Source organism: Lygodium microphyllum, chromosome 11, assembly GCF_053477565.2.
Source record: "Lygodium microphyllum isolate KBCC chromosome 11, Lygodium_microphyllum_v1.1.10, whole genome shotgun sequence".
NCBI classification, from domain to species: Eukaryota; Viridiplantae; Streptophyta; class Polypodiopsida; order Schizaeales; family Lygodiaceae; genus Lygodium; species Lygodium microphyllum.
This window is the reverse complement of record NC_141145.1, coordinates 39307965-39380053: the sequence shown is the minus strand read 5'-3', so window position 1 is coordinate 39380053 and position 72089 is coordinate 39307965. Positions and strand designations below refer to the sequence as shown.

General features: G+C 40.5%; 1 protein-coding gene across 1 annotated transcript; it reads left to right on the top strand.

Moving 5' to 3' along the window:
- The first annotated feature begins 28049 nt into the window (after positions 1-28049).
- On the top strand, positions 28050-54276 carry LOC148028727 (uncharacterized). Its single transcript, XM_087688478.1, has 3 exons — positions 28050-28404; positions 28493-28693; positions 54088-54276. The coding sequence occupies exons 1-3, from the start codon at positions 28105-28107 to the stop codon at positions 54274-54276; spliced, it is 690 nt and encodes a 229-aa protein (XP_087544604.1). The 5' UTR covers positions 28050-28104.
- Positions 54277-72089: the final 17813 nt, after the last annotated feature.

Sequence of the window (72089 nt, the reverse complement as noted above, 5' to 3'; positions counted from 1 at the left end):
TCAACTTCAAGGGCATCATAGTCATCATATCTTGAAGATTTCAACTTCAAGGGCATCATAGTCACTAAATTGCCTAGTATCTCTTGATACTAATCACCGAGCGATTCTTAGCACTTGCGCTCAACTGAAACTGGAATTGTTTGGCGCTGATTTTGTTCCTGATCTTGCAAATCTCAAAATGGGCAAGGATTCACCGACATCCCGATTCAATGGCATTGGATTCCATACATGGCAAACTAGGATCAAATTGATCCTAATGAAGAAAGGGCTGTGGTCAATCACAAGTGGTCAAGAGAAGAAACCAAGGGAAGCTGCACTTTCAGTTGTATGGGATAAAAATGATGATAAGGCTCAAGCTATTATCAAGCTCGAACTTGATGACAGCTACATTCATCATGTTGATGATTGTGAAACCTCTTACGCGACATGGGATCGATTAGAAACCTTATTTGGAGCTCATTCTAAATCCTCAAAATACGGTTTACTAATTGAATTTTTTAGGCTCGACATGCAAAGTAATACCTCACTTGCAACTCATTTGAATTATATGGAAAGCTTGTTGACACAACTTGCAGGAATCAACTTAAAGATGGATGAAGACATTTGCATTAGACTGCTTCTCAAAAGTCTTCCACCTGAATTTGATAATGTGTCTACCACATTAATCAACATACCAAAACCAAAGCTTGTGGACATCAAAGCCTCTCTTCTGGAAGAGGAAAAGAAGGTCAAGAACAAAGGAGAAACAAGCATCCCAAGAGGAGACCAACAACTCCTCTATGTGAAAGGGAAGAAGAGCATAGTCTGTGACTTTTGTAAGAAACCTGGGCATATTGAGAAATTCTACTATGCTAAGAAAAAGTCTCAATGAGCATATCTTGCTACAGTCAAAGAAGATGAAGACAACATTGAAGAAGAAGGAGAAGAAGAAATCCAAGATCAAAAGGATAAGACTCACCAATCCCTCTTTTGTAGCTCATTTTTTGATGATAGACTGTTTTAAAGTTCAACATGTGGACTTGCCTTATGTTCCCACCATAAGCTCCTACACTCTTCATGTAGCCTCTGCACACTAGAGCCTCTACACACTTAGTGAGGCCTTATAACAGCCTCTAGCTTTGTATGGTTGTTTTTGTCTCTTCCATGTCTACACTTAGCAAGGTTCTACTCATAACAAGCTCTGTATACTCAGTGTCTTTTATGGTTGTGATTGAGGAGGGGTGTTGAAAAATGTACAATCACATCCACCATAGCCTCTTTGTATGGGACAAACAAGGCAAAGAAACAAACTGCAAATAAAGCCTTAGACTAGGTCATGTATGCACGGTTTATTAAAACCACGGTTGTTGAATACCATGGTCCCTTTCCACCTATCTTCACCTACCAATACCACCTATTGTAAGCCTATAAAAGGCACTCATCCCCACACTCATTCAGTCAGTCATTATCAATCAGTTGTACTTGCATTATGCTTAGATAATATTAGTTGTTCTTCCTTGTCATTGCTTTTGCATCATTATGATTGTCTATTTGCTCATTAGTGATCCTCCATAGCATGCATTCTCAGTATTTTAACAGTAAACACACAAAAATTAATAACTGCCAATCCATGGGTTGGAATGGCACATAATAAAAAGAAAAAATATGCACTCACGGGGATGAATAGGGTTGTAAGGTCAAGGGACTTTTCTAAGATGAAAATGGCACATTCACATGAAAACACGTCCGATTCATGAAAAATCCTTCAAAACTTCATAAGGAATAAACCATAAGTTGGAATAGGGAGCTATAAAAAGAAAAAGTGTCTCGCTCAAAGGAACAAACAAGCTCATAATGTCGAATTTGAGGTTTGATGAAGCAAGGGTACATTTACATGGGAAGTTTGGAAAATAACAACCAACGAAATAAGGGAGGGGAAACCCCTGAGATGGGGTGTAATAGGATAGGCGGGAGGGGAATGGACCCTTGCAAGGCATCAGAAGAAAATAACAACAATCAAAGATTGGCAAGAGATGTTATCATGAGTTTATGCAAAACAAAAACACAAGGCACTACAACAAAAAGGCTCCATAGACGCGCTTGTAGACGCAATATTTGAATTGTGTTTAAAAATGTCGGGTGTGTTTATTAGCGCGTCTACTAGCGCATCTAAAATTTCGCATCTACAAGCGCACTTATAGTGAAAACTACATGCGCATATAAACGCGCATATACACCCGAAGATAGATGCTCCTATAGACGCACTTATAGATGCGCATATACATGTGCACATACATGCACATATACATGCGCACATAGATGCGATTATAGACACGAAAAACAGTGTATGGAAAAAAAACCTCAAAGGAGATGTTGTTGTTTAATGCGAGCGCATCTACAGGCGCGTCTACTTTGTGGATCAGACGTGCTCTTACACGTGCCAGGTCTACAAAACTCAAAAAAACCTAGGAGGTTTTATGGATCTTCAATGCTTGCGCGTCTACGAGAGTGTCTACTCTGTATATCAAACGCGCTTGTAGATGCGAATTAGTAGTGAAGCACAAAATAAAACTAGGAAAAGCAAGCAAAAACTTACATACCCAAAGCTAAGAAGAAACAAAAATACAACTCAGAGTAACCAGAGAGAGAGAGAGAGAGAGAGAGAGAAGAGAAGAAGGACTCACCTTGAATATTTGTTGTGATGGGCAGCGGCACAACTACAAACTCCTTCTTCTCCTCCATCTCCTTGCTCTTTGGTTGTTCTCCTTGTCGCAACAAACATACCAAAAGCTAAGAAGGTAGCAAAATACAACTCAAAGCAAAGATAGAGAGAGAAAGAGAGAGAGAGGGAGGGAGGGAGGGAGGGAGAGGGAGAGAGAGAGAGAGAGAGTGAGTGAGTGAGTGAGAGAGACAAGAAGAAGGACTCACCTTGAATCGGGCGACATGGCTACAAACTCCTTCTCCTCCCTCTCCTTTCTCTTTACCTGTTGCTTCCTTCTCTCTTTACCCTTTCTTCTTTGCCTTTTTCTTTCTCTCTCTTTGTGTCGTGCACCTGTCAAAAAAACCCAAAAGAAATGCACGACGGGACTACTTTGAAAAGAATGACACACAAGTAATATTTTTCAAAATTTTTTAAAATTTTAGTGCACGTCTGTGCGCGCATCTATAAGTGCGTGTATATAGAGCAGGAATTGCTTATAGATGCGCTTATATATGCACAGTTAAATGCACTATAGATGCGCATATACACGCGCTTATACATGTGTATATACATGCACAAATACAAGCGCATATACATGCACACATAGATGCGATTTCACCTGCAAATTAGATGCAAATATAGACGCGCAATTGCGTCTATATTTTTTTAAAAAATTTAAAATTTTAGTGCGCGTCTGTGCGCGCGTCTACAACTGCTGCTTGTTGTAGGGACACGTCTGAAAACGTGTCTATATTTGCGTCTATTTGCGTGGATATATAGACGTAAAATTTGCGTCTATTTATAATGCTCTTTTACACGCACATACAAACGCGATGATAGACGGGCCCGACTTTGCGCGTCTAACATGCACGTCTATGCCTCGTTTCTGTTGTAGTGAGGATGCATCCCTATATTTAAACCCTTAATTGACCAAGTTAGGACAACTAACACCAACCTACACACTGACACAATCCAACCCCTTGCATTCCCAGACTTAAGACATAACATACACATAGACATGCAAAAGTAGGATTAGAAACACTTGGCCGAAGTCGTGGTTGAAAGTTGATGACACGCACTAGATATCAGAGGTGCTCGTCATCACTTGAGGGTCCTCGACTACAAGAGGCATCACAACTCATCACTGCATGCATCAACATAGCTAGGACCATGTAGTAGCACCCATCGGGGTGTTGGTATGGATGAAGATCACCAATGGGTCGTTGATAAAGCATGTAGCTCTCAAGCTCACTGATCACTTAGATTGAGGATCACATAGCAATCATTCACATCCCATGTGCTCACATCATTCAAAGAGGGATGATAGGAACCCATATCTCAAACTTGGTTTAGAAATTGACAAGAGGAAGGGCAAAGAGGGAGTATACCAGTGTGCACAATTGATGATGCATCGGTATATCACACACTGTTATGATTCTTTAGCACGTTCTTGTTGACATCCATGCAGAAAGTGGAGTATGCCAATAAGATGAGTGGTGGTAGTGTCCGGCAACCAGCATCTTTTTGTGGAGTAGTAGGTCTAAAACCCTCATATGGCTGTGTCTCTCGATATGGGATGAGGGTATATGCATCTTCCTTGGAGGTTGTTGGATGCTTTGGTTCTTCTGTATAACTACATACATCTATTTTTCTCGAGGTTATTGTTTTTGGGCATGTTCAACTGGACACAACAAGTAGCCTCATGATGCTGCCCAACTCCCACCTGTTGAAGCATTGGAGAGTAGACCGACGCTCTATGGACTGCATATTGGGCTTGTAAAAGAGATTGGAGATGGTGTAGATAGTGGGGTTTCTTCAGTCACCTGAGATGTTGTTCATCATTCAGAAGCTTTGGGGGCTATAGTATCAGAGGTGACATGCTATCCGTGGGACTTGTCAAGATGTTCACAAGGGTATGATTTTCTGCAACGTAAGCGGCAGTAGCTTGAGGTGGCCATCCTACGGAGTCGCAGGAAGGTGACAGAGTTATAGTAACATGCCGTAGAGGAAAAGGGACATCAATTACTCCTTTTAGGGAAATGATGCAACCGTAAGGGCAGAGACGCCGTCACCCGTGGGATTATTCATAGGCATATCTCAAGAAATCGGATCTTATAAAAGCATTATTCATAGGCATCGTTCAGTCAGCAGTAGCGCTAAGCGCAGGAAACGTTCATCAAGAGACCGAGACACTGTGAGCTCACGTGTGAAGTAGTTCATTTTGTATGTGACGACTGCATTGAAGAGAAATCTGAAGGAACGAACACAACAACCGAGGTGCCGCATTGAATACGGGTAACGGCACCATCAATTTTAAGGAAGTGTTTTTTGCACTGGTCGTCAATAGCATAAAGGCATCATTATTTTATGCACGCGCATGGGCTTAGCCCTTTTTCTTGAGAGAGAATTCTGTCGTAAGCCCATGCGCCTTTTTCTTCAGAGAGGATTCTGTCTTAAGTCTTAAACATAAAGAAAAGCCTTAAAGCTTTAAAAAAAAAGTAAAATGTGAAGAAAAGCTGAATGCTTTCTGTTTAAAAAATGAAAAGGAAAATCTCAAAGTTTTTGAACTGATTTTTGACGTGCATCAAGGGGGTAAAAACCTATAAAAGGAGAAGAAATTGAGAGAAGAGGACCCCTTCTCTTGCAATTATTTTCTAGCATTGGTGAGAAGTGGAGGGTCACATACAAAATTTATGGAGCTAGGTCTCGAGGAAGTTACTATATATATATCATCTACATCACGTGCATTCAAGGCCTATTCATAAATATTCTTATCAGTGAATTTTTCTTAAATAAAAGATAACCATTTTCTATTCAATCTAAAAATAACCCGTTTATATTACACCCTTTCACATGTTAAAAATGTATAAAAATGGTATTTTTAAAATTTATTATTTTGAACCCACGTGATACACACATATTTTCATGAGTAACTTACCCAAGACGTAAGTCTACTTTTTTCGAATGACTTCAAGGCGCTTAAAACCAATTTGTTTGATGTTTCATCACAATAAAACAAGAGGTTATGTTTTTTTCGAACTCAAGTCTTTATGCTTTGTTGTTTGAAGATGCTATACATTGTGTGTGTTTTTGGTGTTATTGAGGCCACAAAAGGCATAGTTATTGTATATTTTGGCTCCATTTTATTGGTGTTTTGATTGTAAATTATTGAAATTTCTCGTTTAGTATAGTATTTAGAAAAATTTAATCAAATAACGCACACTCCTTGTTGTCTTGTTTTCAGATTGTGTGAGAGGATTGACTTCAAACACCACTCGTAAAACATCTCTTTTGGTGCCCCCACTAAGGAGTATCAAAAATTGATTTTTTTTGTAATTTGTGAATTGTTTTGCTTGAGACTGTGTTTTCAATGGCCAGTTCTTTTTCAAAATTTCACGGTACAAAAGGAGATGATCCTCAGCGATTCCTTGAAAATATAGAGCTTGGATACATCATAACTCGACCTTTGAAACTCTAAATTTTAAAATTTCAATTGTTAGATAAAGGAAGAAAATGGTTTGAGGATTATGAAAAAAGTCTCATATTGAGAAATCGTCTTGTTCCTATAGAATATGAAGCTACCAAACAGGTGTATCTTGACCAGTTTAAAGAAACCAAAACTTTCCAAGAATTTTGGAAAAAAATAGAAATTTACTAGAAAAAAGAAGACCATACCATTGATTTTTTAACTCAAGAATACACTTGATTATGGGACCATTAGAACACATCATTTAGGCCCAAGAGAGAGAGCACTTAAAATGCTAAAAATAAAACATTTTGTGGAAAATTTACAGGGAGAGATGAGAAAAAAATTAGAAATTAAGGAACCGAGTATCTTTGAGGAAGCAGTGATGATCACCATAGAAAAAGAAAGAGAAAATTTGAAAAAAAAAGAACCATTGAGAACACCAAACATAAAATATAGAGATTAAAATTAGCAAGAGGATGGACAAATATCCAATGGCATATATTTAAGTTTAGATAAAGAGATATATGAGGCCCTCATGCACTGCCCCAAAATAAATTGTAGTATAGTGCATTCGTCCCTCTTCCAATGAAGTGCATGAGTTTAAGATTCAGAAAATATAGCTCTTTCTTTGTATAGAATTAGTCTCCAGTATCCAACTCCCTTACTCATCTATACAAATACTCAAACTTGACAAGAAAATATTATATGCTTAAGGAAATGCAAAGTAAAAACTAAATTTGAACTCCTATGCTATGAAAGTCTCGAGTCTTATTGGTTATCAAAGAAAAAAAGAAACTATCACTTACCTCTATAAGGTTTCAAAACTAGGCACTCCATTAAAAGCTTAGGATTTTTTAAAGGGTTTCCAAATGAAACATTGTAATCACTACAAGATATAGGCCTCATACCGAAATTCAAAGTGACAAAAATATTTATTAAAATTTTTTCCTCAGTCATCACAAAAAACATCTGTATTAGTGATATAGAACAGTCACTATTATCATTGCTATATGCATCGCTATCAACGTCGCAAATCGAATAGTGATGCATATAGCGACGATTTGCAACGCTAATTTTGCGATGCTAATAGTGACGCGTGTAGTAAATTTGTGATGCTAATAGCAACGGTTACATGGATTTTTTTTTGTGGTAAAGTATACAATGCTTGTCAAAATGAAGGCAAAGTGTACTTGAATCCATAAGCCTAATACATAAAATAAATACAAGATCGTGTAACAAAAGCAACGGTACAATCATGGCAAGATACAAAGGATGATAATAACATAGTGTATAGAAAATGCCTACATAAATCACATGACCAAAAAATAAGAGGACGTGTGCTTCATAGATCCAAGGGTGAGCCATAGATCCTCGCTATCCAAAAGCTCGTCCCATCACAAAGGAGCATAGAATGGACTCTGTAAAAAAAGAAACAACTACACATCAGTCCACCATAAAATAATGCATTTTAATTAAAATTAGTAACTACGGACAAGAAAGATGAGTGACTTACTGGGTCGCCACGTCCATACAATCGGACGATCAATGCAATGAGACCATGTCTCTCTATATATCGAGTCTCTAGGTCGGTGGGATCACAGTTTGTAATGGAGTGATTGTTAGTACAAAGGATATTGCAAAAGATTAAGCAAGCAGAACAAAAGAAAAACTTACAAAGTCCTCCAGATAAGTCTTGTGGCTGCCACTCCCAAGATGATGGACCACTCCTACCTTCAATCGTGCTCTCGCCACCTCGTGTTGCTGTCTCCAACATCCTAGAGAATCTATAGCCTCCTCCCTGAGTCAGCGCCACAGTCATTTGCATCTAGCAAGTCGAGCTTTGAGGGCCCACTCTGAAGTGCCTTGCGCACATCTAATTGTCTATGTGACATGTACGCACATATGCACTCTATCATCCTACCTGTGACGAACCTATCTGCTGTGGCAGATACCAAAAAATCCTCATGCAAGGATGCTACTATGTAGTCCTTGCTCTCCTCCAGTATGTTCTTCCAATGATCCAAGATGTTGTGCCGAAAAGCTTATTGGCACAACTCTCTCATATGAGCCATCACCCTCCTTCCCTCATCATTCATGATGATGACTCCTATCCTATCATCTACTAGGTATCCATACATCTCTAGGTTATACCTAAGATGTGTCCTCTCTCCCACCTGCGACTATGCTCATGGGCATATCTAGGATACCTCTGTACATCTAGTGTATCTACGGGGGGTTGTATCTCTCGGAGTAGCACCCATAGGGGTTCCACTTGCAAATGACTGAGCAAAAGGCTGGAGTGACTAGAACAGACGTCCCCACATGTGTGACGAATCTCATAGGTGATGCAACTCTAGTAGAACGATGAGACGGAGACCTGCATAAGAGCGAGGAGTAGCACCTGCATCCTGAGCCGACCGTGGGCTCACTGCATCCACATCTCCACATCATTCCCTAGAACCACTCCCTTCGTCCGGCCCAAGTCTAGAGCGTCGGCCTCGTCTACTAGAAACTGAAGCATTAGAGTGTACCAAAGTAGATCTAACAGAATGGCCTAATTATGTTTGAGATAGCTTCCAGTCCGCCGTATCTCTAAATTGAGCCATTTGATCTGAAGACATACATGTGAAGATCTCTTGTAGCTCCTCATCACTCATCCTTCGACTCATCATGTAGATCCAAATATCCACAAAGATCACCTACACAGAAAAAAATTGATATTAGTATAATCAACATAAATCAAGCAAAGCACGGTAATATAAATCTTTAAAAAATGATCTTACTTAAAAACACATATCTTATGTATCCTTATAAGTGATTCGGCTCAACGAAATGAGTAGGTCGATGCTTGAAGTAGGAAGTACCCTATGGTCCCATGTCAATCTCCTGACACAACTCTGCATACACTGAAAGGTCGATAGACAAGTCACCACAAAAGGATGAGTCGAACTCATTCTCAAAGAATTCTTGGACTCATGTATTTCCATCATTGTTACCTGACTCTAGCTCCTCTACATACTCCAAGCTTTCGATGGCCCCCAATCCTTGCATTATGGACCCCTCTATTTGTATACTGTCCTCATCTACGTTGGGAACATTGCTGTGATTATATACTCTCGTACTTCGGGAAGGTGAAGGTACAATATAGCACCATCGAGGTTGTCATGGGTTTGGATAGAAAATTACATGTTCAAAATCATGTACAAGATAGATTTAACTTTAGTGACATGTATCATGTCGTAATAACATTTAAAAAAACATGAGTTCATGCACCTATTCACAATGAGCCAACAATACAAACATGTCATGCAAATCCATCCATCTTTTTTCAGAATCTATTTCGAGAAATCCGGATGGACCTTGTTGACCTAGTGCCCTAGCTCCTTCAAGTACCATTTTGAACCACTACACATCGAATAGGATCATGGAGAAGCTATGGTAATCCACCGTGATAATACTTTGCAAGTTCCCAAAATACTCCATCTCATTTATAATGGTGTTTGGATCCGTTGCTCGTCGTTGGCTCTCTTGCTCGAACTTTGCCATGATACCACAATCTATTGTGGAGTGTACTTTGTTGATACATTGCATGCAAAAATGCTGGCCGTGTGCAACTACGCTGCACTATATATTTTGTACTATACATTGAAACAGTCAATTAGTTGTCGCATATTAAATCTAGAAACAACAAACCCTAAACATGTCGTCACATTTGGACTACATTCCCTCAAGAATTCCCACTCGTGAGTTGAGACCTCCACCCCTTCACGAGATGCTGCGGTCATCAAAGCTCCATGCAACCATCGCGTTGACATAAATCGCAACATCTCCTCTATGCCCTCGGGATATCGAATCGGTTGATGGTGCATACTACGCCAAAATTCAGATCGCGTTTTTCTTCTCGATCTTTCCTAGCTTACTTGTACCTAGTGAGCCACGTATCCATGGAGGCATAGCGCAACATACAAAAATGATTCACTTTCTTCTCCATTGCAGCATCCATTCTTTTTCCATCCCATTTCCAACCACCATATCTTCGGTCAGTCTATTATCGTCCTTCAGCGACCATAGCATATTATTGTCTGAATCCACCATTGGTGGCCACTGTGAAATATACACTAACACCTCAAGCATCAACCAACCTTTAGCCATGTTAGCTTCTAGCTGAGCTCATTGTCACATAAAGCCTTTCATGGTTTTCATGAAGCACACCAAGAAGAACATCCATCACGTATAGATAGGTCCACAACAATCTTCACTTCATCTAAAGATGCACTAAAAGATGGGTTTCTATCATGAGCATGCTAGTGGGCAGGTATTTCTCAAAGAGATAGACCATCTCCACTGCTCTCCACCTTGTGGATTCAATAGAGGATGTCTTGATCTCCTTCTGTGAGATCCATTGCACTAATTTTGACAACATGTAAATCACCTCGCGTATTTCTGGAGTAAGGCATCCTGTGATCACGATCAGTAGTACAAATTGTCACAAATGAAGAAGCATTACAAACAATGACTACACTCCAAATAGAAAAATGCACAGGCCACTTACAATCCGCACTATAGTACAAACCTGACATATCTTATGCCAATCATGGGATTTTAGCCATGATAACTGATCATCTTTAGAAAGTGCGAACCTGAGAGAATGTCTCATACCCGTCCGAGTGTGGATAGACTTGATAATTTTCCTCACAATGCGCTCTTCTTTAGTGGAAAAAACCCAAGGACTGTGAGGTAGTTGCAAGCAACCATCAGCACTCGACTGTGGTGGTCGACTGCGGCTAAAGTGTCTTTATCTTTCCTACCTCCTTCAAATCCATTCAAGCATGTGGCTCTCTTTCCTGTGATGTGGTCCCATAGTAAGCTACCCACATTCTTGACAATATGCATGGGATCCAAGTGGTTGATATGTATGTGGGTCCAATACGGCAACTTGTAGAAAACTGAGAACTGTCGTATTCTGTTTGGATGTAACTCTATATGAACTATTTTTATCTCATACCAGCTTTGGGTATTCATTTGTGATGGAGGTTTTCCAAGAAAACCTTTCCTCAGTTCATAACCCTCCGGTAAGAAAGCAGTGTGCCCTTGATATACCATCTTCTTCATGGTTTGTGACCTTCGGGAGTCTAACTATGGCCCATACAATGGACATGTATGATAATCTGAGGTAACCGAACCTATCCCAACACCTCTATCTAGTGAATACAAACTTGAATAAGCTATGATAGATATTACCAACAAGAATAGAAGCCTACTTACCTGAGCACTCCCCGAATCCCAGAAATTCATGCATGGTCCACATGAGAATAGCTCTAATATTGGCGGATCGTCGATCATCACGCTTGCTCATATCTTTGACAGCGACCCCCTCCTCCCACAAAATCTTAAGCTCATCGACTAATGGACGAAGATACATGTCCATATTCTTGACTTTGTAGCGGCCGAGAATGAGCAAGCTAAGGATGAGGTGCCATTTCTTCGTAAAAAGCCATTGAGGAATGTTGTAGTTAACAAGGACTACATGCCACACACTACTGTAAGAAGTTGAGTGCAGACTGAATGGGTTTACGCCATCCATACCAAGTCCGAGCCGAAGATTCCTTGGCTCTCAAGAGAAGCATGGAAAGGTAAAGTCAATGTGGCTCCATGCGCGTGAATCCACTGATATTTGTTGAACTCCATTTGTGGATCTATTCTGCGTATGCCACATTGTCAAGCTCGCCATGCCGGATGTATGAAACATGTGATGTATACGGTGTCGTACTGCTGCGCATCCGAGGTGTGGAATCCACCGAAAAGTTGTGTGTGTGACATTTGTTACTTTGTACATACTTAGTCGTGTTTACATTTTTTTTTGCATGCGAGTATAGTGGAGAGAAGTTTGGAAGCATAGTGATGGGTACGTATGGGAAGTTTGGAGATATTATGGATGCGGAGATCGTGTTTTGTGAACATGCTAAGCACAATGTTGTATCATGGACGTTATAAAAAGTCTGAGTCTTTATGGCGAGAATGCTACAGTTCAACAAGTTCAGGAACTTTTGGGGATTGTAGAAGGTTAGGCTGGTTTAGATCTTCAGCTTACCGCATCTAATTCAGATCATATTGATAGGATCTTATCATGCTTTGATATTAGAAAGCATTGGCATGTGGGAATGCCTAGATTTTTATCCTATCCTAGTTTCGGGTGATTCTACAGGTGTTGATACCTCCATTTATGGGGACACTGTGAAATATGTCCTTAAGGCTAGCATGGATAATATCAAGTTGGATTTCTATGTGATTGGGACTTATACTCATGACAATCACACGTTTACTCTAGATGATTCCATTCAAGACCTTGGACTTGGATTACGCTATGACTATAGCAAATTTAGCCTGGGGGAAGGAAAGCCAGGGATGATTATTTTGACACGGATGCTATTTTTGAAAAGGGTTTTTCTTGGGGGGAAGACGACGCAGAATGAAGTGGGGAAGGAGTCACAAGGCAACAAGGAGGGTGACAGCAACGAAAAAAAATCAGGCGATGAGTGAGCAGTGAGCTAGTATTTGTGCATTGGTGCAACCTCGATGTGAAGTCTGTTTCCATTATCGGTAAAGCAGGGGGTGACAAGTGGAGTGCCATGTCGGATGAGGAAAAAGCTCCGTTGGCTGGACGGTTCAGACGCCACATAGTTCAAGGTCAGAGAATGCGTTGATGATGGACGCATGGTGCACTTGTGAGATGATTGTGACTCTTGTAAGAAGCAGCTTGAGCAGTTTTGTCCCAGAGATTGAGAGGACGTTCAATAATGTCGAAATTAATGGGAAAACACTTATGGAGGCTATTCTGCTACGGACTTAGAGCTCTACGTCGACTTCTTGTCCTTCGTATGCCGTCGCTTTGTCTGCAAGTCACCTTCTGTATGCCTCTCTGAGCTCGCCGATGCCGTCGGCCTCTCGAAATCCCTCTGACGTCACCCTCTGTGTAGCTGATATGACATCACTTGCTGCTCCTTTGACGGCCGTGTGGTGGCTTTTTCCCTGACGGCACCTTCTTCAATGCAACGGATTTTGCAGGATGCAGATGTTGTTGTTGTGACAAAATGGGTGACGAAGGCGTGAACGAGGTTGTGAGGTAATTGAAGATGGGGACCGAATCCTGTACCTCTTTGGTGAAGAAGATGACGTTTTGGAGTGATAGATCGACTCCTCCAATGTTCCTTGGATGAGAAGCGGCTGAGTAGTTTAGTGTGAAACCTGAAAAACTGGTTGGTCTAGTGCAAGACCATCAAGCTGAACACCTTGCAGAATTGGGTGGAGTTGAAGGCATTGTCTACAGGTTTCAAACCAATCTCAGTAAGGGCATAAGAATGACCTCATGAAGTGGAGTCACGAAAGACAGTTTTCAGGCCCAATTCTTATACCAGCCCTTTCTTTAGGCCTAAGTATCAAGAGCCATGGTGTTGGGGAAGGCTGATATGATGGTGTGAACTTTACCGTTGCTGTTCTGCTTGTTATTCTTGTTACAGCCATCAGTGGCTACAAGCAGTCTCTCCAGTTCAGGGCTTTAAGTGAGATGTCCAAGTTCAAATTATCATAGGCAGATGAATGAAAGTAGTGTCTATCTTTGATGTGGTAGCGGGTGATATTGTTCACCTCATCATTTGGAATCAAGTTCCCTATGGGTTTATTGTTAAGTCTGTGGATCCATAGATCCATCCTTTGGCTGATGCTGCTGAAAGGACAATGCTGAAATTTCTGTCTGTAGTTGATAACCAGATTTATACTGAAGGTTCCTATGTTGAAGGATGAATTCTATGCTCAGCTGAAAACTTGCTTTTGGTCCTATCATTGCTGCATAGACGAGGTCTCGTTGGGAGCTTGGAGGATCTATTATTGCACACAAATCCTCTCATCTTGCTTATTTGTATGATTGATCTTCTATCTTGAAATTAGTCAAATTCCTCTGTGGTTGCAACTTTGCTTTCGTAAACCCTTCGACATCTTTGGTGAACCTGACGTGAAAGCGTCACATAAATTTCAGGATGGGAGATACTTCAGCATCCATTTCAGCCTCTTCTACAATTCCTGCTTCGTTCTCTACTTCAGCTCCATCATTGACTGCTACTTCAAGTATTTCAACGGATGATTTAAAGCAGATTTTGCAGAATATGTCTATGTATATGCAGCTTCAAAATTAGTAGACACAATTGTATATGCAGCAACAGCAACAATTGCATCAACAATAGTTGTCTCAGCAAAGGCAACTATATGCAGAGCAGAAAAATGCAATCAGCGCGACTAAGGCGATTCAAACAGTTGAGAATGAGAAGAAGCTATTTGATGGCCGTAATGTTTCAGCTTACTTGAAGACGTATGAGATCAAGATGGGATTTTTTGGAGTACCAGCTAGACTTATGAGTAAGTATTTCCTTCGTCTTGTCACACCCGCCTTGAGGGCAAAAGTGACTGATCTTTTTATTCAAAATTTGCATCGGCAAGATTTTAAGAAGGCCCTGAAAGAAGAGTATTTCCTTGAAAACTTTGGGATGGCTACACGGCGATCATTCGGAGAGTGGATCTACATGCCAAACAAAGGTCTAGCTGCTTCAGAGTTGATACGAGAATTTGAAGAGAGGTATAGTCAGCTTGATGCCATTGAACAAAGAGCATTGGATGTTGAGAAAGTTGAGCTTTTCTTGCAAGCTGCAGATCCTGCTCTTCAGGAAGAATTAAGAGAGCTTCTTGAGGATTGCACAAAGCCTATGGGTCTTAAAACGGATTGGCAAGATGCCCAAGATGCAGTCTCGACTTTGACCAAGAGGAGGATATGGAAGACCCACCTACAGAATGGATCTATGACACCGACGCCGTCTTCTTCTCCTATGCCTGCTTCTATCCCTGTTATTTCTTCTCTGCCTTAGCCAGTTTCTTGGCCTATGCCAGTGCCTACTGTTTCTACTCCTCCTATTCCTCCTTCTCCAAGACCGATGCCGGCTCCTTCTGCTCCAAAACCATCCACTCCATCGCTGCCTTCCTCTCTTGATGATATAATCAAAGGCATAACGGATTTGACACTAGAGTCAGTTAAAGCAGAATTGGTGGGAAAATTGAAAGAGCAGTTTGCTTCGACTGCGCCTACTATTTCTTCTAGTGCTCCTAGTGCACCTAGGAGTGCTCCTAGTGCACCTAGGAGAGATCGAAGATGTATTTGGTGTGGTAGTACGGACCATCAGCATTGCAGGGATTGTGAATCTTTTCAGGATGCAAGGAGGAAGAATTTGATATTTTGTGGACAAGATGGTAAGATTTGGTTGACTGAAACAGGAGCTCCACTTGCTACCAATTTTGGGAAAGGCGGAATGAAGAAATTAGTGGATGACATGGTTGCGCGTACTTCTTATGTGGTAGCTAGAGGAGATGCTTCTGCATATGGAGTCCAGATTGAGAAAGGATCAGAGAATCAGTCAGCATTATGGACTTATGCTATGGAGACGGCAAACAAGGGAAAAATTCAGCAAACTGTTTTGACTAGTGCAAGCTCTAGCATCAGATCTGAGACAGGCTGGGATTCGCCTGTTGTTGACAGATACACTATTTATGCCTACTTGGCTGAGTCTCAAGGAGCAGATGTACTTGTTGAGGAGAAGCGTAAGAGGGATGAAGAAAATCCAAATGCAGCTAAAAAGACTAGAGGGGGTGAGTTTGTTACTCCACCTACTGCAGGACCGTCTTTGAGACTAGGGCCAGAATGACAGATGGAAGATGCTCAAAAGAAAGAAAAGAGGCAAGATCCTAGAGAGAGGAAGTAGCCAGGGTTTAGATTGATGTCTGATATTGAGACATCTATGGACATGAAGAAAATCTTTAATGACAAGATACTTGGCAGTGAGGTGAATTTTACTATTTCTGAGGTTTTGGGCATCTCGAAAAGAGAGTTTCAAGATCAGTTTCAAGAGGTCCTGAAGAGGAAAAGACATGCCTTGCCTACTACTGATACACAGGGAGTTTTGATTGGGGAGTTGGTTGAGGATGAGGATGAGGTTATGGTTGAGAATGCTTCTGCTTTTCCACATATAGAGAAGAGGGTTCAACCTATGCATTATGCTGAAACTGATGAGCATGTCTTGATACGGCATAGTCACTTTTTGTGGAGTCATTGGGCTAGGGCAACTACAGAAACGATGGTAAAAATTGGAGAGAAACAGGTGCCTTATGTTTCTTTGGTGGATCATGGTTCAGAGATTAATCTCATAGTTCGTGGAGTTTATGACAGTAATAGATGGCCTATGGATGTAGAGCATGGGTGGCGTATGAGAGCCGCCAACAACACTGCAGGTGATTTGCATGCTACCTGCCCTAGTGTCAGGGTTTCTATTGGAGATGTGGAGGAGGATTTCCATTTCTTTGTGCAGGATTCATGCTCTTATCCCATAATTCTTGGACAGCCATTCATCACAGAGATGCGCATGGAAACAAAGGTAATGGATGATGGATCAGCTTATGCACGGATTCGTAGTAAAGATGGCATGAGAGCAGTTTAGTTTATGACTATGTGTGTGAACCATGTTAGAAACAGGGATACTCTTAGAGATGCACCTTTGCCCACTGTGAGGGATTCGGGTTTTCATTAGGTATCGCTGTTTCGTGAGACGACGATGGTACAGAGCAGAGGAGATTGGAGTTCTCGCCTCCTGGCAGTAGTGTTTTCTCCTCCAGTTTTGTTGGAATTTCAACAAACAGTTTGATGAGTTATCAGAAGACTTCTAAGTTGCCTAGAGCTGCCAGGCAGTACATATGCAGGAAGGAGAAAAATTTGAAAAATGCAGGTATTTTAGAGGATGATGAGCATATAGATGGGATGTATGATAGTATGATTTGTGCAGATACGATGACAGAGATGGAAAATATGCTAAAAACAGATATGCAGAGTTGTCACAGTAATATATTAGTGCAATCCCTGGACATGTTTCATGAAATTGCAGATTTTGTGTCACAAATAGAGTCAGAGGCTGAGGTGACCTAGCAAAAAGTATTGAGTGCTGAAGAAATTCAGCAAACAGAGTTTTCGGCTGATTATGATCAGCTTACAGAGATACAGAGGGTTGAAAACTTTCAGCCAACAGAGTTTACTGCTGAAATATTTCAGCATCTAGAGTTTAGGGCTATTCCTATGCAGTCCATAGAGCAGAGGACTGAGAATATTCAGCCACCAGAGTGCAGAATTGCTGATTTATAGCAAGATTTGAGTAATGCAGAGGATCATAATGAAGTCAAGGTGATCAGCAAATAGAGAGGGCTGCCAAACAGCCAATTTTGAGAAATCCAGAGCATATAGGCCATAAATTTTCAGCAGAGACTCTTGCTGAATTAAAAATTGGAAATGGTGATTTCTTGCTATCCACAGAGAAGCAATGCTTTCAGGAGATGCTTGAGTGACATGGAAGGGGGTTTGCTTTTTTCCCGCATGAGATTGGATGTGTGAATCTGGATATTGTCGCTCCTATGGTGATCTTTACTATTCCTCATATTCCATGGAACCTTCAACCAATTCCAGTGCCTAAGGCACACCTGCCAAAGCTAATTGATTTGTTGAATGAGAAAATCAGGATGGGAATCCTAGAGCCTTCATCTGCACCATACTCAAATAGGTGGTTTACGGTTCCAAAGAAGAATGGTACTCTCCGATTTATACAGGACATGCAGCCAGTAAATAGAGTTACTATCAGGAATGTTGGTATAGGTCCAGTTGTGGATGAGTTTGCAGAAGCATTTGCTAGATGTGCCATCTATTCTTTAGGTGATTTGTATTCAGGATATGATCAGTTTCAGCTGGCTTTGGAAAGCAGGGACATAACCACGATGAGAACTCCTATTGGGCTTGTCAGGATGTGTACCTTGCCTCAAGGTGCCACTAATTCTGTTGCGCATATGATGAATGCCATGCATAAGGTCCTTCGTGATTACATACCTCAGCTTAACATGCCTTTCTTGGATGATGTGCCCATTAAGGGGTGTGCAAAAGAAGAGAAGAATGAGAGTCTAAATGAGCAGGGATGCAGATATTTTGCGGCTGATCATATTTCAGCTTATGAAAAGATTTTGGCCAGGTTAGAAGAAGTGAACTTGACCCTATCAGGGCAAAAATCTGTTTTTGGAGTAAATGAGGTTTTCATTGTAGGACATATGTGTGGGTATTATGGCAGGAAACCCTCACCTGAGAAGGTGGATGCTATACACAAGATTATGGAGTCTTGTTCTACCACTTCAGAGGTACGGAGATTCATTGGAGCTTGTGTGTTTTATATGATTTGGATACCCCATTTTGCACATATAGCAGATTGTTTATATCAACTGCTTCGAAAGGGGCAGAAATTATATTAGGATGAGAGCCACACTAGAGCCATGCGGAAATTGAAGAAGTTATTGTAGATTGCTCCTACTCTCAGGAAAGCGGATTATAATTGCGGAAGGCCTATTGCATTGACAGTTGACACTAGTCCAGTTGGCATAGGTTGGGCTGTGGGTCAAGATGATGCAGATGGAAACAGGTATGCTATTCGGTTTGGGGCGAAAGTCCTAAACGAGAGACAGAGGAGATATCCGCAAATCAAGAGGGAATTACTGGGAATTGTTACGGCTCTCAAATGTGAGAAGGAGTACTTTATTGGGGCCTCAGTTGTGGTAGAGACAGATTGCTTGCCATTGATAGGTATGATTACGAGTTGCTCTACTCCGGATATAGCTATGCTGAGATGGATTGCATACATCAAGTCATTAAATCCAAAATTTAAACATATAGCAGGAAAGGATAATCCAGTGGCAGATATGCTGTCTAGAGGCAGATATGATGATGAGGAGACACTACTTGTAGAAGAGGATGATGCAGAAATTTCAGCCGCTATGGTTGATCATGTTTGCCATGTCTATGATATTGTGGCATTCATAGAAGAACTCTATGTTGGAGATTGGTTGCAGATTGGCAAGTACCTTAGTACACTAAGAAAAAGAGATGAATGGACAGATGAAGAGTTCAAGAAGATTAGAAGAAAAGCCTATGGTTATTTTCTCAAGGACGGATTTCTTTGGAAGCATCCGAAGAAAAGAGGTGGATTACCTTTGCGGGTTGTCTGCGATAAAGAGACATAGTTACAGGTGATGAGGGAGTTTCATGAGAGTCCTTGGGCTGGTCATAGAGGAGTGTGGGCTACTTATGAGAAAATCAAGGAGAAATATTGGTGGAAAGGCATGTATAGAGATGTTTCTCACTTTGTAGAGACTTGCAGAGACTGCCAGATGTATTTGGTAGTGCGTCATCGAGATGAGCTTCATCTGACCTATCCGCTATGCATTCATTATAAGTGGGTAGTTGACTTGATTACTATGCCTATGGGTCTATGGCAGATGAGATATATTGTTTTGGCTAGAGAGGATCTTACAAATCATGTTGAGGGCAGACCTTTGAGAACGAAGACCACTAGTGCAGTGTGTAAGTTCTTATTGGAAGAAATTTTCTGCAGGTATAGCTGTGTGGGTAAGATCACTGCAGATCATGGTAAATTGGATGCAGATGAGGCTAGGAAGTTTTTCTCTCAACTAGGAATCAAGTTGGCTCTAACCATAGCATACAATCTAGAGGGAAATGGGAAGAAAGAGAGAATCCACCGATAGTGAAAGCATTAGCCAAAGCATGCAGAGGATGGATTGGAGAATGGCCGAGACTTCTACCATTTGCTTTGTGGGCTGATCGTACGACTCACAGTGTTACCACAGGATATATGCATGCACAGTTGATGTATGGTCAGAAACCGGTTATGCCGACTGAGACTTGTGCTTTGACTTGGTCAGTTTTACCTTGGCAAGAGGATTTGACGAGAGAGGAGCTCTTAGCACTTTGGATTCGGTAGTTGGAGAGAAGACCAGAGGATATTAAGCTAGATATTGACAGGTTGAAGGTTGCTAGACTAAGAAATAAGGACATGTTTGACAGCAGGCATCGCTTGTAGCCTAGAGCAATAGAAGAGGGAGACTGGGTATTAGTCTTTGATAGCAGCCTTGAAAATTAGCATACTGCACTTCAAAAGATGGTGAAAAGATTATTTGGATCGTAGATAGTCAGACATGTCTTTGATAATGCAACATATGAGCTGACAGAATTGGATGGGACAGTGCTTAGAGTGCCTATTGCAGGAAAAAGAATCAAGATTTTCAAGAAAAGAGATGATGAGGATTATGCATTGGAAGAATTTGCAAGAAAAGAGCAACGAGAGGAAACTCCAGTAGAAGAGACAGATGATATGATAGATAATCTTGCTGAAATACCAGAAATACACAATGAAGAGATTGATCTATTCGTGGATCTTGATGATAATGATCATGGGTAGTTGGCCCATCCGGAGGATGCGCAGGATTAGAGGGGGTGGATGTCGTACTACTGCGCATCCGAGGTGTGGAATCCACCGAAAAGTTGTGTGTGTGACATTTGTTACTTTGTACATACTTAGTCGTTGTGTTTACATTTTTTTCTGCGTGCGAGTATAGTGGAGAGAAGTTTGGAAGCATAGTGATGGGTATGTATAGGAAGTTTGGAAATATTATGGATGCGGAGATCGTGTTTTGTGAACATGCTAAGCACAATGTTGTATCATGGAATTTATAAAAAGTCTGAGCCTTTATGGCGAGAATGCTACAGTTGAACAAGTTCAGGAACTTTTGGGGATTGTAGAAGGTCAGGCTGGTTTAGATCTTCAGCTCACCGCAGCTAATTCAGATCATATTGATAGGATCTTATCATGCTTTGATATTAGAAAGCATTGGCATGTGGGAATGCCTAGATTTTTATCCTATCCTAGTTTCGGGTGATTCTGCAGGTGTTGATACCTCCATTTATGGGGACACTGTGAAATATATCCTTAAGGCCAGCATGGATAATATCACGTTGGATTTCTATGTGATTGGGACTTATAATCATGACAATCACACATTTACTCCAGATGATTCAATTCAAGACCTTGGACTTGGATTGCGCTATGACTATGGCAAATTTAGCCTGGGGTAAGGAAAAGCCAAGGATGGTTATTTTGACACGGATGCTATTTTTGAAAAGGGTTTTTTTTGGGGGGAAGACGACGCAAAATGAAGTGGGGAATGAGTCACAAGACAACAGGGAGGGTGACAGCAACGAAAAAAAAAACCAGGCGATGAGTGAGCAGTGAGCTAGTATTTGTGTATTGGTGCAACCCCGATGTGAAGTCTGTTTCCATTATCAGTAAAGCAGGGGGTAACAAGTGGGGTGCCATGTTGGATGAGGAAAAATCTCCATTGGCTGGACGGTTCAGATGCCACACAGTTCAAGGTCAGAGAATGCGTTGATTATGGACGCATGGTGCACTCGTGCGATGATTGTGACTCTTGTAAGAAGCAGCTTGAGCAGTTTTGTCCCAGAGATTGAGAGGACGTTCAATAATGTCGAAATTAATGGGAAAACACTTATGGAGGCTATTATGCTACGGACTTAGAGCTCTATGTTGACTTCTTGTCCTTCGTATGCCGTCGCTTTGTCTACAAGTTACCTTTTGTATGCCTCTCTGAGCTCGCCGATGCCGTTGGCCTCTCGAAATCCCTCTGACATCACCCTCTGTGTAGCTGATATGACATCACTTGCTGCTCCTTTGATGGCCTTGTGGTGGCTTTTTCCCTGACGGCACCTTCTTCAATGCAACGGAGTTTGCAAGATGCAGATGTGTTATTGTGACAGAACAGGTGATGAAGGCGTGAACGAGGTTGTGAGGTAATTGAAGATGGGGACCGAATCTTGTACCTCTTTGGTGAAGAAGATGACATTTTGGAGTGATAGATCGACTCCTCCGATGTTCCTTGGATGAGAAGCGGCTAAGTAGTTTAGTGTGAAACCTGAAAAACTGGTTGGTCTAGTGCAAGACTATCAAGTTGAATACCTTGCAGAATTGGGTGGAGTTGGAGGCATTGTCTACAGGTTTCAAACCAATCTCAGTAAGGGTATAAAGAATGACCTCACGAAGTGGAATCACGAAAGACAATTTTCAGGCCCAATTCTTATACCAACCCTTTCTTTAGGCCTAAGTATCAAGAGCCATGGTGTTGGGGAAGGCTGATATGATGGTGTGAACTTTACCGTTGTTGTTCTGCTTGTTATTCTTGTTACAGCCATCAGTGGCTACAAGCAGTCTCTCCAGTTCAGGGCTTTAAGTGAGATGTCTAGGTTCAAATTATCAGAGGCACATGAACGAAAGTAGTGTCTATCTTTGATGTGGTAGCGGGTGATATTGTTCACCTCATCATTTGGAATCAAGTTCCCTATGGGTTTATTGTTAAGTCTGTGGATCCATAGATCCATCCTTTGGCTAATGCTGCTGAAAGGACAATGCTGAAATTTTTGTCTGTAGTTGATAACCAAATTTATATTGAAGGTTCCTATGTTGAAGGATGAATTCTATGCTCAGCTGAAAACTTGCTTTTGGTCCTATCATTGCTGCATAGATGAGGTCTCGTTGGGAGCTTGGCAGATCTATTATTGCACACAAATCCTCTCATCTTGCTTATTTGTATGATTGATCTTCTATCCTGAAATTAGTCAAGGTCCTGTGTGGTTGTGACTTTGCTTTCGAAAACCCTTCGACAATGGGGGATAAGCTGAAAGTGTCTAAGAACTTTTTGAGAGATGGTTTGCCCTTGCAAGTTCTATCGATACCTGTGAGCACCACACTTTAGACATGTCTCCATGGTCTCATATTCTGCTCGAAACAGTACGCAATCGTCAATACATGCATGGATGCTATTGTAGTCCATGCCAAGATTTCGTAAAACATGTCGTGGATTGTCATAAGACTCAAGCATGGTATTTGCAAGTGGTAATATATGATACTTTAGTAATCTGAAAAAAAATCATAAAACACCTTAGAAAAGCACAATTGTTTTTTATGATGGTGTTGAAAAGAAATCAACGAATCATACATAGAAGGTACCTAAACAAATCAGTCACACTCGCATCGCTCCACCCGTATTTCTTTTGCGCACTTAGGAGTGCAAGTAGTATCTTTAGATGAGATACTCTGCACCCATCATATGATGGTATGGATGCTTCGGAGCAGATGTCTTGACATCCATAGGCATCAATGCATCGATCATTGCCTCCATCTCAAGCTCCAAGATTGTATGAAATTTTGGAAGGTTGTCTATCTTCTCTAGTATTGACGGTATAGATTGGGTAGTACCACTACAAGGAATTGGGCAATTAGCGACGCCGATTAGCGACGGCGGATATTGGCGTCGCTATTGGCGTCGCTATTTGTGACGCAAATAGCGACGCCAATAGCGATGCCGCAGGAAAAAAAAGCGCGGCCGAAACCAGAGCGCCATTTTCATTTTCTTTTCTTCGCCTTTTGAGAGCGAGAGCGAGGGAGAGAGCGAAGGATTTGTGAGAGAAGAAGAGGAAGAGACTTGCTGCCGCTGCCGCCGCCGCTGCCGTTGTTCGCGAAGGAGAGGAGGAGCCCTCGTTGCAAAGAGAAGCCGCCCACGCTCGCCATATCTCATTGGCGAGTCTCCCTCTCTCTTTCTTTTGCTTGTTGAAGGTTTAAATCGTTCTCTTTTGCTTGTTTAGGAGAGGAAATGAAAGAGAAGGAGAGGGAGAGGGAGAGAGAGGGAGAGAAAGAGAGGGAAAAAGAGAGGGAGAGGGAGAGGGAGAGGGAGAGAAAGAGAGGGAGAGTGCATTCTCTCTCTCTCTCTCCCTTTTGCTTGTTTAATGTTTAAATTACTTTCTTTTTTGCTTGTTTAGGAGAGGAAACGAGAGAGTAAGAGAGAAAGAGAGGGAGAGGGAGAGGGAGAGGGAAAGAAAGAGAAAGAGAAAGAGAAATAGAAATAGAGGGAGAGGGAGAGGGAGGGGGAGGAAATAAGAGAGGGAGAGAAAGAGAAAGAGAGGGAGAAGGAGGGAGAGTGCATTCTCTCTCTCCCTCTCCCTTTTGCTTGTTTAATGTTTGAATCACTTTATTTTTTGCTTATTTAGGAGAGGAAATGAGAGAGAAAGAGAGCGGGAGGGAGAGGAAGGGGAAGGAAATGAGAGAGGGATAGAAAGAGAAAGAGAGGGAGAGTGCGTTGTATCTCTCCCTCTCCCTTTTGCTTGGAGGATGTTTAAATCACTTTATTTTTTGCTTGTTTAGGAAATGAGAGAGAAAGAGAGATAGAGAGGGAGAGGGAGAAAAAGATAAAGAGAGGGAGAGGGAGAGGGAGAGGGAGGGGAAGGAAATGAGAGAGGGAGAGAAAGAGAACGAGAGGGAGAGGGAGAGGGTGAGAGAAAGAGAGAAAGAGAGGGAGAGGGAGAGAAAGAGAGGGAGAGGGAGGGGAAGGAAATTTAAGATAATAGACTTATTGATAATGTATGCAATGTGCTTTGCCATGGGCCACGTACTTCATCAAAATGAACCCAAAATTATTGTTATAGAAGAAGAAACCCTTAAATTGAGTATAGGATAATTTCTCTCAGGTCTTATGACTATGAGTAGAATTGATTGAAATAAATTTTATTACTATAGTTATAAAATTTCATAGATGGCATGCATTAATTTTAAAATGGATTACTTATACTCAAAGCCGAGATATAACAAATAATTATCTACCGGGATAAACAAATCGTTGAGCATGATACAAGGCCGAGATATAACATCGGAAAATCTCTCAACTACTATATACAATGCAAGGTTTATCGTCAACTTGCAACTTGACGTACATCTCCATAAAGCTATCCATTTAAGCCTCGTTTGCTGTAATGTAGATAAGATGGCAAACAAAGAAGGTCTTATTGTTCAAGACCGCGAGACGTATCTTAATCAACGTGTTCCATGTCCTTGCTCTCAATGCAAGTTGGCAATTAGACGAAAACGCCGATTGTCTATAGAACACGTACGACGATTTGGCAAGTTTCAATTTGAGATCATTGATCAGGCGATTGCGGATTTTCAGCAAACGGTAATTTGAAGTTAGCATTTTTCATGCATTGTACTCTCAAGCTAATTGAAAACCATACACAATAAGATTGGGTCTTGTTGGAAAATTTTGTATCCAGGGGGATGATGTCTCGACCCAAGGGGGAGTGCACCCTTTGCGGCCAATTAGAAGAGTTTGTGGACGTGCGATGGATGGATTGCAGGAGCCAATCGACCACTCGCAAGGCCCATCTATACCGTCAATGCCAGAGGAGACAGACAACCTTCCCAACTTGCCTACAATCTTGGAGCCTGAGATGGAGGCAATGATCGATGCATTGATTCCCATGGATGTTGAGACATCTGACCCGCTTAGAGAGGAAGCATCCATACCATTATATGATGGGTGCCGAGTATCTCGGTTGAAGACATTGCTTGCACTCTTAAGTATGCAAGCAAAATACGGTTGGAGTGATACGAGTGTGACTGAGTTATTTAGGTACCTTGCACACAGACTTCATTGTTTTTTTTAAAAACAGTATTATTGCAAACATTTGTGTTTTTTCAAGGTGTTTTATGATTTTTTTCTGGTTATTGAAATATCATATATTGCCACCTGCAAACACCATGCCTGAGTCTCGTGATGATGCATGATATGTATTACGGAAGCTTGGCATGGACTACAATAACATCCATGCATGTATCAACGACTGTATATTGTTTCGAGATGAATACGAGACTATGGAGACATGTCCAAAGTGTGGTGCTCACAGGTATCGACTGGACTTGCAAGGGCAAACCATCCCTCAAAAAGTTCTCAGACACTTTCCGCTCATCCCCCGCATAAACCACATGTTTCGCACGTCTGCCATGGTAAGCTTGACAATGTGGCATGTGCAAAATAGGTCCACGGATGGAAACGAATATCAACAGATTCGCGCTCATGGAGCCACATTGACTCTACCTTCCCAGGCTTTGCACGAGAGCCAAGGAATCTTCGGCTCGGTCTCGCCATGGATGGTGTGAACCCATTCGATGTGCGCTCGACTTCTTACAGTGTGTGGCCTATAGTGCTTGTCAACTACAACATTCTTCCATGGCTTTCTACGAAGAAAGGACATCTCATCCTTAGCTTGCTCATCCCGTGCCGCTACAAAGTAAAAAATACGGACGTGTATCTTCGTCCATTAGTCGATAAGCTTAAGATTTTGTGGGAGGAGGGGGTCACGGTGCAAGATATGAGCAGGTGCGATGGTCGGCGATCAGCCAACATTCGAGCCATTCTCATGTGGACGATGCATGACTTTCCAAGATTGAGAGAGTGCTCAGGTGAGCAGACCTTTGTTCTCACTGGTAATATCTATATTTTATTTCATTCAATCAAGTATTCACTAGGTCATGGATTGCCTTGCAGGTCTCGTTACCTCAGGTTATCATGCATGTCCATTGTGTAGGCCACAGTTAGACTCCTGAAGGTCACGAACCATGAAGAAGATGGTATATCAAGGACAAGCCGCTTTCTTGCCGGAGGATCATGAACTTAGGGAAGGTTTTCTTGGACGACCTCCAGCACGTATGAACGTTGCAAGCTGGTACGAGCTGAAAATGGTAAACCCGAAATCACATCCAAATGGAATGCGACGGTTCTCAGTTTTCTACGAGTTGCCATATTGGACCCACTTACAGGTCAACCACTTGTTGGATCCCATGCATATTTTCAAAAATGTGGGTAGCTTGCTATGGGACCACATCATAGGAAAGAGAGACACTATAGGGTCACGAATGGATTTAAAGGAGGTAGGTAAGATGGAGGCGCTTTGGCCGCAGTCGAGTGCTGAAGGGGGAGTGCAGCTTCCTCGCGCTCCCTGGGTTTTGTCTACCAAAGAAGAGCACATTGTGAAGCAAGTAATCAAGTCTATCCGCACTCCGACGGGTATGATGCGTTCTCTCAGGTCCGCATTTTCTAAAGATGACCAAATGTCTGGGCTAAAATCCCATGATTGGCATAAGATATGTCAGGTTTGTGAACAGAATGGATTTTAATTAGTGTGGACATTTTAAAATTTGAAAAGTGACCATTATTCTTAATGCTTTCTCATTTGTGGCAGTTTGTCCTACCGATCGCGATCGCGGGATGCCTAACTCCAGAAATTCGCGGGGCCATTTACAAGTTGTCGACTTTGGTGCAATGGATCTCATAGAAAGAGATTAAGACGTCCTCTATTGAATCCGCAAGGCGGGGAGCAGTTGAGATGGTCTGTCTCTTTGAGAAATACCTGCCCACTAGCATGCTCACGATACAAGTTCACCTTCTTGTGCATCTTGTGGACAAAGTGGAGATTGCTGGACCTATCCATACGCGATGGATGTTCTTCTTGGAGCGCTTCATGAAAACCCTAAAAGGCTTTCTGCGACAACGAGCTCGTCCGGAAGGTAGCATGGCGGAAGGTTGGTTGGTGTCAGAGGCGTTAGTGCATATCTCACAATGGCTACCAACGGTGGAACCAGACAATGAAATGCTATGGATGCTGAAGGACGATGATAGGCTGACTGGAGATGTGGTGGTTGGAAATGGGGTAGAAAAAAGAATGGATGCCTCAATGGAAGAGAAGGTGAATCGTTTTTGTATGTTGCACCATGCCTCCATGGAGACGTGGCTCACCAAGTACCAGATTGCAAGGCAAGATCGAGAGGAAGCACGAGCTGAATTCCGATGCAGTACGCGTCACCGACCGATTCGATATCCCGAAGGCATGGAGGAGATGCCGCGGTTTATGTCAACACGATGGTTGCATGGAGCCTTGACCGCAGCATCCAGCAAAGGGACAGAGGTCTCAATGGAGGAGTGGGAGTTCTCGAGGGGATGTAGTCTAAAGGTAATGAGGGGTTTAGAATGTGTCGTATCTAAATTTGCTTGCTACATCTAATTTGAGTGTTTCAATGTGCAGTACAAAATATATAGTGCAGCGTGGTCGCGCGGACGACATTTTCGAGTGGAGCGTATTGACTAAATGCGCACCACAATGGACTGTGGTGTCATGGCAAGGTTTGAGCAAGAGAGCCGGCGACGAGCAACGGATCCGAACACGGTTGTGGATGAGATGGAGTATTTTGGGAACTTGCAAAGTATTATTACGGTGGATTATCATAGCTTCTCCATGATACTATTCGATGTGCAGCGGTTCAAAGTGGTACTTGGAGGAGCTGGAGCAACAATTCGACAAGGTCCATCTGGATTTCTCGAAATAGATTCCGAAAAAAAATGGATGGATTTGCGCGACACCTTTGTGTTGCCAGCCCATTGTGAACAGGTACAAATAGTCATTTGCTTGCTAATTGTAATACGACATGGTTTATGTCACAATGGTTTGAAGTCGCTTTGTAAGTGTTTGTGAACAGGTAATCTTCTATCCAAACCCCCGACAACCTCGATGGTGGTATGTTATACCTTCAACTCCTCGAGGTGCGAGAGTATATGATCAAAGCGATGTTCCAGGCATAGATGAAGAAAATATGCAAATAGAGGGATCGATATTACAAGGGGTGGAGGCCACCGCAAGCTTGGAGCCCGCATCGGCTAACAATGATGGAAATACAGAAGTCATAGAATTTTTTGAGAACGAGGCAGACTCGTTCTTTTGTGGTGACATGTCTATCGACCTTCTAGTGTATGCAGAGTTGTGTCAGGAGATTAACATGGGACCATAGAATACTTCATTCTTGGAGAATTGTATTACTCAATTCGTTGTTTAGATCTTCCATAAAGGTAGATAAGATATGCATTTTAAGAGGGATTTTTCAAAAATGATTTATATTAATGTGCTTTGTATAGTTTAAATTGATTATTCTAACATCATTTTTTATCTGTGCAGGTATCGACATTTTTAGGATGAGTCGAGGGATGAGCGATGAGGAGTTTTAGGACATGATGGCACGCATGTCTCTAGATCAGCTCGCGAGATTCAGAGAGATGGCAGATCAGAAGCTGTCTCGTTCTTCGTCAGGGCGCTCTGCTAGATCAGCTTCAGCGCGATCAGATGCTTCAGCTTCGAGCAGACGATCTCGACGCTCGCGACTTGGGCCAGAGGGAGGGACTGCGACTGCAGGAGGATCAGGGGGTGCTGCTGTGGAGACACAGACGTGGTGTCTCCGTCTCATCGTTCAGCTGGAGTTGCGTCACCTCCAGGATTTGTCACACCTGTGGGGACGTCCACTCCAGTTACTCCGGCTTTTGCGCAGCCGTCGGCAGATGGCACGCCTTTTGGTGGCAATCCTTTTGGTGGCACCCCTTTGAGTGGCACTCCGGGAGAGGGTACCCCCGTCGGTACACCGGATGTACAGGGGTCTCTTGGATATGCCCAAGAGCGTGGATGGAGATGGGAGAGGGCCCATCTTAGGCATACTCCTAGGGGTTATGGATACCTAGTGGATGGCAGGTCAGGAGCCATCATCATGAATGATGAGGGGAGGAGGGTTTTGGCTCGCATGAGGGAGTTGTGCCAACAAGTTTTTCGGCACAACGTCCTGGATCATTGGAGGAACATACCGGAGGGGAGCAAGGACTACATAGTAGCATCCTTGCACGAGGAGTTCCTGGTGCCAGCCACAGTGGATAGATTCTCTACGGGTTGGATGATGGATTGCATGCATGCATACATGTCACATAGACGATCCGACGTACGCAAGGCAATCAAGAGTGGGGCTCCAAAGCCCGAGTGGTTAGATGCAGACAACAAGCGCCGACTGAGGGAGGAGGCTACAAATTCGCCAGGACGTTGGAGTCAGCAGCAAGAGGCGGCGAGGGCATGAATCGAGGCTGGATCGGTACATCATCTTGGGAGTGGCGGCCACATGACATATTTGGAGGACTTTGTAAGTTTCTCTTTTGTTTTGCTTATTTGTTTTTTTGAGATATTCTTTGTACTGACAATCATGTTTCTAACAGTTACCATTTTGTTTTCTTTGCAGCACTCCGTTACAAATCGCGATCCGTAAGGCCTTGAGACTCGATATGCAGAGAGGCACAGTCTCAGGGCATTGATCGACCGATTGTATAGACGCGGCGGCCCTGTAAGTCACTCATTTTTCTTGTCCGTAGTTACCATGAGATATTTGAATGCATTATTGTATGGTGGATTGATATGTTGTTTCTTTTTCTGCAGAATCCGTTTGATGCTCCTTTGCAGCGGGACGAGCTTTCGGGGGACGAGGATTTGTAGCTCACCCTTGGATCCTTAGAGCTCACACACCTTTAGTTTTTAGTCGCCCGATCTATGTAGATATTTTCTATGTATTAGTGATATCGTTTCATGATTGTACCAATCGCATTTTATGCGATATCATGTATTTATTTCATGTATCAGTTTTATGATTTCAGTATACATTCTTTTTGTTTGCAAACGCTTTGTATGCAGCAGTGTAGAAACTATTTTGTATGGCTCTCATACAGCACACAGTGCTATATCAATTTTTTTTTTCTCTGTTACCATCGCTATTTGCGTCGCAAATTTACTGCACGCGTCGCTATAAGCATCGCAAATACTCTGCAACCGTCGCTATATGCGTCGCTATGAGTGTCGCAAATGCGACGCATATAGCGACGCATATAGCAACGATTCTATGGCGTCGTCAATAACGACGCTTTTTGCGACGACGGGGGCAAATTTTGTTGTTTGTATTTTCGTCGCTTTAAACATCGCTATAAGGTCTATATCTTGTAGTGTACCTTCTAAGGGGTAGATTGGCTCAGGCACTCCATCCATCACACGGCCACGAACTCTTCTAACTGGCCGCAAAGGGTGCACTCCTTCTTGGGATGAGACCTCACCTCCTTATAATAAATTTTATGGCCACATCTAATATTTTTGTTGATATTCCATTAGTGTGCAAATACAATGCATGATTGATGATACACTTTTCTTACCATTTGCACAAAATCTGAGATCACATGATAAATGATCTTTGATTGAAACTCACCAAAGTATCGTATGTGTTCCATAGACAATCAACATTTTCATCTAATTGCTAGCTTACATTGAGAGCAAGGACATGGGACATACTCATTAAGATACATCTCGCAATCATGAACATGATGGTCTTCATCATTTTTCATTTGGTCTACATTATAACAAACAATTTATTTTTATTATCATTCTTTTTTTCTTTATTAAATTGTTGAGAATAGTTTTTTTTCTCCTGTAACTCAACAAAATTAATATATGTAAAGTCTCTACCCACCTAAGGACGGGTAGAGAGTATGTAAAGTCTAATATTCTATGCATGGGGACGAGGGAGTAGCTACCCTATGTCGAAGTGTTTCTGTCATGTGGCATTGCACTGGACCTCGCCACCTTTTTTCATTTGTGTGCGACTCGATATGTAGAGCGTAGGAGGAGGTAGCGCAAAGCATGTCAATAAAACCATCAATTCATCTCCAAGTCCAATCTCTCTTTCGCTTTATCAGGCTTGGATACACAAGCCTTCCGCACTTTTCTGAAGCGTCGAACACACCTAATGTACACCCTTAACTATATATATATATACTCTCTCTCTCTCTCTTTACTACTACTACTACCACCACTACCGCTACTACTAGTAGTACTCGCCTTCTCCAACACACGAAAGGTACACTTATAACAAAACCTCTCTCTCTCTCTCTCTACCACCACCACCACCACCACCACTACTACTACTACTCGCCTTCCTGAAGCATCAAACACACCCAAGGTGTACCTTTAACAAAACATCTCTTTCTCTCTTTCTCTCTCTCTCTCTCTCTCTCTCACCACCACCACCACCACCACCACCACCACTACTACTACTACTACTACTACTACTAATAATAATACTACTATAACAACAAAAAACAAGAAAAGAAGAAATCAAAGAACTAGTACTAGTACTACTACCACTACTACAAACAAGAAATGACGAAATTAAAGAACTACTACTACTACTACTACAAACAAGAAAAAAAGAAATTAAAGAACAAGATCTTACTCTCTCTTTGTTTTTTATCCATTTATTCTCCTCTCTCCCTCCATCTCTCTCTCTTTCTCTCTTTCTTTATTATCTTTCATGTTTATTCCCTCTTTCTCTCGTTCCTTGTTTCTTTTTCTCTCTTCCTCTCCCTCTCTCATTTCCTCTCCCGCTCTCAGATTCTCTCTTTTTCTCTCACTACACATCATTTTTAACAAAAACAAGCAAAAGAAAAGGAGAAAAAACAAAAACAAACCAAGTGGGAGCAATGCACTCACCGCAAAGGCCCGAGGATGGATTGGGCGGCTCCTCTTCGCCCTTTGTGCATGTCCTCCTCTTCTTTGCAAACAGCTACAGTGGTGATGAGAAGCTCTCCTTCTCCCTATTTCTTTCTTTCTCTCCCTCTCCCTCTCAAATGCACGATGCAATTTTCTCTATCTTTCTCTCCCTCTTTCTCTCTTTTCCACAAAATGCCGCACTCAAGTTTTGGCCCGCTTTTTTTCGTTTGGGTACCATCGCTATTGTCATATTGAGAGAACATACTCTCATAGCAACATTGTCATAAATGATGAGAAATAATAATATATTTATTATATTAATTGAAGTTATGGAAACATAGCTATGCGTACATAAACACCTACACACATGTGCTATACTTGAAGGAGTACAAATCATCAAACTAACTTACACATGATTTATATCAAAGCAAGTTTTATTATGTTTTTATCATGTCTACATTATATAATGTTAGTAATATGAAATTACAACCACATCATGATGGGAAAGAATAAGGTTATGATTATATTAATTTGTGCGATTACATACACCACTATGCTTACATAAATATTTACACATATGTGCTGTAATTAAGTGGTTAAAAATCATCAAATTAACTTATACATAATTTTTACAATTTATTATTTTTCTAGATATTGTAAAATGTCTACAATTGTAAATCTTAACTACTAATACTATGCATTTAATTTATCTACAGATATATACATATATACCATAGCTCTTTTTTTTAAAATGTATCTTCATGTAATTGATACATTCTCAATGTGTCTCTATAGCTATAGCATATGCATGACTATATATCTATGTTTGATTGTGTACATAGTATTGCAATGTGTGGTGCATCAAGATAGATGTACAAAGATATATATATATGTAATTTGTGTGTATCTGTATTATGGATATAGTTGTAATGACATATGAACTAAATTGTGGTATAAAGGAATGAAATAGTTAATAAAGTAATGTAGTTGAAACACAAACATCTCAAAATCCTTACATGCGCAATGATGGCTGGCATATGTATCATAAATTATAATATTAGCTAGACTTCTATATAGTATGCGAGCTCTATTTGAGGATGCCTCGCTATAAGATTTAGGCCATATACTGATGTCTAAAGTGACGAAAATATTCATTTAAAATTTTACCCCCATCATTACTAAAATCATCGGTATATATGTCTCTACAAATACATCGTTATTTTCATCGCTATATTCATGATGCACATAGCGATGTAGATAGTGATATTTTTTTGTGCATTTAACGATAAATATAGTGACGTGTGTAAGTATCTTTGTGATGCTAATAGCCACGATTGTAGGGAAAAAAAAAGGATGGCAGGGTATACTTTCTTGCCACCCTTCCAAACCCATGTGATAAACAATAATCCATAAATGTTGAGAAACACGGATCTTGAGCAAGGTTAGCTATAGAGGTTGGAATTCATGGACAAGAAGCATGATGACAAATAATTGGATAAGACTCTTTCTCAAGTGAATTAGGTTCCAAGATAGATTAGCTTGGACTCATAAACACAATCTTGAGTAGATATGGACAAGACTCAAAGTGCAAAGTACAATAGCGTTCATATTTAAATGATCCTCAAGTACATTCTTTTATAGTTGTAAGATGGTACCACTTTTCCTCACTGTGTCTATGGGATACAAGGCAGCTCTTCTAGGTTGTTGCTTGTTCCTTGCCTTATTGCTCCATACAAAGAGGCTATCATAGGAGTGTGATTTAATATTTCTCAACACCCCTCCTCAATTACAACCATAAAAAACATTAAGTGTATAAAGGCTGTCATGAGTAGAACCTTGTTGTGTGGACATGGAAAAACCAACCATATAAATATCCTTAACTAAGTACATACAAGTACATCCCTTTGCATTAATATAAACCAATAAACACATGGAGACACAACACAAATAAATAAAGAAAAGCCACGCAAGAGACAATGACACTAGATAGAGGAGACCAACCATATATAAAGTATGAAGATTCTTGTACAAGGTAGAGAAGGGTACATGGAGTAGGTGGATATGGCGGAAGGAGTAGTTACAAGAGTGTATGGAAAGGTATGGTGGAAGAGAGAGCATGGTGCTGATGGAGTACAAAGCTTAGGAAAAAATGGTAGAGGAAGGAGTATGAGGCTTAAAGGGTAAGAAGCTTAAGGAAGAAGGAAGCTTGAGAGGATGTGGAAGCTTGAAGAAGTAAGGAAGTACGGAATCTTGGAGTGGCCTAAGGTTATGGAGGAAGGAAGCTTGAAGTGGCGTAATGGTAAGAGCTTGAGGAAGTGAGGGTTTGCACATGGGAAGCTTGGGGAAGAAGCTCGAGGAAGAGGGTTTGCACAAGGGAAGCTTGGAGAAGAAGATTTGAGAGACAAGGTGTGTACAAGGGAAGCTTGAGAGAGAAGGTGTGAGAGGCTTGTTGAGCACGTCCTAGAAAACTAAGAACCACTATGAACAAAATGAAAAACTTAGTCCCTTCTTCAAGTCTTGGTCCTCCTTTTATACATCTTTTGGGTAGTTTAGAGGGCTAGAAGTTAGGGCCAGATGCCTGAGAAAAGAGGGTTTGTACATCAAAACCCATGTGATAGGAAAAGGATTCGTAAAGGATCTCACATGGCTATAGTAATAGGGTTTGTACAAAGGATCTCACATGGCTACAGTAATAGTGTTTGTACATCAAAACCCATGTGAAAAAGTGAATAGATCTATAAAGGAATTCACATGGCTACAGTATAATAGGTTTTTAAGAGACGTCCTTTTCATGCCACGTGGAAAGTATGTCAGCCATTATGTTTTTATGTATCAAAACTCCGTGCGTTCACTAAGCCACATGGAAATTATGACAGCCATTATGTCTCCACCAACCTCACATTACTAAGGGGTACCCTCATCAGCTTCAAGACTGGATTATCCATTTCAAAGAAGAACCGACCAACCATCTGCTTGAAGAAAAGGTCTATATTGCAGCAAAGCATCGGCGACATTGGGAAGATTCTCGAACTTGTGAAGAAATTATAGCAGACCCAGAAGAATGTTCATGGAAATTCCAAAGGCCCAAACTCACTTCTCGAAAAGACAAGACATGCCTTTTCTTTCAAGATCATCCCCATGAGCAAACCGAAGTCCATCGCCTTGACCTCACCCATTGGAAAGATCTAGAATATGATCAGAAAACTGCATCCATCCTTGAAGATGTGCCTAGCTCCACTTCTTATGCAAAAATTACTAATCGTGACTCCTCTTAGAGCGCCCATGAGATCACACATTATCTTAAGGGGCTTAATATCAACTATAATTCTAATGGATTGCATTCTTCCCCACCAGTGCTGATCCCCGGATAGGATGCTGTTGGAGATCCCCCTGATTGGCATGACCTTTCTGATTGGGATGATGAAACAATTCAAGAAGTAGAAGATCAAATGGATCAATATGACAAAGGGACTAAATTTTATGGTATAATCAAAGGTATTTATCCTACTCATCTCCCTTCGATTCAAAAAGAACTCAAGATAAGGACAAAACTAGTAAATTCAGAAAAGGTCTCCGAATCCCCTTCCACAAATCCCAACCTCTGTATCAAAAACCTCACTCAAGATTTGCCTTCCTTCGACAAAGACACCTTCCAACGAGTTCTTAATGAAGGTCCTTTTAACATTAAAGATTGTTCTCCTACTCTTTGGCTTAACATGATGAAAGGTGATCCAACCAAATAAGAAGACAAGCCCAAGAGGCAAAAAGTTGGTAATCTTCCCTTATGGAATATTGATAATCTCTCACAAATAGAAATTGAATATGTTTTCCATAATCTCTCACAAATAGAAATTGAATATGTTTTCCATGCAATGTTTGGATATTTTTGCTCTTTGCATAGAAACCAAGGAGTTGCCCAGGTAAATGCTATCAATCACATTACTCATGGCTTCACTCGAGATCTTTGCTATTGGTGGGAATCCGCTAACTCTAATGCTAAGTTTACCATTCAAAGAGACCCCAATCTTGACGGGATATTATTTGAGATCCTAGTCTCTAAATGGGTGGGTAACAGGTATGATGAAGCTTGAGATGCAATGAAAGCTTTCCCCACCAGGCCTGCTTATGTAACATCAACAAGATAGAAGACTATGTCATTTACATGAGACATCTTCTATATTGCTTCAATGGTGAACATGAAGCCAATAACAAGAGTTTCTCTTTGAACTCCCTTTCCAGTCCTATTCCCATGATGGTTGCACATAAAATGGAGCAAAAATAGCTTACTTATGAGCATTCTTTTGATATAATCACCCAAATAGTCCAGAAGGTGATTGACAATCTTTGCACTCAAATCAAGGGAAAGAAGCTCTTAAAGATAACCCAATCTCCATTGATGAAATTTTGCACAAAAAGTATCTATACTAAAGATTTTGGCTGCCTCCACCAAAGCTATAGCTGCAGAAAATCCAATCCCCATAAAAATTTTAAAACCAAGCAAATATCTTCTAACATCCTTCCCTCTAAGTGGCGGCTATTTCAAATATGTTCACAAAATCCTAACTCTTGCTTCATTTGTGGACAAATCGGTCATTGGGCAAATAAAGGCCCTAATACAAGAAAAATTTTGCAAAAGATCAATACCCTCCAACAATTTGGCCTTCCTCTCCCTCTCTCATTTCAGCTTGTACTAGCTTGCGGCATTCATACATGTTGGAAGTCGTCCAAGGAAGCCTTCCCTGAGTTCATGATCCTCCGGCAAGAAAGCAACGTGTCCTTGATATACCATCTTCTTCATGGTTCGTGACCTTTGGGAGTCTAGCTGTGGCCCGCACAATGGACATGCATAATAACCTGAGGTAACCAGACCTGTTCCAACACCACGACCTAGTGAATACTTGATTGAATGAGATAAATATAGATATTACCAGCGAGAACGGAGGCCTGCTCACTTGAGCACTCTCCCAATCCCAGAAATTCATGCATCGTCCACATGAGAATGGCTCGAATATTGGTTGACCGCCGACCATCGCGCTTGCTCATATCTTGCACAGTGACCTCCTCCTCCCACAAAACCTTAAGCTCATCGACTAATGGACGAAGATACATGTCCATAATTTTTACTTTGTAGTGGCCTGGGACGAGCAAGCTAAGGATGCAAAGATGTCCTTTCTTTGTGGAAAGCCATGGAGGGATGTTTTAGTTGACAAGGACTATAGGCCACACACTGTAAGAAGTTGAGCACAGACCGAATGGGTTCACGCCATCCATTGCGAGACCGAGCCGAAGATTCCTTGGCTCTCAGGCAAAGCTTGGGAAGGTAGAGTCAATGTGGCTCCATGCGCACAAATCCACTGATATTCGTTGAACTCCATCCGTGGACCTATTCTGTGCATGCCACGTTGTCAAGCTCGCTATGCCGGATGTACGGAACATGTGGTTTTTGCAGGGGATGAGTGAAAAGTGTCTGAGAACTTTTTGAGGGATGGTTTGCCCTTGCAAGTCCTGTCGATACGTATGATCACCACACTTTAGACATGTCTCCATAGTCTCGTATTCTCCTTGAAATAGACAGCAATCATTGATACATGCATGGATGTTATTGTAGTCCATGCCAAGCTTTCGTAAAACATGTCGTGCATCATCACGAGACTCAGGCATGGTATTTGCAGGTGCTAATATATGATATTTCAATAACCTGAAAAAAAATCATAAAACACCTTGAAAAAGCACAAATGTTTGTAATAATAGTGCCGAAAAAAAAATCAATGAAGCGTATGTACAAGGTACCTGAACAACTCGGTCACACTCATATCGCTCTACCCATATTTTTCTTGCATACTTAAGAGTGCAAGTAGTGTCTTCAACCGAGATACTCGGCACCCATCATATAATGGTATGGATGCTTCCTCTCTAATTGGATCAGAAATCTTGACATCCATGGGAATCAATGCATCGATCATTGCCTCCATCTCAGGCTCCAAGATTGTAGGTAGGTCTAGAAGGTTGCATGTCTTCTCTGGCATTGACGGTATAGATTGGCCTTGCGAGTGGTGGATTGGCTCTTGCACTCCATCCATTGCACGCCCACGAACTCTTCTAATTGGCCACAAAGGGTGCACTCCCCCTTGGGACGAGACATCACCTCCCTGGATAGAAAATTTGCCAGCCAGACCCAATCTTATTGTATATGGTATTCAATTAGCTTGCGAGCACGATGCATGATTGATATTAACTTCAAATTACCATTTGCTAAAAATCTGCAATCACCTAATCAATGATCTCAGATTGAAACTCTCCAAATCGTAGTACGTGTTCTATAGACAATCGACGTTTTTGTCTAATTGCCAACTTGCATTGAGAGCAAGGACATGGGACACGCTCATTAAGATACGCCTCCCAATCTTGAACAATAGGACCTTCTTCGTTTTCCATCTTGTTTACGTTACAACAAACAATTTAATGACTTGTAATACAATTTGGGAAAACCCTTCACTCATTGTTTATTGGAGGTTCTAGAATGCACTTGGATTGAGATTGAAGCTTAGTCTCATTGAGTTTGATTGTCACTTCTCACATCAAGTATTAATTTAAGACACTTCATGCCTCTTATCATTGGATGATACATGAGCCATTTGTTAGATATATTATAGTGAGACAATAGGACTAATTGTGACATGTACATGCTCTCTTGATACTCATTGGATGCAGTACGCCTATTGTAGGGTGGTTTGATGTTTTGTCTTGATGTTTTGTCTTGGATCTATTAGCACCTCCCCCATCAAGTAGAAAAAAATTCAATAGTGCATAAAGCTTCCATTGACATAGAATGATTGCTTTAGATTACCTAAAAAATTTATGTCTTTCTTCTTGGTTCCTATCAAAGAAGAGGGCCTTACAAATAGTTTCAACATCAATACTCTTTTCCTTTACCTATGTGGCATATGACTATGCTTCAATTTCCCACCATCCTAAGTGACTTGGAATTTGAAGTGCTGAGGGAGGTCACCTCCTACCCTTTTCCCCTATATGCATCCATAAAGAGAGGACAAATGCAGCTATGGAGGAGTATTCTTTCTTGTCAACACTCATCTGATGCCATTTTTTGTGGACAAACTCAAAAACTCATTTAGTGCCCTTGAAATTTTTAGTCACAAAGGTACTTGCCATTATATAAACATAAGAATGGGTATACGTATACGATACAAACACACTAGATGATCTCCTAGTAGTACTTGTTGGGGCTACTTGTATTATTGTGAAGTTGTGAGTCTACATCTTGTTCATACATTATCATGCATCTACTTCTCTTTGTTCATAAAAGAAGAACATACAATAATTTTTGTCTGGTACAAATGATGCACCAAGTAATTATGTGCAAAACCCCAACATTCTCAAGAGGTAGAATGTTATACTTTTACCAAATTAAAAATATTATTACAAAGAAAACACATTGATAGAAGAGCAAAACTTTCTTTTCACAAGAATTATATATAGAATAACATAATTGAATTGTAATTAGTTATAGTAAAATGTCAAAAGTAAATCATTACAATCGGTTAGTGTGCCTAAGTAGAAATATGAGCGTAGAACATGGCAAAGAGAGATGAGAATAGAGCATGGGGCATGTAGGCTCGGGGGGACCAATTAGCAGGCATATTGATATCCATTTTATTGTATGCAAATGATGTGGTATTGATTGCAGAATCTCTTGAGGGCTTTTAAAGACACATGGATGCATTGCAAACATTTTATATGCATAGAGGATCAATAGTGAACCTTTGGAAGACAAAGATGATGGTGGTTAATAGTACATACAAGTCATAAAAATAGACCTTGCTCAATTAGATGTCAAGACATGGATAGCATTGATATAGAAAGTAGAGACAAAGATGGCCTTTTATTGAGAGCATCTCCTTCATACCATAAAGGTTTTGCCCACAACCTCTTCCATTTCGTCCCTCTCCCTCCCTATCCCTCTCCCTCCCTCCCTCTCGCTCTCCCTCTCCCTCTCTTTCTCTCTCATTTCCTCTCCCTCTCACAATATATCCTAACACTCTCCAAAAGCAAAAGGGAGAGGGAGAGAGAGAATGCACTCTCCCTCCCTCTCCCTCTCCCTCTCCCTCTCTTTCTCTTTCTCTCCCTCTCTCATTTCCTCCCCCTCCCTCTCCCTCTCCCTCTCTTTGTCTCTCATTTCCTCTCCCTCTCACAATATATCCTAACACTCTCCAAAAGCAAAAGAGAGAGGGAGAGAGAGAATGCACTCTCCCTCCCACTCCCTCTCCCTCTCCCTCTCCCTCTCTTTCTCTCCCTCTCTCATTTCCTCCCCCTCCCTCTCCCTCTCTTTCTCTTTCTCTTTCTCTTTCTCTTTCTCTTTCTCTTTCTCTCCCTCTCCCTCTCCCTCTCCCTCTCTCTTTCTCTTTCTCTCCCTCCCTCTCTCTCTCCCTTTCTTTCTCTCTCATTTCCTCTCCTAAACAAGCAAAAGAGAAAGTGATTTAAACCCTAAACAAGCAAAATAAGGAGAGAGGGAGACTCACCGATGAGATATTGCGACTGTGGGCGGCTCCTCTTCGCGATGAAGGCTCCTCCTCTCCTTTGTGAACAACGGCGATGGCAGCGGCAGCGGCAAGCCTTCTTCCTCTCCCTCTCTCACGATGGTTGCTCTCTTTCTCTCTCTCGCTCTCAAAACATAAGATGCAAAAACGTGAAATAAACCCGCGCTCGGTTTCGACTTGTTTTTTTTTCCTATGGAGCATCGCTATTTGCAAATAGCGACGCCAGTACCCGCATCGCTACCCGCCATCGGTATAGGCTTAAATCCTTGTAGTGCCTTGTACAAGAAGCTTCATACTTTATATATGCTTGATCTCCTCTGTCTATTCTGTGCGCTCACTTTGAGGTTACAAGGCTTATGATTGGAGCATTAATGCAAGTACATATAATGCTTAAAAATGGTCTAGTAAAATTTGGAGACAAGGATCGATAGGCCCTTGTGGTCTTCATCTTCATATGGCATTGTAAGATTTTTGTGATTTTCTTTTAGCATAACAAATCTTCTTTTCCTTGTTCTTCTTCACTTTGAAGGTCTTCACTTTCCTTGCATCTCCTTTGTCTTTTATCTTCTAGTCTCCCTCAAGCAAATAGGTCATAAGATTCAAGTGTTGCATGATGACCACGGTGTCTAAAACATCTCCAAAATCTTTAGATAAAATCATTGATTTCACTTGGATGTAGCCAACTCTATTTCCTCCTGCAAGTAGAGCAAACAATCTTTCCGTGTAGTAACGAGCAAGAGGAGTTGTTTCACTCTTCATGGAAGGCATCCATAAGAAAATCTTCATGTTGGTCATTCCCATGGCTAAGATTTAGCTTCAAAAAATTGAGATAGAACCAGCAATTGAGTTGCACTTGAGTGTGTCAAAAGACATCATAAGTAAGTCTACTGTCAAGAAGCACTAAATGAGTGTCAAAATACACTATGTTTGTTGAGCTTTGATATTGATTCTTGATGTTAAATCCTCCTCTCCTTGCTCATTTGATGTAGAAATCTTGCTGAAGTCTTAGTGTAGCAGTGAATCAAAGTGGTACTGACTTGTTTGAGCTAAGAGAAATGAGTAAATCAAGTAAAAAATGAGCTTGAAGTTGAGTGGCCATGGCTGTCATAATTAGGGTTTCTGAATCTGACTAATCTTTTAGTTTGCATGGCTCAAGGAAGCAATTATTTCACAAAAGATTTGGTGAGGAAGAATCTTAGAGGGTAAGCTTCAAAATCCCTAAGGTGTAGCTTAGCATTGCACAATGTAATGTATAGAAATGACGGGAGCCATATGACAAGACAGCAAGGGCATAGTTTGAACAAGGACAAGAAAAATACATAATGCTAGAGAGAAGAGACACTAAAGTTAGATATTGAAGTACCATGGAGAAGCTCCATGAGTAGAGTGAAAGGTCTCCAAAAAAAAGCCAATAAGGATATTTCTTAGATGAAGACATCTAACTGCTCCAAGTGAGCAAGGTGCTACTAGCTATGGAGGTCAAGAAGAGTAGAGTGAAGATGGAGTGCAAAGATGAAGTCATCTGCTAGAATTGAGCTAAGCTTAGGTTGAGAAGAGTTGAAAGAGCAATGTGCAAAGCTAAACCATTTTCACCATAGCTCTAATACCACGTTGAGAAAAATAGATCTTGAGTAAGGTTATCTATGGAGGTTGGAATTCATGGACAAGAAGCATGATCACAAATGACTAGACAAGACTCTTACTCAAGTGAATTAGGTTCCAAGATAGATTAGCTTGGACTCATAAACACAATATTGAGTAGACATGGACAAGAGTGAAAGTACAAAGTACAAAGTAAAAAGTACAATAGCATTCATATTCAAATGATTGTCAAGTACATTCTTTTATAGTTGCAAGATAGTACCAGTTTTTTTCACTGTGCCTATGGGATACAAGGCAGTATTTCTAGGCTATTGCATGTTCCTTGCCTTACTACTTCATATAAAGAGGCTATCATAGGATTGTGATTGCATATTTCTCAACAATAAAGCCTTTATAAATTGAGTACATAATTTTCATTGAAGCACATACATTATGAGATGGTCGGAAGAAAGAGTTATTGATTCAATATTCAACTAAGTACAATATCAATTATGATATCTCATAAAACTACAAGGAATGATAGAGAGGAGAGTCCAAAATAAACTGAGAAATGTATCCATAAATACCACAAAATGTGAGTCTATACAAAGGATGAGAAATATATCCAAGGAAAGCTTTATAGAAAGAGCTTGCATGGATCAAGGAAAGGATGTGCGCTCCATGAATCCAAGCAACTGCTATAGCTCATCACCATTTGAGAACTTGTCCTGCCACACAATGGAGCATCAAATGAACTTTGCAATATAAAAAACCAGAGATTAATCCACAATACATAATGCAGCACAAAAAGACTAATAATTGAAAACATGAAAGAGATATGACTTACTAGGCCACTATGCACATATAATCTATCGATGAGTGCAGTGAGACCGTTTCTCTCTACATATTGAGTTTCCGAACCTGTAGGATCATGGTTTGTGGTCGAGTGATGCACGAAAAACAAAGTAGCATTGTTAGAAATAAGGTTATTGGTATAAGTAGTATACCAAATAAGAAAATGAATACAACCAAAAGGAAACTTATAAAATCCTTCAAATAAGTTCTATGTTCACCACTCTCTAGATGATGCATGACCCCCGCCTCCAACCATACCCTTGATGTCTCCCGTTGTTGGTCGCCATCGTCCTAGAGAGTCTGTGGCCTCCTCTCCCCTGAGTCTCTACCAATCCTCTATGTTTAACCACTCAAGCTTTGAAGCACCACTCTTGATTGCCTTGTGAGCATCTGATCATCTATGTGACATGTATGCATGCATACAATCCATCATCTATCCTGTGGAAAATCAGTCTGTTGCTATAGGTATCTGAAACTCCTTATACAAGGACATTTCCTTATATTCCTTGCTTCCCTCTAGTATATTTTTTAAGTGGTCTAGAGAATTATGCCTACATACTTGTTGGCACAACTCTCTTATGCATGTCATCACTCCCCTCCCCTCATCATTCATAAGAACGGCCCTAGTTTTCTTATCCATTAGGTATACATACCTTAGTGGGGTATGTCTAAGGTGTGCCCTCTCCCCCTACGACTACGCTCTTAGTCATAACTAAGAGACCCCTCTCCATTTGGTGTACTTGTGGGGGTGTTATCTCTCAAAGTAGCATCCATAGGCACTTGTGAACGATTGAGTGAAACCTAAAGTCATGTAAGTAGATGTCCCTACAGGTGTAGAAAACCACACTGGAGGTAATAAGTGTCCACTTGATCAACAAGATAGGGACACTATATTGGTATCTCCATAGCACCCACCTGAGCCACCCTTTCTAAAACTAGTATGAAAGCGAGGAGTAGCAACTGATCATGGGGTCACAATATTTACATCTCTAAAACACCCTCCAAAACCATCCCCAAAATGATGAGGAGAGGAGGTCTGCCGCTCTCTGGGTGTCCATTCCTCAGTGTCGATCGAGTGAGGTGCCCGTGAGCCTCTCTCCATGGCCAATCTAGAGTGCTGACTCCACCTACTTTAGATCGATGCGTTAGAGTATACTAAGGTAGAATATGCAGAATGCCCAAATTATGATTGATACAATTCTTAGTTTTCCATATCTCTGAAGTGTGCCATTTGATCTAGAGACATATGCATGAAGATCTCTTATAGCTCCTCATCTATCATCCCTCAACTCATCCTACTCTTTGGATCATCAATAGTAATATGCACAGCTAGAAAAAGATGTTAGTATAATCAATATAAGGTAAAGATAAAGCACTATAGCATAAATTTGAAAAAAAGGATGTTAGTTAAAAAGCATATATTAGAGTACCAATAAAAGTGAATTATCAACAAATTTGACAAGTGAGCATCAGATGTGAGCCTCCGGACAAGTGTCCCAAAGACTTTTGATGGGGACAAATTTTTAATATCCATGAGTTTTCATGATGCCCAACATGTGAGTGAAGTTTCACCAAATTTTAATTTATAAAATTGATGGTTCAATCATTTTTTGAAAATACATTAACTAGATTATACCTCATTGATAATAAAAAAATTCACCACCACACTGAGTATGCTCAACTGCATAGTAAATGTGTTGTCAACCAAACTACTGATCCGGGTTTTTTACAACCCGGATTTCTACCACAAAATTTGGCCAAAACCCCTATCAAGAGCTTTACCATATCACTTTGGGTTTACTCTTCAAGCACTAGGTATGCTACATTGCTTCTTGATTATGATAACTCTAGCGAATGGGGGGAACAAGTTCTTAGGAGGGATGCCAATGTAAAGGGTAAAAGGGATGGTTATCTTAGTGAAGATAGAAATGGATTACACCTAGGAGTTGAGTGAGTGTATAGATTTTTCAAAGGACTAGCAACTACACATGGGTTCCACCTGCATCACTAAGATTTGGAATCTATCACCATCATTAGAGGACACATCACCCTAGTACACAAGTCAATATCCTTATCATGGTGTCATTTGGATCTTACACAAAAGCTTACAAGCATGGACCCCTTCTGTCACATGCTTATATGTATTTATATATATATGGGGGACTAAAGTCAAAGTAGCTTTTGAAAGCCATTTTTTTTCATCTCAATAACTCCCAAGGAAAAGAGAATTTCAAGAAAATTATCGTGTTACTCAATCGGTTTCAACCTGGTGTGCAAAGTTGCAGAAGAAACTTTTTTCAGATTCTTCACCGATTTGAAGCTACGAAGGCGCAAACTGCTGGCTACATGCAATGTTTTTCTTTCTTTCACCACACCAACTTTCCATTCTATCCTCCTTGTAAATATATTATAATAATGTGCTTTGGGCACCCACCTCTTATAATGTAGCTCCCTTTCTCTATTTTGTCTACCACCACCCTTGGCTTCTTGCATAATGACTAAGGTGGGGACTTGTCCCATCCACTATTCTCCATATTTTCAAAGATGCCATACATCATCTAGGATTATGTTAATCAAGAAGATTAGCTTAATCTAATCCCTCATGGAGGCTATATAAAGAGCCCATGGAGAATGGGAGAAGGGGGAAGAAGGACAATGACAAGCACATGAGAGCACTCTAGAATACCCTTATGCTAGTCCATCTCTTTGAGATGAGCTATGAGTGATTTCTTTTATTATGTAGCATAATGGCAAGCTTCCTCTACCTCTTCTCCTCGTGTCTTCCTCTCCTCTCATCTCTCTCTCTCATATTCTAATATGGTGTCTAGTATATATATTCTCTTTTGTAAATTTGTGTCTTGGTTCTTTTGATTCTCTTTGAGAAAAGGGATATCCTAGCCCATCCTCCCTTTGGATAGGTGGTGCCCCTCTTTAGTTCTCTTAGTGAGGATTAGAGGTTGGATGGGTGAGAGACAACCCATTCATCATTTCAGCCCTCATTACGTGAAATATTGGAAACTTAAAAATTCACAAAAAATAAGTCATGGTTCAAATGGAATTTTTCATATTGGATATAGTGTTTCCAAACCGCTAAATACAGTAAAGATATAGTGTATCAGCCCATGTACAACTAATCACTGATGTGTGTGTGATTGTGCATTGAATTTATCCTCAACAAAACTACTTTTAAAATTAGAAACTTGAAAATATGCATAATGCAAACCATGGCAAAATAAAATATCAAATATCATGTTTGGTATTACGAAACCATGAAATACACAGTAGATAGTGCATTGCACCAAGTACAACTAGAGCTAGGTAAAATTTAGCTCCATTTTCTAGACCACTGCTATCAAATACTTGAAGGTCTACTAGAAAGATAAACCAAAACTAAGCTTCTTACAATCTACAACCAAACCTGAGCTAAAAACATAGATCCAATTACCAAGTAGCTTCTCAAAGCATATTATTAATATTAAGATTAAATGCACCCTTGTTGTTGCAAATCCTAGGAACAAGAACCATATCTATGGGTTTAATAGTGATACGTCGGGCATGAAGTTCACAATCACCCATTAGATCAATCAAGTAAATTTCAGCTGCTTCTTTGAGAGCAAGCAAGGCTTGGCTTGACCATAGCCCCACATTCCTTGTGTAGTTTCTTGAAAATAACTTGTGATGATGCCCTAACTATAGATCTTGCAGTATTTCTCACACCAACCTAGAGAACGGTGCATTAGGAATAATCAAGTTGGCACTCTTCTGGAATTTCCTTATCTCACATAGCATAGCTGTGCCTTGTCTCCATCTTCGCTTCTTCTATGTTAGAGGAAGTATATTACCAGCTCGAGTAGTAGTGGGAGGTGAAGCAACTAGAGCATGTGGACCACCATTTCTAGAAAATGGCAAACAATCATTATTGACCACACTAGGGCCACCATTGTTGGACATAGTAACACCATGATTATTAGTTGCAGTAGGGCCACCATTGTCGGCCACCAAGGGACCTTTGTCACTCACAATACACTCACTAGATTCAGAAGAGTGCTGACCTCTTGCTCTTGCAGGCACCTTCTTGATAGGAAGATTGGAACGTGCCATGGTTGTGATGATGAAGGATAGAAAGGTGGAGGGTAGAGTGAAGAGTAACGGGAAAAAATGAAAGGAGAGACTTGACTTAAGTACAAAACTTTCAAACTTACTATGGTGAAAATGAACTTTAAAATTATCATTTCATTTCATTTCTCCACCCCATACCTGCCTCTCTCTATCTCCTACCACCCCCCTCATGGCCCTCTCTGTCTAGGCCAATGAATGTTCCAAGGTTTGGAATTTTCGTACCTTTGTCTTAGGATTTCGAAATCAACTTTTCATAATTAAAAAACATAGTTCAAAATTGACTTTGAAAAACATAGTGACAAGCCTTCAAAAATTTAAACAAAATTTACAAGATATATCATGTGAAAGATAGGAGTATTGATGTGTTATATCCTGGGTATCTATGCTTTCTCGTGGATTCTAAATGTATCAAAAGTATTATCTTTATCTAGGTCTCCATTTCTTGCCATCTCTCTCTTGGGTTGCCAACCATTCTGTGTGGCGTTGTATAGCTATGCTGTTTTCATATCTTGCTTTTCTCACTTCATATATTGCCATACTTATAAATTCTACTTGAAAGGTTTTGGTTGAGAGGTTTTGGACTTCTTTTCTTTTTCCTCGTATCGCATCTCTAATCTCCTATACTACCATTGTAATAATTGCCTCATAGAATTGGAATCATTGATGCCACCTCCATGATCAGTTGCCCATTGAAAAGCAAAGGGATCTTGCCAATGAGATCGTTCCATGCCTTGAGTTGACCATACTACCAAACTTCCTTGATCTGCAAAGTATGGACCATGTGCTTCAAGTATATGCTTCACAACTTAAGAGAGATTAGAAACACAAACTAATTCCAAATGATGATTTTGTTTTTGTAATGGTGACAATACTGACCATGTAGTGTGTTATACTGTCTATAGTCCATGCCTCCACCATGGACTTATGAAATTTAGTAACTGTCTCTTTAAATGTATTGGCATCACCATCCCTAAACCTCAACTTTTGTAAGAGAGCTGTTAATCTATCTAGGTGTATCCACACTTTTGCCTTTGCAATCCTCCTTCGTCTCCCATTGCTCCAATTTGGAATAGCAAGGTGCAACTTTTTCCATGCTTCATACTTCTTTGGTTTTTTTACAAGTATATTATCTTCCTCATATCGAGGTGGAGATATAAACTTCCTAGTATTGGGTCTGCCAAAGCATGGTTTACAAGGGATATTTCCACTCTTTCTAGATTTTTTCTCATCCTTTTTTATTTCTGCTTGGCTCCCGTGAAATCCAACTTTAGAGAGGACTTGTTCTACCTTCGTGCATGTATCATCAGCTTCTGACACAAGCTGCATCTTGTATGCAAAGCATATATATTCATATACTAGCTTCTCAATTATTCTAACCAAACAATGCAATGTGCAAAAGTGAATCCTTGTTAGTGGTATTTCCAAAATAGGGCACCAATTTGGATCCATTGGAACTAGCATTCAATTTCTCGTGACTTTTTGATCACGTGTTGGAGCACCTTGTTGTCCTGCCTTAGCAAGCCATTCTTTCTTTCCATCTTTTCCTTTCTTCCTAGTTTGCATGTAGTATATGCACGAAAATTTTTCATTCGTTGCATTTGATAAACCAAACATACACTTCAATGTTTTTAAATCACCTACAAGATGCCATTCAACTTGATAGTCCCTAAACCCCTCGATGTGTAAAATTTCTCCATTATTTTGTTTTTGAATAACACTGGGTATATTAGTGAGGTTTAAAAAAACTTTAAGTACTTCATAGTTCTCCTTTGGTACTTCAAATGCTGCAAGCCGTTATATTTCATTCTCTGATTGTACACTGAAGTATAAAGGATAATTTTCATCGTTGTTGGGATCCAACGCTCGATTCATAAGTGTTATACTCACACGTTCAAGTTTTTGCCCCTTAATAATCTCACTCTCATCAAGTTTGAGGACAAGCCTCTACATTCTTCCATATACATATTGTAGAACTTGACCATAGCAATCTGAACCCTACATATATCCAATACAAAGTTGCTTGATGCATTCAATACAAATGCAACCTCTTTGGAACCATACTTTGATATGTGTGTATTTTCCAGATGCATTGGCTCACCAATTAGTTCTAAAACTTTCTCATTTAGTTATTTTCGAGCCTTCTTCACGTGAAATGGTTTTGGCAGAGGCATTAGTCCTTTAGTTTTGAAGACTTGCTTAAATCCTATATCCAATTGTTGATAGAGCATACTATATGACTCAGAACTCATTCCCACCTTGTCACATAATCCCTAAGCATCTGTAGAAATAAACAATTTTCTCACATCCCTAAGATTTTTACTTGCAACACCATCTACAATATCCTTGAATTTACGACTTTATTGTAGTAGATTGACCATCTATGATATTGTCCACTTCCTTTGGTTAATTGGTGAATTGATCTAACTAGTCGGATGTGCCAATGTTCTTCTTTAGTTTTTAAAGTGGGCCCAATCTTCAAAGTTTTTGTGAGCTTCCTCTTTATGTTTCGATTCTCCTTCTCCAAGACCATAAATTTAGACTGTAACTCCATATTTTGCACGTGTGTAGCCTGTATAGTATCTTCAATGACATACATTTCTTGTTGTAGGCTTTGGTTCTACCTATTCTTCTCAACCAATGATCTATCCTTTTCCATCAAAGACTGCATAATTGTCAAGGCTTGATGAACCCTTGCTAATCCTTGTGTGACAAGTCTGCATGTGTATCCATACAATCCTTCATTGCCTTCACAAACAAACTTTACAAATGATGTAAGCCCTTCAAATTGTGGTAGCTTTTGAGTGACTAGATCCAGTGGATAGATGCACCCATCAACCCAAAGGTCTATTTTTTTTCCTTGCATATCTTTCTTGTTGCATCCTGTATTTTATTGCATCATCCCTTTCTATAGTTCTTTTGAACATTGGTGCATATTTATCCTCCAATTGAAAGTGAATATCTCTCTTTCTCTTGGTACGTCTTGCACCTACATCTTGTAAAGAAAAATATATGCCAATTTTAACTTGGATTAATATTCAAATCACACAATTACACCCCTTTGATTCACTATATCTATGTTCTTTTTTACCCAGTTGGATCTTGTCTCTTTCTCTTGATTTCAATCATGATAGACTCTAATCAACCTCTAATCTGTCTCTAATCATAGCTTTTAATCTACCTCTAATTAGCATCCAATCTTATCTTCTGTTCTATTCAAAATATTCTATGTGTGTGTGTTTATGTGTGTGTGTGTCTCTCTCTCTCTCCCTCCAGAAGAAATGATCAAAGATATTTAAACGCATTTATACAGAAGCTTGGCCAGTGGAGAACAATAACGTCATCTTATCTTCTACCCTAATTTACTCTATCACTCTATCAGTTATTTTCTTAGTTAATCTCACATAGTCCTCTCTCTTTCCCCTCTCTCTCTCTCTCTCTCTCTCTCTCTCTCTCTCTCTCTCTCTCTCTCTCTCTATCAATTGACACTTAAGGATTAAACAACAACTATGAAGAATAATAACATCATAGAGATTTAAAAAATAAGGATGCCTCCATTATCACTTGATTGCTTGTAGTATAGAGTGTTGAAGAGGAAGATATCTTATAACATAGTACTATAGAGGGAGATTTCTTGTAGCAAGGTAGAGAGTGTTGTAGATAGTAGTGAGTGTTGCTTCAGAAGAATTCGTATGCAAGAAACCATATTTAGGAGGGAAGGAGAAGAGTACACAAAATTTTGGACAAAACTAGAGCTTTGAGAGGGAATGAAGAAATGCCTAAAAATAAACATATACTTGTCCACAAATAAAAAAAATTTACAAGGAGACTCTCAAGTCAAAATGGTGTTTTTGGATAAAAAATAATCTTAACATATGATGTGTACCTCATTTTATATCATTTTTTAACTTCTGCCCTTTTAAGAAGCAAGAATGAGAATGATTCTAATATATTTTCATGTTGAAAAGTCATGGGGGCATTAAAGAGTTGTACATTAATTATTGGCTTCATTTTTTAGTGAAAATAGAATTGTATTTTTTTAGTTATGAGGATTTTGAGAAAAAGTGACCTTATCCTATAGTTTGATAATAAAATAATAGGTGAAATCTATTGAAAATACAAATACAATATTTTCTTGATTGTAGAAGATCTCTTATTCTAGTATTATTTTGGAATCTCTTTTTAGAGGGAGAGAGGTGAGAGAAACCCCTTAAGGGGAAAAAAAGAGAGTCCATATTTCTCCTAGTTTGAAAAAGCCATGCCAAACCATCTCATTAGCTTCCTCATAGTTTCCTCCATTTCAGCTACACAATGATATTCAAATATCAACTATATCCGGAAACAATACTCAACATACAGTCATGATAGACCTCTTCACTCCATCCTCACTAGCTTCAATTCTTCAACAATCTCCTTTGTTCTCTACCACTCCTTAGAAGCTCCATTTAACAAAAATAGAAAATCCAAGAAGAAAAGAAACCTCCAACTCTACCCCCAATCTTCGAAGGTTTGCAAGGATAGTTGTAATGTCTTCAACTTCAAGCAACTCCCCTCCTACTGCTCTCATTGTCACAACTCTCAAACCTCCATCTCCCATCTCCTCCTCCAAGCCCATCACTCTCTTCAAATTTTTGAACTCTGAAGATGATGAAGTCATGTCCTTACCTAATCCATTCTATATGAGCTTGAATGACCTCTCTATCTAGGCCAACATTGTAGTTTGGGACAAGCCCAAAATCCATCTCATGATAGCATTCTTGAGGCACCAAATTGTCCCTCCGTCACTCAAGCACTTCAAGGTCATGAACCTCCTCAATGGCAATCTGCCATGCTTGAGGAATACAAGGCTCTTCTTCAAAACCACACTTGAACATTGGTCCCTCTTCCTCCTGAGAAATAAAAAATGAGCTGAAAATGGATACTTTGAAAAAAACTCAAACCAAACAGTACCATTGACAAGTACAAAGCTCACTTCGTAACTTGCGGTTTTGAAGCGATCGAATGTCTTCACTATGGAAGTACACTCCTCTTGCTTAGAATCTCTAGGTCAATCCATCCTCATATATGGAAACTATTCCCTATATGGAAGCACTTGGATATCTTAGGTATTTAATTACTTATGCCCACCTAGACTTATCTTATGCAGAACACTTTCTTTCCAAGGCTATGCATCAACCCACATACGAGCATTGGAAGCAGCTGAAATGAGTATTGAGATACCTCAAGGCCACATCTCATGTGGGGCTAAGACAACAATGACTTTCTTTTAAAGGTATATTTGGATACAGATTGGGGTGGAGACCTTACTACCCGTAGATCTCTCACAGGTTTTATTATTACTCTAGCAAGTTGTCCAATCTTTTGGAACACTAAGTAGAAACACTCAGTAGCACTTTCTACTACGAAAGCCAAATATGGTGCATGCAGCATGGCAGCCCAAGAAGTTACATACATTAAGAAACTCTTGGAGAACATTAGTTTTGGATACCACCCTCGGTAAATTCCCATCTTCACGGATAACTAATCATGTATCTCTATGGTTCAGGGCCCTAAATTAAGTCTTAAACTCCACCTTACTGATATGAGATATTATTTTGTAGGAGAGTTAGTATATAATTCTCATATCACCCTTGATTATGTACCCTCCTTTGACTTTGCTGTTGATTTTCTCACCAGATCCATTCTCCACTTAAATCACAAAAGTGCAATGCAAATCGTTCGCATGCTCTAGGGGGGAGAGCATGATATTATAGATAGATGTAGATCATGCTCTTCAGTGGTGCTCTCTTTTCTTTTGAGTTGTATCTAGTTGTATTCAATTAAATTTTCTATGGAATCCTTTTGAGGGGGGGAGGGGTGTCAGGATAAAGTCTAGATACGATAAGGATATACAAACATGTAGACAAAATGATCCCATAGTTGTCCTCATTGTAAATATCCTAGATATTTAGAATAGGAGCTCACCTACTTCATTTAATGTACCATGTATGTATATAGCTACTAGCAATGAAATTATCAACTATAGTTCACTCTACTTTTTATATTGTCTCTATGTCTCTTTCTCTCATTGTGCATAGTGTCTTCTCATCTACTTATCCTCTAGTTGTTGATTTTCACTATAATAATAGTTGACAATTGTGGCAACCATAGGTGTAGCAGCTTCAAGCTAACCTCAAGCTACAGTGATGAGAACATAGACTTGGAGTATACATTAGAAGAAGGGTAAGGATATCATCCTTATGATTTTGATTCTCCTTGTGGATGACACTCAAAAATCAATCATAGATATGGATGCATTGAAGAAAATGTTGCTTTAAATCTTTGACATGAAGGACTTAGGGAATGCTTAGATCACATTCTTTACAGGAACATCATGTTGTCGTACTGCTGCACATCCGAGGTGTGGAATCCACCAAAGTTGTGTGTGTGACATTTGTTACTTTGTACATACTTAGTTGTTGTGTTGGCATTTTTGTTCTGCATGGGCAGTATAGTGGAGAGGGGTTTGGAGCAAGAGAAACTTATCTGTAATGCTCTAGTTGACATGTATGCGTGCATTTGCGCCCAATCCTTGTGTATCAAAGGACTTGTTTCCCCTCATCATACGGCCAACCGCTATAACAACTGTTAGATCTATGGTTACTACGACAGAAGAGCCACTGTGGAAGCTGCAAAGTTAGTTGAGGCTCCTGTTGCAATTGTAGCAGGTGCTTCTAGAGGCATTGGGAAGGCAATTGCTCTTGCTTTGGGAAGTGTGAGCTGCAAGGTTCTTGTCAATTATGCGCGGTCATCAAAAGAGGCTGAGGATGTCGCTAGTTGAATTGAAGAGATGGGTGGCTCAGCCCTCATTTGTGGTGGAGATGTTTCAAAGACCTACAGTGCTGAAAAAGCCGATGTCATTGGGCTCACAAAAACGACAGCTCGTGAATATGCAGAAAGAAATATTACTTCAACATTAGCGTGGGGAGAAGCGGCTTTTCTTGTCAGAGAGAAGAGCTTTATCAAGCTGGGGAGAAGAAAAAGCAACGGGAAAGAGGAGGAAAACAAGCTTTTGGAGGGAAGGGGAGCGATCTATCAGGAGAGGTTTTTTGGAGCTCGAATGGGGAGGAAGGGCACGACAATACTTTGGATGGAAGGGTTATGTGGTGTGAAGAGGTTTCTCAAGAAGTTACTGCTTTGGGTGGAGAGAGCCTTTAGAGCTCTGAGATAAATATTAGCAATGATTGTAACCGCACAATCAGTAATGCAGAAAGTGTTGAAATGAACGTGGAAGGGATCTTATCAGGTCATATGGTGACCATGACAGTGGAGAGCAAAGTTTAGTGCTGACATTGGCATGCAATCAGAAGTAGAAGTTTATGCTCGACTTACTAAAGTAGGGCAAGGTAATGCAGAAGGAGGGCAAAGTAATGCCACTGAAGCGGAGCAGGGTAATACAGCTGAGGAAGAGCTGTCGATTGGGGAGTCACCAGAATTCATCGCTAACAATCCATCACAGGATCAAATTAGATCACTAGAAATACTATTCGTGTGATATTGCACAAAGATTCTTCTCTGTGGAGGCAGGAATGTCCACTCTTGTGAAGTTCCCTGTTGCAAGATCTCCCAATCCAACGAACTGTCCTGCGCTCGCCGACTAGAGGAGGTGGCAGTCAATTAAAACATGCAATAGAGGAGGAGCGTTATTAGGCAAAAGGTTGGAGATTCAGCCAAAGATAACGAAGAGGGAAAGCTCTTAGAGTTGATGAAGTGTAGAAGCCTCAACAAACGCAGGTGGACCAGCATGGCTGTAGAGTTTAAAAGGGGAGGCTTGGCTCCAATCGAAGATTATTGTCATGTGATGAGGTTTCAACAATGATTGTATGCACTACAACACTTGGAGATGAAGGAGAAGTACAATATCCGGTTGTAAAATCAAGAGACAATTCTGATAGTGGATTGAAGCTATAAACCCGTGCATGGTTGTCGTATTTGATTGGACAAGAGGAAGTGTGAGCATTCAACGGCTCTTAGATGAGGTTGGCTTGCTTGGTCTCAGTAGGTCTGTGGCCTGGATGACAGAGGCATTACTCATCCAATTGTTTTCTATGGAGCTAAATGAATATGGAAACATGCAGTAATCAACTGCAGGTCCTCAATGTGAAGGATACGAATTGCTTGATAGCACTGCTCTCAAAGGCAAGCTCATTAAGGTTGGTGAAATGAGGATACAAGAGGAATAAATATACAGAGCGTGAGAGAGCCTGTTTTTGATAAGGAAGACCATACAACTTGATATCAGATCTCATGTTTTAGGTTGTCACTTAATCCTTCCCTAGGATTCTTTGCCCCTTCGTTTGACCTACTCCTCAGAAAGACAGGGGTTGCTACAATTGAACCTTTCAATTTTCTCGGATAACCACAAGAAAAAGGGGGTTCCAGAAGCTTGCTGTTGTATTCCGCAAAAAACCATTCATAATTCTTTGTGAGAAACTCTGACACCGTTGATTTATGTCTTGTCAAAAGATCCTTGAATGTTGTAGCAGCATCTGATTGCACATCAGAATTTGGAAGCTCCATATAGCCAAAGAATTTCCTCAGATTATTTGACTCTAAGATATACTTTGCTGTACTTTGATGTCTTATGCACGATGTTTTGCCCTAGAGCTTGAACGTATATCCACAACCATAAAATAGAGCCATCCAGAACTTGTTACTATGTCTTTGATGTCTTATGCACGATGTTTTTCCCTAGAGCTTGAACGTACACCTACAACCATAAAACAGAGCCGTCCAAAACTTGTTACTATGTGGGAAATTGGACAATAGGATTATTCACATGATGGATCTTCTAACTTGAAATTCATCAAGGTCCTATGTGGACGCGACTTTGCTTTCGAAAACCCTTCGACATCTTTGGTGAACCCGATGTGAAAGCGTCGCATAAATTTCAGGATGGGAGATACTTCAGCATCAGTTTCAGTCTCTTCTACAATTCATGTTTTGTCCTCTACTTCAGCTCCATCATTGACTGCTGCTTCAAGTACTTCAACGGATGATTTAAAGCACATTTTGCAGAATATGTATATGTATATGCAGCTTCAAAATCAGCAGACGCAATTGTATATGCAGCAGCAGTAGAAGTTGCATCAACAACAGTTGTCTCAGCAAAGGCAACTATATTCGGAGCAGGAGAATGCAATTAGCGCGACTAAGGCGACTGCAGCAGTTGAGAATGAGAAGAAGCTATTTGATGGCCGTAATGTTTCAGCTTATTTCAAGACATATGAGACCAAGATTTGATTTTTTGGAGTATCAGCTGAGTTATGAGTAAGTATATCCTTCCTCTTGTCACACCCGCCTTGAGGGAAAAAGTGACTGATCTTTTTCTTCAAAATTCGTATTGGCAAGATTTTAAGAAGGCCCTGAAGGAAGAGTATTTCCTTGAGGACTTTGGGATGGCTACATGGTGGTCATTCTAAGAGTGGGTCTACATGCCAAACAAAGGTCTAGCTGCTTCAGAGTTCATACGGGAATTTGAAGAGAGGTATAGTTAGCTTGATGCCATTGAACAACGAGCATTGGATATTGAGAAAGTTGAGCTTTTCTTGCAAGCTGCAGATCCTGCTCTTCAGGAAGAATTAGGAGAGCTTCTTGAGGATCACACGAAGCCTATGGGTCTTAAAACGGATTGGCAAGATGCCTTGGATGCAGTCTTGACTTTGACCAAGAGGAGGATATGGAAGACCCGCCTACAAAATGGATCTCTGACACCGACGCCGTCTTCTGCTCCTATGCCTGCTTCTATCCCTGTTATTTCTTCTCTTCCTCAACCAATTTCTTGGCCTATGCCAGTGCCTACTGTTTCTACTCCTTCCGTTCCTCCTGTTCCAAAACCGATGATGGCTCGTTCTGCTCCAAAACCATCCGCTCCGTCGATGCCTTCCTCTCTTGATGACATAATCAAAGGCATAACGGATTTGACACTGGAGTCAGTTAAAGCAGAATTGGTGGGAAAATTGAAAGAGAAGTTTTCTTCGACCGTGCCTGCTATTCCTTCTGGTGCTCCTACTACACCTAGGAGTGCTCCTAGTGCACCTAGGAGAGATCGAAGATGTATTTGGTGTGATAGTATGGACCATCACCATTGCAGGGATTGTGAATCTTTTTAGGATGCAAGGAGGAAGAATTTGGTATTTTGGGGACAAGATGGTAAGATCTAGTTGATTGAAACAGGAGCTCCGCTTGCTACCAATTTTGGGAAAGGCGGAATGAAGAAATTAGTGGATGACATGGTTGCGCGTACTTCTTATGTGGCAGCTAGAGAAGATGCTTCTGCATATGGAGTCCAGATTGAGAAAGGATCAGAGAATCAGTCAACATTATGGACTTATGCTATGGAGACGGCAAACAAGGTGAGAGTGGAATTTTGGTGCCGATAAGTGCTTAAAAATAGCTAAAAATTATGAATATCAAGGGAAAAATATTCAACGTCAAAGGCGGCGGCTCGATCTAGGACGATTTTAAGCGCCAAAGTGCTTTAAAGGCGCCTGAGCGACACTTGTTGATTTTTCATAATTTTTCAAACTGTCCTACGGGTTGACAAGAGTTACCGGCCAATGCGAGATGCCAAGCGAGACGCCCAGGATTTTTCAGAGCTCAATTCGGAGTCCGGACGGGGAAATGGCCACAAAATGGTCAAGATATGAAAAGGTGGACACTTGGGAGGCCAAATTTGAGCATGCCTTTTGAGTTTGGACTCCCCCCCAAAAATTTTATGCACCTTATGAAGCAAAAAACGTGGAGAGAGAATGAAAAGGGATGAAAAAACGTGGAGGAAGATGGCGCCCTAAAAATGCGCCATGAAGGATGGAGAGGCAACTTGCCTGCTGCAAACAACCCCCCAATGGATTATGGGGCTTCATTCCCTCCTGAATGCTGACTCTATCGCCGCCCTTCGCCCGTCAATTGATGGCCTGAATGCTGAGATAGAAATCTAGTCTTTCTCTCTCCTCCCTCTCTCTCTTCTAAGGGGGAATTCATGTGGGAAGAGGAAGGAAGAAGAAGGAATGATGGAGGCTTGTCCGGCATGGATCGGATTGCTCCACGGGCTGGGAATGGTGACTTGTGATTGTCATGAGCATGAAGTGTTGCTGATTTTCAGATTTGCAGCCATGGACATGAAACCCGAAACAAGCAAATAAGCGGTAATTCAATTTTTTTCAAAGGAAATTTGAGATTTCATGGCTTTTGATTGATAAAATGTTGTTCATGTGGGCTAAAAATTGTTTATGCTACTGTTTCCCATGAGTACTTGCTGTTCATAATCAGAAAATCAGAAAACTATGCATCTTGTGACTTAAAATAATACACTAAAATATGTAAAATATGGAAAATCAAGGGAAAATTATGTTTTTGGGTATAAAAATGGAAGAATGAATAGGAATACCAACTAAATTTTCATTTTTGTTGCAAGAAGGAACTAAGGGCCACAGCCCATAATCTATTTTGAATTTTCAGTAATTAAATAATGCAGAAAATAAGGAAAAATACAAGGAAAATAGAGAAAAACCATAAAAAATAGGAAAAATTTACATTTTGGGTGCCGAAAATTAATGATAATTAAGAACAATGTTTGTGAATATTTGTGGGGTCTAAAGCATGAGGATTTGCCTCAGTTCAGCCCCACCTTCTTGTTCTAGTGTGTTTTTCCCGCTTTTTACACATAAAATGATGGCAAAATGCCCTATAAATCTATACCACAATGCAACACTTGATCGATGGGAGGGTAGAGTAGTTAAAATGTGTCTAAATGCGGAGTAAAATGATGAAAAGATTGCTATTTTTGTTTGCATGCCATATAGGTTGGTGAATAATTATAAAATAAAGGCCTAGTAGTACGAGGGTTTCCTCGGTGCTAGGTTCGTGCAACGCCGCATAAGAACGGTAGTTGAAAATCATTGAAAGGATGTTTTCCACATGTGCACAATATTGATTTTATAATTGTTTGAGCACTTGGCATCCACGCTATGCATAAATCATAGAAATATTTAAAGGTATCAAAAATCCTAGATGCACAGCAATTGTTTTCATTAGGACCTTGACCTACGTTGAGTGAGAGACAAGACACCCTAAGCCATAGGCTAGTCGTGGGGTCTAGGGGAAAGATAAGTAAGGACAATGGTACATTCCTGTATACGATTAAATGGTACCTTGAGTGGATTTTGTGCGAAATGTTTATATGCTGAGTGACGCATCGAGGGGCCAATTCCCAAGGTGTAGGAGAGTCGCAGAGGGGTGGCGGCACTCAGCCGTTGGAGGACCCCCCATGTCTGTGCTTCATGCCATTAGGCAATGTGTAAGGGACTCCCTATGAGGAGTAGTGGGTGAGAGAAGAGTGGACTACAAACGACGTAATACAAACGCAAGATATTTAGGAAGGCAATGTATGTGTCATCAACGCTCCTGGCCGCGAGGCCGTGGGGTTCTTGAGCGCGTGAGATAGAGGTCTGGCTAGTGCACGAGCCAGTGCCGGCCTGTTTTAGGTTCCATCACAAGGGAAAAATTCAGCAGACTGTTTTCACTAGTGCATGTTCTAGCATTAGATCTGAGACAAGTTGGGATTCGCCTGTTGACAGGTACACTATTTATGCCTACTTGGCTAAGTCTCAGGGAGCAGATGTACTTGTTGAGGAGAAGCATAAGAGGGATGAAGAAAATCCAAATGCAGCTAAAAATACTAGAGGGGGTGAGTTTGTTACTCCACCTATTGCAGGACCGTCTTTGAGGCCAGGGCCAGAACGACAGATGGAAGATGCTCAAAAGAAAGAAAAGAGGCAAGAGTCTAGAGAGAGAAAGTAGCCAGGGTTTAGATTGATGTCTGATATTGAGACATCTACGGACGTGAAAAAAATCTTTAATGACAAGATACTTGGCAGTGAGATGACTTTTACTATTTCTGAGGTTTTGGGCATCTCGAAAAGAGAGTTTCAAGATCAATTCCAAGAAGTCCTGAAGAGGAAAAGACATGCATTGCCTACTTACTGATACACATGGAGTTTTGATTGGGGAGTTGGATGAGGATGAGGATGAGGTTATGGTTGAGAATGCTTCTATTTTTCCACAGATAGAGAAGAGGGTTCAGCCTATGCATTATGCTGAAACTGATGAGCCTGTCTTGATACCACGTAGTCACTTTTTGCGGAGTCATTGGGCTAGGGAAACTATAGAAACTATGGTAAAAATTGGAGAGAAACTGGTGCCTTATGTTGCTTTGGTGGATCATGGTTCAAAGATTAATCTCATAGCTTGTGGAGTTTATGAAAGCAATAGATGGCCTATGTATGTAGAGCATGGGTGGCGTATGAGAGCCGCCAACAACACTGCAGGTGATTTGTATGCTGCCTATCCCAGTGTCAAGGTTTCTATTGGAGATGTAGAGGAGGATTTCCATTTCTTTGTGCAGGATTCATGCTCTTATCCCATAATTCTTGGACAGCCATTCATCACAGAGAAGCGCATGGAAACAAAAGTAATGGATGATGGATCTGCTTATGCATGGATTCGCAGTAAAGATGATATGAGAGCAGTTCAGTTTATGACTGTGTGTGTGAACCATGTTAGAAACAGGGATACTCTTAGAGATGCACTTTGCCCACTGTGAGGGATTCCGGTTTTCATTAGGTACCGCTGTTTTGCGAGAGGACGGTGGTACAAAGCAGAGGAGATTGGAGTTCTTGCCTCCTGGTAGCAGCAGTGCTTTCTCCTCTAGTTTTGTTGGAATTTCAGCAAACAGTTCGATGAGTTATCAGAAGACTTCTAAGTTGTCTAGAGCTGCCAGGCAGTACATATGCAGGAAGGAGAAAAATTTGAAAAATGCAGGGGTTTTAGAGGATGATGAGCATATAGATGGGACGTATGATAGTGGTTTGTGCAGATACGATGACAGAGATGGAAAATATGTTGAAAACTGATATGCAGAGTTGTCACAATAATGTATTAGTGCAATCCCTAGACATGTTTCATGAAATTGCAGATTTTGTGTCACAGATAGAGTCAGAGGCTGAGGTGACTCAGCAAAAAGTGTTGAGTGCTGAAGAAATTCAGCAAACAGAGTTTCCGGCTGATTATGATCAGCTTATAGAGACACAGAGGGCTGAAAACTTTCAGCCAATAGAGTTTACTACTGAAATATTTCAGCATCCAGAGTTTAGGGCTGTTCCTATGCAGTCCATAGAGCAGAGGGATGAGGATATTCAACCACTAGAGTGCAGAATTATTGATTTACAGCAAGATTTGAGTAATGCGGAGGATCATAATGAAGCCAGGGTTGACACGAAATACAAGACTATGGATAAGAAGGTGAAACCGATAGCTGTACCGCTTCCACCTGACAGTGATCAGCAAATAGAGAGGGCTGCCAAACAGCCAATTTTGAGGAATCCAGAGCATATAGGCCATAAATTTTTAGCAGAGACTCTTGCTGAATTAAAAATTGGAAATGGAGATTTCTTGCTACCCACAGTGAAGCAATGCTTTCAGGAGATGCTTGAGCGACATGGAAGGGGGTTTGCTTTTTTCCCGCATGAGATTGGATGTGTGAATCCGGATATTGTTGCTCCTATGGTGATGTTTACTATTCCTCATATTCCATGGAACCTCCGACCTATTCCAGTGCCTAAGGCACACCTGCCAAAGTTAATTGACTTGTTGAATGAGAAAATCAAGATGGGAATCCTAGAGCCTTCATCTGCACCATACTCAAATAGGTGGTTTACAGTTCTAAAGAAGAATGGTACTCTCCGATTTATACAAGACATACAGCTAGTAAACAGAGTTACTATCAGGAATGTTGGTATAGGTCGAGTTGTGGATGAGTTTGCAGAAGCATTTGCTGGACGTGCCATCTATTCTTTAGGTGATTTGTATTCGGGATATGATCAGTTTCAATTGGCTTTGGAAAGCAGGGACATAACCACTATGAGAACTCCTATTAGGCTTGTCAAGATGTGTACCTTGCCTCAAGGTGCCACTATTTCTGTTGCGCATATGATGAATGCCATGCATAAGATCCTTTGTGATTACATACCTCAGCTTACCATGCCTTTTTTGGATGATGTGCCCATTAAGGGGTGTGCAGAAGAAGAGAAGAATGAGAGTCTAAATGAGTAGGGATGCAGATATTTTGTGGCTGATCATATTTCAGCTTGTGAGAAGATTTTGGCCAGGTTAGAAGAAGTGAACTTGACACTATCAAGGAAAAAATCTGTTTTTGGAGTAAATGAGGTTGTCATTGTCGGACATGTGTGTGGGTATTATGGTAGGAAACCCTCACCTGAGAAGGTGGATGCTATAGGCAAGATTACGGAGTATTGTTCTACCACTTCAGAGGTACGGAGATTCATTGGAGCTTGTGTGTTTTACGTGATTTGGATACCCCATTTTGCAGACATAGCAGATTATTTATATCAGCTGCTTCGAAAGGGGCAGAAATTTTATTGGGATGAGAGTCACACTAGAGCCATGCGGAAATTGAAGAAGCTATTATAGATTGCTCCTACTCTCAGAAAAGTGGATTATAATTGCGGAAGGCCTATTGTATTGACAGTTGACACTAGTCCAATTGGCATAGGTTGGGTTGTGGGTCAAGATGATGCAGATGGAAACAGGTATGCTATTTGGTTTGGGGCGAAAGTCCTAAATGAGAGACAGAGGAGATATCCGCAAATCAAGAGGGAGTTACTGGGGATTCTTATGGCTCTCAAATGTGACAAGGAGTACTTTATTGGAGCCTCAGTTGTGGTAGAGACATATTGCTTGCCATTGATAGGTATGATTACAAGTTGCTCTACTCCGGATATAGCTATGCTGAGATGGATTGCATACATCAAGTCATTAAATCTAGAATTTAAACACATAGCAGGGAAGGATAATCCACTGGCGGATATGTTGTCTAGAGCTAGATATGATGATGAGGAGACACTACTTGCAGAAGAGGATGATGCAGAAATTTCAGCCGTATGGTTGATCATGTTTGCCATGTCTATGATATTGTGGCTTTCATAGAAGAATTCTATGTTGGAGATTGGTTGCAGATTTGCAAATATCTTAGTACACTAAGCAAAAGAGATGAATGGATGGATGAGGAGTTCAAGAAGATCAGAAGAAAAGCCTATGGTTATTTTCTCAAGGACGGATTTCTTTGGAAGCACCCGAAGAAAAGAGGTGGATTACCCTTCCGGGTTGTTTGCGATAAAGAGACATAGTTACAGGTGATGAGGGAGTTTCATGAGGGTCCTTGGGCTGGTCATAGAGGAGTGTGGGCTACTTATGAGAAAATCAAGGAGAAATATTGGTGGAAAGGCATGTACAGAGATGTTTCTCACTTTGTAGAGACTTGTAGAGACTGTCAGATGTATTCCATAGTGCGTCATCGAGATGAGCTTCATCCAACCTATCCGCTATGCATTCATTATAAGTGGGTAGTTGACTTGGTTACTATGCCTATGGGTCTATGGCAGATGAGATATATTGTTTTGGCTAGAGAGGATCTTACCAATCATGTTGAGGGTAGACCTTTGAGAACGAAGACCACTAGTGCAGTATGTAAGTTCTTATTGGAAGAAATTTTCTGCAGGTATGACTGTGTGGGTAAGATCACTACAGATCGTGGTGAATTGGATGCAGATGAAGCTAGGGAGTTTTTCTCTCAACTAGGAATCAAGTTGGCTCTAACCACAGCATACAATCCAGAGGGAAATGGGAAGAGTGAAAGAGGACATCCGCCGATAGTGAAAGCATTAGCCAAAGCATTCAGAGGATGGATTGAAGAATGGCCGAGACTTCTACCATTTGCTTTGTGGGCTGATCGTACCACTCATAGTGTTACCACAGGATATATGCCCGCAGAGTTGATGTATGGTCAGAAACCGGTTATGCCGACTGAGGCTTGTGCTTTGACTTGGTTAGTTTTACCCTGGCAGGAGGATTCGACGAGAGAGAAGCTCTTAGCTCTTCAGATCCTGCAGTTGGAGAGAAGACCAGAGGATATTTAGCTAGCTATTGATAGGTTGAAGGTTGCTAGACTTAGAAATAACGACAGATTTGACAGCAGGTATCGCTTGCGGCCTAGAGCAATAGAAGAGGGAGACTGGGTATTAGTCTTTGATAGCAGCCTTGAAAATTAGCATATTGCACTTTGGAAGATGGTGAAAAGATGGTTTGGATAGTCAGACATGTCTTTGATAATGCAAAATATGAGCTGACAAAATTGGATGGGACTGTGCTTAGAGTGCCTATTGCAGGAAAAAGAATCAAGATTTTCAAGAAAAGAGATGATGAGGATTATGCATTGGAAGATTTTGCAAGAGAAGAGCAACGAGAAGAAACTCCAATAGAAGAGACAGATGATATGACAGATAATCTTGTTGAAATACCGGAAATACACAATGAAGAGATTGATCTATTCGTGGATCTTGACGACAATGATCATGGATAGTTGGCCCATCCGGAGGATGCGCAGGATCAGAGGGGGTGGATGTTGTACTGCTACGCATCCGAGGTGTGGAATCCACCAAAGTTGTGTGTGTGACATTTGTTACTTTGTACATACTTAGTTGTTGTGTTGGCATTTTTGTTCTGCATGGGCAGTATAGTGAAGAGGGGTTTGGAGCAAGAGGAACTTATCTGTAATGCTCTAGTTGACATGTATTCGTGCATTTACGCCCAATCCTTGTGTATCAAAGGACTTGTTTCCCCTCATCATACGGCCAACTGGTGTAACAACTATCAGATCTATGGTTACTATGACAGAAGAGGCCAATGTGGAAGCTGCAAAGTTAGTTGAGGCTCCTGTTGCAATTGTAGTAGGTGCTTCAAGAGGCATTGGGAAGGCAATTGCTCCTGCTTTGGGAAGTGTGGGCTGCAAGGTTCTTGTCAATTATGTGTGGTCATCAAAAGAGGCTGAGGATGTCGCTAGTCGAATTGAAGAGATGGGTGGCTCAACCCTCATTTGTGGTGGAGATGTTTCAAAGACCTACAGTGCTGAAAAAGCCGATGTCATTGGGCTCACAAAAATGACAGCTCGTGAATATGCATTAAAAAATATTACTTCAACATTAGCATGGGGAAAAGCGGCTTTTCTTGTCAGAGAGAAGAGCTTTATCGGGCTGGGGAGAAGCAAAAGCAACGGGAAAGAGGAGGAAAACAAGCTTTTGGAGGGAAGGGGAGCGATCTATCAGGAGAGGTTTTTTGGAGCTCGAATGGGGAGGAAGGGCATGATAATACTCTGGATGGAAGGGTTATGAGATGTGAAGAGGTTTCTCGAGAAGTTAATGCTTTGGGTGGAGAGAGCCTTCAGAGCTCTGAGATAAATATTAGCAATGATTGCAAACGCACAATTAGTAATGCAGAAAGTGTTGAAATGAACGTGGAAGGGATCTTATCAGGCCATATGGTGACCACTTACAGTGGAGAGCAAAGTTTAGTGCTGGCATTGGCATGCAATCAGAAGCAGAAGTTTCTGCTCGACTTACTGAAGTAGGGCAGGGTAATGCGAAAGGAGAGCAAAGTAATGCCACTGAAGCGGAACAGGGTAATACAGCTGAGGAAGAGCTGTCGATTGGGGAGTCACGAGAATTCATCTCTAACAATCCGTCACAGGATTGAATCAGATCACTGGAAATATTGTTCGTGTGATGCTGCACAAAGATTCTTCTCTGTGGAGGTAGGAATGTCCACTCCTGTGAAGTTCCCTGTTGCAAGATCTCCCAATCCAACGAACTGTCCTGCGCTCACCGACTAGAGGAGGTGGCCGTTAATTAAAACAGGCAATAGAGGAGAAGCGTTATCAGGCAAAAGGTTGGAGATTCAGCCAAAGATAACGAAGAGGGAAAGCTCTTAGAGTTGATGAAGTGTAGAAGCCTCAACAAGCATAGGTGGACCAGCATGGCCGTAGAGTTTAAAAGGGGAGGCTTGGCTCCAATCGAAGACTAATGTCATGTGATGAGGTTTCAACAATGACAGTAGGCACTACAACACTTGGAGATGAAGGAGCAATACAATATCCGATTGCTAAATCAAGAGGCAATTCTGACAGTGGATTGAAGCTATAAACCCGTGCATGGTTGTCGTATTTGACTGGACAAGAGGAAGTGTGAGCATTCAACGGCTCTCAGATGAGGTTGGCTTGCTTGGTCTCAGTAGGTCTGTGACCTGGATGACAGAGGCATTACTCATCCAATTGTTTTCTATGGAGCTCAACGAATATGGCAAAATGCAGTAATCAACTGCAGGTCCTCAATGTGAAGGATACGAATTGCTTGACAGCACTGCTCACAAAGGCAAGCTCATCAAGGTTGGTGAGACCAGGATAGAAGAGGAATAAATATACAAAGCATGAGAGAGCCTGCTTTTGATAAGGAAGACCATACAACTTGATATCAGATCTCATGTTTTGGGTTGCCACTTAATCCTTCCCTAGGATTCTTTGCCCCTTCGTTTGACCTACTCCTCAGAAAGACTGGGGTTGTTGCAATTGAACCTTTCAATTTTCTCGGATAACCACAAGAAAAAGGGGGTTCCAGAAGCTTGCTGTTGTATTCCGCAAAAAACCATTCATAATTCTTTGTGAGAAACTCTGACACTGTTGATTTATGTCTTGTCAAAAGCTCCTTGAATGCTGCAGCAGCATCTGATTGCACATCAGAATTTGGAAGCTCCATATAGCCAAAGAATTTCCTCAAATTATTTGACTCTAAGATATACTTTGTTGTACTTTTATGTCTTATGCACGATGTTTTGCCCTAGAGCTTGAATGTACACCCACAACCATAAAACAGAGCCGTCCAGAACTTGTTACTATGTCTTTGATGTCTTATGCATGATGTTTTGCCCTAGAGCTTGAACGTACACCCACAACCATAAAACAGAGCCGTCTAGAACTTGTTACTATGTGGGAAATTGGACAATAGGATTATTCACATGATGGATCTTCTAACTTGAAATTCATCAAGGTCCTCTGTGGACGCAACTTTGCTTTCGAAAACCCTTCGACAAAAAGAATTTATTTCATGTCTCAAAAGGAAAACATTGGAAAAGTGTTGGAGAATTTCAATATGGATAGGGGGAAGACAATTAGTGTTTCATTTCCTCCATATTCAAAGGTTAGCCAAAGAGGGCAGCCCCAAGTGAGAGGAGTAGAAGGCTAAAATGGCCAAGGTTCCTTATGCATTGGTAGTTGACTGTAGCTTGATGTATACTTTGGTTGATGAAAATCCTTATGTAGTGGAAGTGATTAGTAGGTATATGGAAAGCATTTGCAAGAAGCATGGTGAGGTAGTGAAGAGTATAATGAGATAATTGAATGGAACTAGAGTTATTGCATATGCTTTGGAAGAAAGGATGCATTTGTTCTTGGATATGTAGATGCTGATCTTGTAAGGAGTGTAGACTCTACAAGGCCTACTATATACAAGAATAACTTTAAGAACCTATACTCTATTTTATATTATAGATATGTGGTGAATGTTTTGAACTAAATTTTAAGATTTGAGGTGATTTTTTTCTTAATGGAAAGAAATTTATAATTAAATGGGTGAATATTTTTATGAGAGGCAATGATTTAGAACCTTAAATTTTTTTATTTGAAATCTTATAATGATAAAATTTTCTAGAGAATAAAGTAAGGAAAATATGCTATGATAAATAGTCCTACCATATTAATAAAAAGAACATATGCTTTCATAATGTACATCTCTTACATACTTGTTTTCTACCAAACGTGGTATGGATGCTTGCTAGGTGTCAAAGTAGCTTTGGATATGCTATGCACCATTAGAATATCTCTAATCAACACCATATTTCAAAATATTAAATCTATCCAAAATTGCTAGCTATAACAACCTTCTCTATAACCTGTATTTACATTACTTAGATCTCTTCCTATAGCCACTCTTAGGGGGGTCAAATGGCATAACAACTAGTTCCCAAACGAACGAAACTTGTGGACCAAATGGCATAGCCTTTGAACATGCAATTTAGTATGACATGATCTTCACTTCAACATGGCACATGCTCTCATTCTACAATTCAAAGTGAAAAATTATCTCTAATTGGGGTTTTCACCATTATCAACCTCATTGTCAACCAATTTAGAAATTCATTCACTATAAACAACTTGTGTTCAAATGATGCCATGGCTTGAGTTTGTGTATAGGTTGGACTCCACGCCTTCCACTTCCCAATCGATAAGGTCAAAGACAGATTTGCAGAGGCACCAATTTATGATAGTTAGATTACTTGGCTGGCCTATGGTAGCCTCAAACTAAACACCATATAAGAAAATCCAAAAAACTCCCTACTGGCAAAGCAATCCAGACTATCCCTGTAGTAGACACATTAGGATCTATCCTATATTGCCTAGTCTACACAGTTTCTAAGCTCTATATAGCTAGTCTTCCCTAGCGTATGGTTATACATGACCAGAATGTCATCCTAAGTATCGAGATACTAATGTCTAAATTGATGGATCTCTATCCAAGATATCGAGTCTTCCAACTTATAGATTATAAGATAATTGTGTTGCTTACCCTAAGCATGTAAGTTTACATTATTTCAAATTCATGTAAGGAGAGCTATTGTATTCTCATTGATAATTATTGCAAGAAAAAGTTGAATTTTATTCAATAACTCAGACGCTGAAGAAATTAGAGCAGTCTCATACATCAACAAGGTACAAAGGGTATTTAGACTTGCAATTAGTGGTGGTACAAGCATAGACAATTCTAAAACAGTAGTCATAATAGCTACACTATGATTCAAGCATTCAATGTATCCCAAATGTGAGAAATCTGCTACAACAATTCAAATGTAGATCTCTAATTATGCAATAAACAACCCATATCCAATAAGACATTACCTAGAGTTATGATAGTTTTTATCTCTATTGCTCTAACTAAATCTCTCATGTGACTTCATCTTTTTACCCCCTTTTGTAACACTGCTATTTTAGTGTAGATTTTATATTTAAATTCAAACTTGGAGATTTGTTGCTACTAGATGATCTTTCCTCTTGCTCCTTCAAGTTCTTGTAGTTTACTAATATTGCCGCTTTATTGTTGTTGTTGCCTTTTAATCTTGCACCAAGAATTTCTAGTACCCAACTACTAGTACTACTAGTCACTCATGATCTTTTAATTGAAATATAACATGGATGCAAGCCTTAACAGTCAATACAATAGACTCAAAACCTACACTAAAAGAACATGGATCTCTTTAAAAACCTACATTGATAGACCTATAAGTTCAGTTACTTTTATTGCTACATATGAATCACCTCCTTCTCCTCCTCACAATAAGTGTTATTTTCAATGACATATTTTCAATGCTAGTAGATAATTAAATCAATAGTGTTGTAGACACTGAAATTTGCTACAGTAAGCCTTGCTCATGCTCTTCTCTTCTAAACTTGTAGGATTGTCTAGAATTCGCATATGTTACTATACAATTAATGCCCATAGAGCTCAACTCTTAAATGGATTTCTAGAGGATTTTGTATTGTATCCTCAAACACTTTTAATCATTATTTCTATTTCTGCTCAAAAATAAGAGTATAACTCCTACTCATAGTGAACATCAATTACCCTTTGAGAATAACTTCTGATAAGTATTCAATCAAACCATTCAAAACACTGGAAGCTCTCTTGAAGATACTTTGTAATAGAAAACCATGAGATAACAAAAGATAGGTTCATTATTGCGTTCAAAACAAAAGCTCATGATCCATCCAAATTTCTATTCAACTTCCAAGAAATGCTTGAGCTTCACATCTCCAATACAATCCACATTCATCCTTCTTATAGGTAGATAAGGTTGCTTCTACGACTACTTCCATGTCAATTCTCTCTTATCTTCTCTATTTCTCTATCTTTCCATGGAAAGCATGCCCTTAACTTCTTCTAACCCTATTAACAAGCATGAACTCTTCTAGGAAGATGTACCCAAAGGCAAAAGAGACTATATTTACATGTCTCTTTTAGTTTGTACACACTTGGTAATACAGCCCAAGTTAGATATTTACATTTAGTGCAATTAGTAGCCCCTAATTGGCAACACAAATTATGAATATAAATTTTATTAAGAAACCTAAATCAAACTTAATGATGATTATTCCCTTGCTCTTGAAATCTCGTCAATTAAGATAGCCCTGCATAAAATTGCTCATAACTTTTCATCCATAAGTCAAATTTTTGAGATTTGAGAATGAAAAATGTAGCTTCCATTTCAAAGCAGAAATTTCTTGAAGACATTAAGGGAATTTTCTTAAAGCTTCTACCTCAAGAAAACTCTACACAACTTGGAGTACCATTTTTCTATATGCAATCCATTATAGTTGTCAATCTTTTGGAGAGTACATCTCTAACAAAATTTCTTGATTTGCTACCAAGCTTGGTAGGGCTTCTCATTAGGTGTCAAAGCATACTTTGGATATGCTATGAACCTTCAAAAGCTCTCTAATCAATATCATATTTAGAATACTAAATGTGTACAAATTTTAAAACCACAATAACCTTTTGTGTAATTTGTATTTGCATTACTTACAACTTCTAGCCAATGTCCTGTTGTTGGGGGTAAAGGTGCCTCCGCCTAGCCGCTCGTGTATTACTACACTAACAGTACCCGCCAATGCACACTACAGGTGGCGGGCGCCCATCACTGTCACTTTATTCTTTATTCTTTTAGTGACAATTTGAATACACACATTGTGACTGTTGAAGTTCTCGTTTGGTCTCTCTCTCTTTCTTACTCTTGCTCTCCTGCCATAGCTCTTCCAAGCAAGCTTTGATCCTTCTCACCTTTCAATTGGTATTAGAGCATGGTGGCTTGAGAATTCTGACTTGGTTTGTGACTCCTTTAGCTTCTTATTGATTACCAACACTCATTGGGTCTCCTTCCTGGCAGCCATAATCGACTCTCTTGAGCTTTCATCACTCCCTGGCTTCCCAAGCACCTACTTGACCCCTTTGGGCACCCTCAGGGCATTGCATCATAGGTTTTTTCGTCATTTATCTCAAGGTTTCATTGTTGTTCATAGGTATAGCAGGGTTAGCAAGATCATGGGAAGCCATAGCTCCCACCATTGAAGCTTGTTCTCATCACACCCTACTTGAAGCCTTTCCAGGCCAGCTTGGGCTTGTAGTAGGCCTTCATTAGCTCAATATTGAGTCCTTTTTCATCTGGTTTTATCCTCAGTAGGAGAAACAAAAGCCATCAGCAAATGAATGTGATTTGCACCTGTTTCCTGCTACCCTTGGATAGCTCTCCTGCTCTTGCCGATGATCAAGCTTGCTCTCTTGGGCATTGTGGCACTACTTTCATTGATCCTTGATATGATTTGAGCCTTGCAAAGGCTTTGGGGCACTGATATTTAGCTCTAGTTTGACTGTATATACAACACACTTGTTGTTTATGTCTGTCACAGAACTCTAAATGAAGATTGGAGCTCATCTACACTATGCCCGTATACTAGGCCATTGATGCCTATTGGTTGGTGGATGTAATGCTATTGTTTTTCCATGCCTTTGCATTTATTTTTTAGCTGAAAATCTCAATTTTGAATAGTAAATCACTACTATACAACAATGGGTTGAAGTCTAT

What these genes read in the sequence shown, in the direction of transcription:
- LOC148028727 (XM_087688478.1), top strand. Translation starts at nt 28,105, where the DNA reads ATGCGCACCACAATGGACTGTGGTGTCATGGCAAGGTTTGAGCAAGAG. An exon ending in TGCCAGCCCATTGTGAACAG is followed by an intron (nt 28,405 to 28,492) that starts GTACAAATAGTC and finishes GTTTGTGAACAG; the next exon opens with GTAATCTTCTATCCAAACCC. An exon ending in ACAATGATGGAAATACAGAA is followed by an intron (nt 28,694 to 54,087) that starts GTCATAGAATTT and finishes AACAACTGTTAG; the next exon opens with ATCTATGGTTACTACGACAG.